The 68,880-nt window shown below is 52.8% G+C and overlaps 2 protein-coding genes and 1 long non-coding RNA gene across 3 annotated transcripts; 2 read left to right on the top strand and 1 right to left on the bottom strand.

Annotated features, from left to right (window-relative positions):
- Positions 1-16,907: 16,907 nt before the first annotated feature.
- Positions 16,908-20,896, bottom strand: KRT18 (keratin 18). The gene is made up of 7 exons (XM_045800978.2): positions 20,305-20,896; positions 19,441-19,523; positions 18,959-19,115; positions 18,218-18,382; positions 17,986-18,111; positions 17,448-17,671; positions 16,908-17,086 (listed from the first exon to the last, which is right to left on the bottom strand). Exons 1-7 carry the CDS (start codon positions 20,719-20,721, stop codon positions 16,966-16,968), a joined length of 1,293 nt encoding a protein of 430 aa, XP_045656934.1. The 5' UTR covers positions 20,722-20,896; the 3' UTR covers positions 16,908-16,965.
- Positions 20,897-48,829: 27,933 nt separating this feature from the next.
- KRT8 (keratin 8) lies at positions 48,830-56,674 on the top strand. Its single transcript, XM_045800979.2, has 9 exons — positions 48,830-49,281; positions 51,895-52,103; positions 52,718-52,778; positions 53,254-53,349; positions 53,918-54,082; positions 54,356-54,481; positions 55,281-55,501; positions 55,646-55,704; positions 56,242-56,674. Exons 1-9 carry the CDS (start codon positions 48,934-48,936, stop codon positions 56,430-56,432), a joined length of 1,476 nt encoding a protein of 491 aa, XP_045656935.2. The 5' UTR covers positions 48,830-48,933; the 3' UTR covers positions 56,433-56,674.
- Positions 56,675-58,355: 1,681 nt separating this feature from the next.
- On the top strand, positions 58,356-61,397 carry LOC148107820 (uncharacterized). Its single transcript, XR_015721693.1, has 2 exons — positions 58,356-58,677; positions 58,846-61,397. It is a non-coding gene; the product is annotated as an uncharacterized LOC148107820 (long non-coding RNA).
- Positions 61,398-68,880: the final 7,483 nt, after the last annotated feature.

Here is a 68,880-nt window from a genome sequence, read left to right as displayed (position 1 = left end):
CTCGGTCCAATCTTGAGTCCACTTGTATGTGCACATTCTGTCTCTCCTTGAGTTCGCCTTGTACATTTACACGCTATCTTGCCCAGAGGGGCCTAGGAGGCACGGGGCAGTCAAGAAACACTTACCGGATGAAGGAGCCAGCCGAGTAGCTGATACCCACCGAGTGCCTTCAGTGGGCTGCATGCCTTTTCTCCCCGCCCAGGGCTCTGAGGTGGGTTTCATTTCAATGAGGAAGAAACCCAGGTGACCTGTGTCTCAAGCTCTGGCTCCCAGGCGACAGCTATGTCTCTGGGCTGCTGCCTCGTTACAGCCTTGAAACACTGCCCTGGTGTCCCTGTTGGTAAACCATCATCAGCTGAGCTGTTGAGGTCCCCCACCCCCCACCCCGGCTTGTTTTCCTGGGGCTCCTCCTTGCCATCAGCTCTCAGGAGCAGGCCTGCAGGCTCAAAACTCTTCCCCTACAAGCTACGAAACCTGGGCTTCTGCTGCTAGTGCCCAATCCCTTCACCAAAAACGCTCGCGTCCAGATGGCTCTTTTTTTCTGACTTTCAGAGTTTAGAAAGGAAACGTAGTGCAGGGATGTATAAGGAAAACCACAGTGGGGTTTCGGGTGGCCCCTGGAATTATGGACTCAGACACACTGAACATTTATTCCTACAGTGAAACCGAGGAATCGTCACACTGAAGTAGATATGTAAAAACCATAAATTGCCCCACGTCAGGGTTTGCGTGTGAGTGAGTTACGAAGAACTTTGGTGTCCAGAGCTTCTGGAGTTTGGAATTGCTGGGGTAGGAGTTGAACAGATACTGCCGTTGCAGGGGGATTGGTGGGAGCTTGAGTAAGTTGGAGAACTTGCCGAGAAGGGCTGGGTGGGGTGACAGAGGCCTGGAAGCAGGGGCACATGAGAGAGCTCCAGGGGACCCCAGGAAGGCTTTGATTCGATCAGGGTTGTGACCATCCACCCACCCTTAGCCCTGCCAACAGAGGGATCTGACAGCTCTGAGTTGCAGAGTGTGGCTGGGCCTGGAGCCAGAGAGGGCTCCAGGACGCGTCAAGGTGGGCAGCAGGCCTTTGAGACCCCGGCTACGCAGAGCCGTGTTCTGCAGGCAAGATGTGACTTCCTTATTTAGGCCTGGGGCCTTGGGGCAGCGGTGGGAGGGTTGCAATCCTGGAGCGTAGCTGCAGGGACAAGACCCTTTTGTCTGGAACTTTTGGCTCAGCTCAGTTTCCTGTGTGCCTCTGCGGCTCCTGCCAGCTCAAGGTTATCTCCCTGGTGATGTATGGCCTGAGGCTTGGCATCTGCCCACCTGGGCTCACTTGCGACTGCTACAGCCAAGAGCAGACTCAGATTTTCCGGGACCCTGGGAACATGTGTTTATTGAGTCCCTACTATGTGCTGGGTGGGCAGTTGAGCCTCCGGGGCTGCATTCTCCTTATTCTCTGATCTGGAATGCACGCCTCTCCCATGGCACAAATCCTTCTGCCACGAGTCATAATCACCATCCTTCCTTGGAACGTCTGTACTTAGCCCTGCCATTTCTTGGCTCCGAATTCACCTCCTGAGCTTTCTGGTATCCTTGTCTTCTGTTTTGTTACTCGGATTTTTATTTGAATGCTTGGAGTTTGGAATCATTTAGGGCTAAGACCGAGGGTATCCACCTGGGTCCAAGCTATCCCCAAAGTAGGCACCTGCCCCTCTTTCCCTGAACGCGTGTGGAATGCAGGAGTGACCCCGGGGGAGGACTGTAAAGCCCTTCAAAGAAGAGGGGGGAAATGGTGCCTTGGGCCCGTACACGTTTGCACTAAGCATTCCTAAATGACAGCAAGATTTACAGGCTTAGCACTTTCCCATGACTGAGGCCATTTCAGTGACCCAAGGAGATTGTAATTTCTGTATCCGGGGAAAACCAGTAGCAGCCACCTCCAATAGCAGTAGCGTCCTCGGGTTCATTCCACATGCTCGTATATTCATTCAATAGCTTTTGTAGCAGATAGGATTGTCCTCTGGCTAGAATGACTTCGTTAAGCCTGCTGGAAAGCCCTGGGGGTTTCTTAAAGTTGGGGGCGTTGCTGGAGTGGGGCCACAGAATGAGGAAGGTCAGCCATCCTCCCACTGTGTTCTGTTTCTTGGTACAAAGAAGAGTTACAGAGGGAGAAGGATGGCTGATGACAGCCTAACGTGTCCCTCGATGCCTTTTTCCTCCTTCCCTTGGGTGTTTTGCCTGCAGAATTCCATCCTGGTAGCTTATTTGTTCCTTTAGTTGCTCATTCATTCAAAAGCTAATGAGAGCTGATGGCTAACTTCGGGAATTTTGCTTGCCAGAACTGAACCCCTAGTAGCTTGAAATGGACCGCTGCGGGGGTATTTACACTATGGAAATCGGAAAATGCTATAGGTCAGGGCTACTCCCCCCCCATCACCCTCTCTTCCCATTTATTGGTGACTTAACCCGTTAGAGCTAAGTCTCAGGAGCGTAACAGTGAACAAAGCAGCCTAGTCCTGGCCACGGGGAGCTTACAGCCGGCGCGGCACTGCGACATAGAGTAATACGGTAGCCCTTACCACGGGTCTCTACGTGACTATTTACATTAATTAAAATTAAATATAATTAAAAAATCATTTCCTCAGTCACACCAACCATATTTCTAGTGCTCAATGCCACATGTAGCTAGTAGCTACCGTATTAGACAACACAGGTATTTTCATTACTGTGGAAAGTTCCATCATCAGATGGTGCCTAGAGACCGAAGAAGGAGAAGAGGAACGGGTAGGGCCGAAGGATCACGGATACCGAGACCCAGACCATCATAATGATAGAGCTCTGGGCTGGGGTGGGGGGTGTCTCACAAGTGTCGGGAAATGGTACAGCAGTACTCGCCCTTACCTTACCACATGGCACGCATGCACTTTGACCTAGTTTATTCTACCCTATTCTATTCATTTTATTACAAACATGCTGGTTAATCAACTCTCCATGCTCACACCCTGCAATTTGAAAAACACCGCTTTGACGTCAGTGGGGGGTGGGGCAGGTGGGGAGGGCATCCTGGAAGAGACCTCGGGGCGGTGGGGAGAAGAAGGAAAGGGACGGTGTAAGTCTGGCAAAGGGAACTAACTTGGGGTGGGGGCCAGGGGCCACGAGAGGCTGGAATTCACTCCTCAAACCTGGGTGCTTTAAAGCTTCTGCCTTCCTGCCCTCTTTTGGCGTCAGCGCCACGGCCTTTTCATCCGGCCTTGAGTGTAAATCATTAGCTCTAGCCGGACACAAATTGGGACTCAAACACACAGGCATGTGTGGGAAGGGCCTGGGGGCAGCTCAACGGTGTGAATGGAAGGCTGCAGATCTCTCGAGGGGGTGAGTGATGGAGAAAGGTCAGCCGATTTGGCAGGTGGACCCTGCTGCCTGGGGAGGCGAGGCGGGGGAGCGGGAGGGGGTGGAGGGGGGGTGGAGAACTCTGCGGGCTTTGGGCCCATGGCTCTGCAATGCCTTCCAATCCCCAGTTTATTCTAAATTCCTCCCGCTGTAGCCCCAGCCACTTCATTATGTTCTGATCAGGGCCTTCGGTAGAGACAGCCTCCCAAGACCCGAGGATCACTGGAATTGTAATTCCTTGAGATGTTCCTGAGTAGAGGACTGCTTCGCTGGGCAGGTGGGGCCGAGGCCAGCGGCCGAGCTCCTCCGTACCCAGTGCTCGGGACTCCCTCTACCCAGGTTAGGAGAAGAGTAATCACTCGCACGTGAAATCTTACGGAAGAGGGAGTTCTGTGAAAGTCTAGTCGGCAGAGTTGGTCTAGAAGGTTATAGGAGGCAGATTTCAGCCCAGTAGGAGTGACAATGTTCTAATAACTAGCATGCCCAAAGGGGCTGTGCTGTTTTAAAATCTCCACACAGAAGGTGGGAAAGCCAGAAAGAGGATTTCTACTTCGAGAGGCCAAATCTGAACTGTTTATTCATTCATTCAACACCTGTTTGTTGACCACCTATGACACGCCGTGCGCTAGGCGGTGGGGTTACAGCTGAAGAGGAAGCAGACAGAAATCGCTCATGTCCTGGAGCCGACACGGGTGGTCGGTGGGAGGAGGGGGAAGACAAGCACAGGGTGATCTGGAAGGACTCCTATAATGTGAGGATTGTAGAACGTATGGAACTGGATGAAACTTCACGACTCCTCTCTGCCTGCATTGTTCCAAGCGACCCTCACCACTACCCTTCAAACGGTCAGGGCAGTTCAGGCCAGGCCAGTGTCTGTCATTTCATAAATGAAATTCCAGAAAGGAATGTCTTGGGGTGCTTGGCAGGCTCAGGCAGTAGAGGATAGGACTGTGGATCTCCGGGTGGTGAGTTCAAGTCCCACGCTGGGTGTAGAGAGAAGAAGAAGAAGAAGAAGAAGAAGAAGAAGAAGAAGAAGAAGAAGAAGAAGAAGAAGAAGAAGAAGAAGAAGAAGAAGGAGAAGAAGAAGAAGAAAGAAAGAAAGAAAGGAATGTCTTTATTTCACTGAAGAAAAACTGAGGCCCAGAGAGTGGCTGACTTGATGTCACAGAGGTAGTGGCAGGGCTGGGACTGGATTCAGATTTTAGAACTTTGCCAGCTTTTCTCACTCTGATGGGCCATCCAGACCAGCGGAGGCCAGAACATCCGTCTCCTTAGCTCCCTTCATCAAGGAGAGCTGAGGCTTTCCCCAGGGTTGGGAAAGGGAAGACACTTGGGGCAGGGTGAGGGTACTGGCTTGGGCGGGGAGTGTCTGCAAAGTGCCCTTCTCATTCCTGGTGACCAGTGGTCATTACCTTCCAGAGAGGGAAGGGGCCGGGGAGGTTACGGAACCTGAGAGGAGGACACCTGAATTCTGGTGGGTTCTCAACTATTTAAGATAATATCAAGCCTCACGTAGCACTGATTGTGGGCTAGACAGGGTCCTAAAACTTTGCATATGTTAATTCATTTAATCCTCTCAACAGCCTCAGAAGCACGCACTATTTTAGGACAAAGGAAACTAAGCCTGGCCAGGTAAGGAGCCCGGCCACAGTCACCTAGCTAGTGAGTGGCTCACCAGGCATTTGAGCCCTGGTAGTCTAGCCCAACGTCTGCCTCTCAGGGGCTCTGGCCTTGGCCACTCCTGGGTCCGGACCCCATCTTCCTCCCTCTTCCCTCGGCCGGCTTCTGTCGCTGCCCCAGGCACCTGCCTCGCCCTCCGCCTCGAAACTGACCCTATCCGAGGCCTCCCCGAGGCCGCATTCCTCGGTGGGTGGGCGGGGACCAAGGGGCGGAAAGGAACTGGAAGAACCTGAAAAAGCTCTGTGTTGGGGTGGGATTCCTCTTAAAGCCACAGCCGAGGTGGGGACGGATAGAGTGTGGGGAGGAACCGAGCGAAGGCGCCAAACCCCGGCACCGCGGGGAGCGCGCGGTGAGGTTGGCCCAGCTGGAGCCGGGTTGGGCGGGAAGCAGAACCCTGGATCTCAAAAATTTTCCTTTAGAGCCGGCTCTGGAGCTGGGCCTGTCGCTCTGGCTCTGCGCCGCCCGCCGTCTCGGCTCATTTCCTAGCAAGCCGCGTGGGCAAGCCGCATTCCTGCCCGCGTCCATCTTTCTGTCCCGCTGCGTCCTCACACCCTCGGGAAGCAGCCGGCGGTGGTCCCAGGAGGGCGCTGCCGCCCCCCCCCCCCACCTCCGCTCAACCCCAGGGTGCCGGCCAGTGGCACCTGGGTGTCCCCAGCCGCGAGGGCTCGGCGCTGGGCGCCCTTCGCGTAGCCCGGCTCAGGCTGGGGTCTGGCACCCAGGGCAGCGCTGCCGTGCCTCCCGCCGCCGCCGCTTCCCCAGCACCCTCGCCTCTCGCTGAGGGGTCCCCTGTTTTCCAGTGTGTCCTGAGACTCCTGGGAAAACCCAGGGTGAATCCTGGGGCACCTGCAACCTCCCTCCAGTCTCTTAAGATAAGGGGGAGCTCTTTCCTTTTTTTTTTTTTTTTTTTAAAGATTTTATTTATTCATTTGAGAGAAAGCATGAGCAGAGGGGAGAGGCAGAGGGAGAGGGAGAAGCAGGCTCCCCGCTGAGCAGGGAGCCTGATGGGGCGCCCAATCCCAGGACCATGACCTGAGCGGAAGGCAAACGCTTAACCGTCTGAGCCACCCAAGCGTCCCAGGGGGGAGCTCTTTCCTATGGTAACACTCAAGGGCAAAAGTCTTGGGTGTGGGTGTGTGTGCGCCTGCCCACGTGCTTAGGGTAAGAATTGCATATTAATTTTTTTTTGAGAAAATAAATGCAAAACATTTTATGTACCCATTTTTTAAAAATTAAGCTTTTTATTTTGAGATAATTGTAGACCCACATGCAGTTGTAAAAAATCATACAAAGCGTCCCACGTACCTTTTACCCAGTTTCCCCCAGTTGTAGCATCTTGCAAAACTATAGTGTTATATGACAGACAAGATAAGGACATTGATAAGAGTAAAGATACAAACATTTCCAACACCTGGATCCCTGGTGTTTTCCTTGTATGGCCACACTCACTTCCCTATGGCCCCATCTTCTCCTTATTCTCCCCGGGCCATCTCTAAGTTCTCCATTTCTAGAATTTCGTCATTTCAAGAATGTTATATAAAGGGAATGGTAGAGTACGTAATCTTTTTGGGATTGGCTTTTCTCAATTAGCATAATTACCTGGAGATTCATCCAGGCGGTTTCCTGTATCAATGGTTCCTTCCTTTTGATTGTTGGGTAGTTTTCTGCCACGCTGAAGTGTCCCAACTGAAACATTCATTCTCTCGTTGAAGGACTGGATTGTTTCTAGTTTTTCGCAATTAAGAAGAAGTTGCAGGGCTCCTGGGTGGCCCAGATGGTTCAGCGTGGGACTCTTGGTTTCGGCTCAGGTCGTGATCTCAGGGTTCTGGGATGGAGCCAGGTGGGCTCCGCTCAGCGCAGAGTGTACTTGAGACTTTCTCTCTCCACCCTACACATTCTCTCTTTCCAAAATAAATTCAAACAAACAGACACACAAAAGAATGGAGTTGCTTTTCCTGCACTGGTTGTTGTGTGAACACATGTTTTTATTTCCTCGGGATAAATGCCCAGGAGTGCAATTGCTGGGTTATACCTGTAGATTTTTAAGGAACAGCCAAACTGTTTTCAGAGTGGCTGTGCCATTTTGCATTCCCATCGGCAATGTAGTAGTGATCCGGTTTCTCCGTATGCTCTCCAGCATTTGGTTTTGTCTGTTGTTAATTTCAGTCATTTTAATAGGTGTGTAGCGAGAGCCCGCCGTGATCTTAACTGGCAGTTCCCTCCGGCCGGTGATGTTGACCATCTTCGCACAAGCTTATTTGCAGTCTGTGTACCTTCTTCAGGAAAATGTCTTCTCGTATCTTTTGCCCATTTTCTAACTGGCGTGTTTGTTTTTTGCCACTGAGTTTGAGAATTCTTTGTATTTAGAGAGAGAGGGAGTGAGCGGTGGGGCAGAGGGAGGGAGAATCCCAGGTGGACTCCATGCTGAGCCCAGAGCTCCCCTCGGGGCTGATCCCACGACCCACAGATCATGACCGGAGCCGAAATCAGGAGACAGGCTCGACGCACTGAGCCACCCAGGTAACCCTGAGAATTCTTTATGTATTCTAGATACTAATCATTGTAGGATGTGTGGTATTCAAATATTTCCTCCTAGTCTGTTGCTTGTCTTCATCCTCTGAACAACTTCTTTCACAGAACAAACATTTTCAATCTTGAACAAGTCTAGCTTGTCAGTTTCTATGGCTCTGCTGTGGGTGTGAAGTCTAAGAGCTCTGCCCTAGCCCTAGATCCTAGATGTCTCTGGGTTTTTTTCTTAAGTGTTTTTTTTTTCTTAAAGTTTTATACTTTTATGTTTTACACTTAAGTTTGTGATCAGTATTGAGTTAATTTTTATGTAAGTTGTGAGACTTAGGTCAAGATTGTTGTTTTTTTGGTTTTTTGGTTTTTTTGGTCTATGGATGTCCAGTTGCTCTGACACCACTGTTGAAAAGGCTGTTTTCTCCATTGAATTGCTTTTCTGCCTTAGTCAGAATCAGTTGGACGTATTTGTGTGGGTCTATTTCTGGGTTCTCCTTGGTGTTTCATTCATCTATGTGTCCAGCCCTCTACCAAATACCACGCGCTCTTGGTTACTATAGGGTATATATTAAGTCTTCAAATCGTGTAGACTGATCTTTCCCACGTTATCATAATTGTTTTAACTATTCTACTTCTTTTGCCTTTCCATATAGATTTTAGGATAATTTGGTTTATATCTACAAAAAAAAAATATCCCGTTTCATTGCCAACACAGATAATTTCTGTCTTCTCTCTTTTTAAATTTGTCAGTCGTGCTAGAGGTTTGTCAATTTCATCTCTTCAAAGAAATAGTTCTTTGTTTCATTGATTTTCCATGTTTTTCTGTTTTTAATTTCACTGATTTCATTTTTATTATTTCTTCCTTATTACTTCCTTCCTTCTGCTTGCTTAGGGCTTATTTTGCTGTTCCTTTCTAGGTTCTTGAGGTGGGAGCTGAGGTTATTAATTTGTTGACTTTACTTCTTTTCTTTTCTTTTTAAGATTTTTTTTATTTCTTTGTTCTAGACAGAGAGGGGGGCGTGGGGGCAGGGTGGGGAGGAGCAGAGGGAGAGGGAGAGAATCTCAAGTAGACCCTGTGCTGAGTGACTCCAATGCTGGGCTCAGTCCTACAACCCAGAGATCATGACCTGAGCTGAATCCAGGAGTCCAAAGCTCAACCGACTGAGCCACCCAGGTGCCCCTACCTCTTTTCTAGCATAAGCTTAGATTGCCCTCTCAGCACTCCTTTACCTGTAACCCACAGGTTTTGATATGTTGCATTCCAGTTTTCATTCAGCTTAATATATTTTTTAATTTCCTTTGCAGTTTCTTCTTTCATCCATGAATTAGTTAGAAGTGTACTGTTCAGTTTCCAAGTGTTTGGAGATCTTCCTGTTCTCTCTCTCTTGTTGATTTCTAGTTTGAGTCCATTGTGGTCAGACAACACATTCTGTATGATTTAAATTCTTTTTCGTTTTTTGAGGTTTGTTTTATGGCTCAGGATACGGTCTGTCTTGGTGTAAGTTCAGTGGGCATTTGAAAAAAAAGGTGTATTCTGCTGTTGGTGGTGGAGTGTTTTATAAATGTCAATAGATCCTGTTGGTTGATGGTGGTTTTGACTTCCTCTAGGTCTTTGCTGATTTTCTGGGTAGTTTTTCTGTCAATTGTTAAGGGAGACATGTTGAAGTCTCCAGCTATAACTGTGGGTTTGTCTATGTCTCCTTCACTTTACTCGGTTTTTTTTACTTTGCGTATTTCACGGGCTCTGTTGTTCGGTGCATACACATTAGGATTGCTATGTTTTCTTGGTGGATTGGCTTCTTATCATTATAAAATGTCTCTTTCTACCTCTGGCAATTTACTCTGTTCTGAAGTTATCTGTTATTAATATGCCACTTCTGATTCCTTTCGATTGATGTTTTCATATTGTATCTTAAAAAAATCCGTTTACTTTCAACCTACCTATATCATTGTATTTGAAGTGAGTTCCTTATAGACAGCATATAGTTTTGTAACCCACTCTGCCAATATCTGTCTTTTAACTGGTGAATTTATTTATTTATTTTAAAAAAATATTTTATTTATTTATTTGACAGAGAGAGAGATAGCAAGAGAGGGAACACAAGCAGGGGGAGTGGGAGAGGGAGAAGCAGGCTTCCCGCTGAGCAGGGAGCCCAATTCGGGGCTTGAGCCCAGGACCCTGGGATCATGACCTGAGCTGAAGGCAGACGCTTAACCCACTGAGCCACCCAGGCGCCCTGGTAGTGGTTTTTTTTTTTTTTTTTAATGTTTATTTATTTATTTGAGAGAGGGAGACAGCGCGAGCAGGGGGAGGGGCAGAGGGAGAGGGAGAAAGAATCTGAGGCAGACTCCGTGCTGATCATGGAGCCCAATGCAGGGCTCCATTTCACGACCCTGAGATCATGACCTGAGCCAAAATCAGGAGTCAGATGCTTAACTGATGGAGCCACCCAGGCGCCCCTAGTTGGGAGTGTTTTTGAGTGTATCTCTTTGTATAGATTTGTAAATGGTTAAATTTTTTTCTAGGAGTCACATGTATTTATTTAGTAAGCTCTACTCCCAATGTGGGTCTGGAACTCATGACCCCAATACCAAGAGTTGCATGCTCTACCAGCGAGGCCAGCCAGGCAGCACGCTAGTAGCCACGTTTACACGAGCACTTTAATGGACTGCCCACTCAATTTAAAACTAGAACCCTGTGTTCAGGTAATGACTGCCAAAGATTCCTGTGGGTCAGACCATTCTCATCATTGCTCTGACCCTGTTGCCTTTTAAGGTAACCATACCCACCTTGCTTCTGGTGGTCAGCTGTTGCCCCCTGGCCTCTGCCATGCTGGGATCCCATCATTTCTGTCAAAATCAGGAAGCCCATTTCCATAGCAGCACTTCCATCTTCATCCCTGAGCATACAGAGAAAAATTAGCACAGCACTTTTTAAGAACGCTGTGCTTCTCTTAACGGTATATTTCCCAATGCCTCAGTGAAGGGAATATTCTCTAGGGCCTCCTGGGGGAATTATTTCAGGGTGAGTGAGTAGATTGTACGTGATAAATCTGTTCCAACATTCCTTGCTTGCTAAACCTTCAGATTCCTTCCTCTGAATTATGCAATAGGATTTCTCGTATCTCAGCTTCATTTACCGTACGCTACTTCCGAGGCTAGGTTTTATTTTTTATTTATTTTTTATTTACTTTTTAAGATTTTATTTACTTATTTGGCAGAGAGAGCGAGAGCACAAGCAGGGCGAGCGGCAGGCCGAGGGAGAAGCCAGCTCCCCATTGAGCAGGGAGCCCGATGTGGGCTTGATCCCAGGACCCTGAGATCGTGACCTGAGCTGAAGGCAGACACTGAACCGACTGAGCCTCCCAGGCGCCCCTGAGACCAGATATTAGCTAATCAGCTAAGGAAAGAGATAAAATCATGCCCGGCTGCTGGAGCCAGCACACTGAGTTTGGATTCTCCGAATCCATATAAATAAACCCATATAAATAAATTCAGCCCAATCTAAAACTGTGTCTTCGTTTCTGGTTCAGCACCCTTAGACTCCAACTCCATACAAATTCCCCAAGTTTGTGTCTATATAAACTGACAAAATCTTTGTAACATTTTTGGTTTGTGAATCTTCTGGGGTCAGATTTTGTACTGAGTCATTCATGACATGTTTGCAATCTCAGGCAAAGCCCTTATGGAGGGAGTCTCCAAGCGAGACAGAACCAGCCTCGTTAGACAAAGAAGGAGGGGCTGCTTCTGCCAGTCAGGGGGGTTTAGCATGGTCTGGGCATTCCGCGTCCTCATAAGTATATCCCAAACCTCCTTTTCCCATTCTTAGGATTCCTCCTCAATGCCTTGGCTTTCATATAAGACCTGGTTGTGGTTTCAACTCATGCTGCAGGGTCAGGCTTCAGCTCCATCAGCCCCGTGGCTGCAGGAGTTGAGAGATTCATTTAGGAAGTCTTAGAAGCACCCTGGTCCTCTTGAGCCAAGATTTTAAAACTTGGAGCTTCTAGTTTCCTTTCTCTAAGCTCACCAGTGTAGCCAAAGCGGCCAGACCACCCCAGAGAGCCCTTGATTTCCTTTTTCCCACTGGAATGGTCTATCTTAACAGCTGTGTCGTCTGCCCAAGAGGCCGGTCATTCCAGGTAGCCCCAAATGGTAAATTAAGTTACGGTGTTGCCGTTACTTGTGGTTACTGAGACCTCACTGCCTTCAGACCCAGCCAAGTGGAGCTGCGATGGAAATAGTACAGAGGATCCCCCAAAAATTAAAAACCGAACTACCGTAGGCTCCGGCAATTCTGCTTTTGGGAATATAGCCCAAAGGAAATGAAAACACTAACTCGAAAATATATCTGTACCCCCATGTTCATAGCAGCATTCTTTACAATACCCAAGACATGGAGATAGCCTGTGTCCATTGGTGGATGAATGGTTAAAGAAGTTGTGGAATGCATGTGCAGTGGGATAGAATTCAGCCGTAAAGATTGAGGAAATCCTACCGTTTGTGAAAACGTGGATGGAGCTTGAAGGCGTTATGCTGATTGAAATAAGTCAGACAGAGAAAGACAAATACTCTATGATCTCATTTATAAACCAAAACCAAAAGCCAAACTCATAGAAAGAGAGATCAGACTTGTCAGAGAAAGAATTGAAGATGGGCTGCTGGCTTTGCTTATAGCAGATAGGGCCCCAAGCCAAGGGACGCAGGTGGTCTCCAGAAGCTGGAAAAGGCGAGGAAATCAATTCCCCCGTAGAGCTTCCAGAAGATGGGCTGTCCTGCTGACACCTTGATTTTAGTACTTCTGACCTCCCAAACTGTAAGATGACAAATGTGCACTGTTTTAAGCCACAAATTGTTATTGCGATAATAGGAAACTGATGAACTTTCTAACTCAATTTATTTGTTTACATTTTAAATAAGCTGAGAACATTTGTCTTTTAAAAAAATATTTATTTGAGAGAGAGAGCAGGAGCAGCGGGGAGAGGCAGAGGGAGAAGGAGAGGCAGACTCCCTGCTGAACAAGGGACCTGATGAGTGGGACTCAATCCCACGACCCTGGGATCACGACCTGAGCAGAAGGCAGACGCTCAACCAACCGAGCCACCCAGGTGCCCCACCTTCTAACTCCTGGTTCCACATATCTTGCTCTATTTGTTCCCATAATACTTACCTAATATACAACATAATTTACTTATTACATTTATCATTTGTTGTCTGTCTCCATCTGCTAGAATATAAGCTCCCCTAGAACAAGGATTATTTGTCTGTTTTGTTCATCACCGTATCCTCGGCTCCTAGAACGGTTTTTGGCATTTCCTAGGGACTCAGTAAATATTTATTGAATGACTAATTGAATGCATGGGGTGAGTCAGAAACAAAGATGGGTGCAAAGTATCCTTCTGTGGAAAGCTGTACGTTCCTGAACCATTAGAAAAGTTCACAAAGAAAACTTTTTTGGTATTTGTATTAGTAATATAGGATTCAAAAGGTACAAGGGATACACAACAGAAAGTAAATCTCCCTCCCACTTTTGTTTCTCCCTGCACTGATTTCTCTCCGAGTCCATCATTAATTTAAATGTCTTGTGTATTCTTCCAGAGAGCTTTGCATATACAAGGATATATACATGTGAATGTGTATGTATTTTATCTATCTATCTGTCGTTTTTCTCTTAAAAAAAAAACCCCAAGTGTCAGTATATGATAAGTGTGGTTCTGCACTGTCCAGTAGCATGTATTAATTTAGTATCTGGGCTGGGTTGCACCGAGACACGGGATGCATGAGATAAAACAGATGACTCCGTATTATCACCTGGAATTGCTAATTTTCCCCTTTGCACTCAGGGGACAAAATGGGCTGCCTCTCATGAGGTCATCTTCCCACATGGGCGATGAGGAGCTTTGCTCGAGAGGCCTGGAGCTTGTCCGGGAGTGCCATTTAAAACAGACACATCCGTGCCCTGCATCAGGAGGGAAGGCCAAGGTGCTGACCCTAGTACAGCTGGGATCTGAGTCTCACCTTTGCCTGCCGATTGGAATCACCAAAATCAAATTTTAACACTTGCCAGGGGGCCTGGGTCCTCACCCCAGAAAACTGAATCAGAATCCTTGTAGATGGGACCTGGGCCTTGGTCCTATTGGTAGAATGCCTCTGGGGATTGGAATCGCAGCCAGGGCTGAGAACCCCTGGGTTAAGTTATAATACACGGAAGAGGGCGCTTGGGACTGGGAATTGGGAGATGTGGTTTCATGCTTTCAGCTTCTAGCTCTGTGGCCTCAGACAAGTCCCATGATCTCTGGGAACCTCAGAGCCTACTTCTCTGGGCTAGAGCCAGTGATACCCTCTGCCCTGCATAGCTCACAGGATTGTATGGGGATCAAATGCATTAGCGCCCTGGGAACTGTGAGACATTGTCCAATGGGAGGGCTGGGCATATCAGGTGCATCGTCTTGGGTTACTCGGGTCGGCTTGACTCAGCCACAGGCGCTGCTCCGGCTCTGCCAGGGGCTTTCTGCTTCACCCCCAAGCAGGTCCGCACCCCATAATGGTCGCTTGCAGTCCCCCATCTGGCTGCCTGGCCATCTGTCTCTCCATTTTAGGGGCCCTAGGAAGGCTGGATTCCTCCTGTCTAAATTATAGTGAGGGCCAGCCAGGGTCGTGGGACGTGGGGCTGGGGCCCTCACTGGCTCTGGGGTTTCCGTGTGGTCTGAGCGAGCACCTTCAGTATGACACTCGCGCGTTTGGAAAACAGTGGGGCGCACGGGCAAGAAAACCACTCTGATTGCTTTCCTGAAACAGATGTCAGAAAGTAAAAGTCAACCACCTGCCCCAAAGCGTTGTCTCCTATAGAGTCCTACCTAGACTGGGGAGGAGGGCGTGGAAAAAGCAGGGGTTGGAGAGACCCCACGGAACACGAGGTGGGACAGGTGACTGTTGTTCGGGGAAGGTAGGCTTCAGAAGGGGGAGACGGCCCTCACAGGGGGCATCCCTTGCTTTCAGCTGGGATGTTTTGCTCCGACTAGTAGCACCCGGGAGCCCACAGACAGCCAGGGTCCCTGCTCACAGAAGCTCCAGGTCACTTCTTGTGTGACTGGCTCAGGAAGGGGCCCTGACTCTGCTCCCTTGGCAGCCTGTCGGGCCCGCCCTGCGGTGCTGAAGACTTCCTGCCTGTTCTCGGGGGTGGGGGCCTCCCCACTGGCCTCGAGGGCTGTCTCTCCGGGCGCTGTCCTCAGAGCCTCCCACAGACAAAGCACCCGAAGTAGTGCTGTCTTGAGCGTTTCTCCGCAGAGGACCGCACAGTTTCAGAGCTTGCAGAGTAAACGCGCCGTATTTTAGGTAGAAACTCTGTTTTTCATTTTGATCGAAGATCCGTTATCCTGGGATCTTCAGGCATCACGTTTTCGCTTTCCTGACTCTCCCCGCTAGGGCCTTCCGTGCGGGCTCTATCCAGGACACTTCTCACTTGCTCGTGCACTATGTTATGTTCATTTATCTGTCTCCTGTCACCAGAGGATAAGCTCTGTGAGGATAGCAATTTTGTCTTTTTTGTTCATTGATGTATCTCTTGTTCCTGGAAGAGAGGCTGGTGCGTAGTAGGTATGCCGTAAATATTTGATGAAGGAATGGATAAAAATACACACTTTTTTTCCCCTTAAAGTTTATTTTTTTAGGTAATCTCTACACCTGACATGGGGTTTGAACTCACAACCCCGGGATCAAGAGTCACATGCTCCCCCGACTGAGCCAGCCAGGCACCCTCAAAATGCACATGCTTTTGACCATTAGGCTGTGAGCTCGATGGGGTAGCGGCAATACCCATTTTGTCTGCCACCTAGGTATTCAATAGGGCCTGGCATAAAGTAGGTACTTCTTAAATATTTGTTGACATGGTATCCCAGCACACCATTTCTAGGAATTTGTTCTATAGATCTGCTCACGTGTTAGCGCATATTAGTTACAGATATTAATAGCATACTCGTTAATGTTAATCGCAACCTTTTTTGCAAAAACCAAACTACCAGGGGCACCTGGGTGGCTCAGTCATTAAGTGTCTGCCTTCGGCTCAGATCATGATCCTGGGATCATGGGTCCTGGGATCGAGCCCCGCATCAGGCTCCCTGCTCGCCGGGAAGCCTGCTTCTCCCTCTCCCACTCCCCCTGCTTGTGTTCCCTCTCTTGCTGTCTCTCTCTGTCAAATAAAGAAAATCTTTATAAACAAACAAACAAACAAAACAAAACAAAAAAAACCAAACTACTGGAGACCAAGATGTTCATCATGAAAAGATCTGGGTTAGGTAAATTTGTACTCCACGCACCGTGGTATTGGCAGCTGTTAACAAGAATGGGGTGTGCAATGTATAGGTTAAATATAATAGCCCTTCACTACCAAATCGAGGTTTTTTGTTGCTGAGACCTGAGAGAAAATCATTCTGGGGAACCTTCCAAAAATAATCCCAGTGGCATTCCTGTACAGGTGCAATAAGGTTTAGGTAAACTGATGTCATATTTTGTATGATGTCACTCAAACTAGATGGAGGACTAATTACTAAGGCAAGGGTCAAGAAAGACCTAGATATCGTTTCTCAAATTGGTTTGTTGACCGTGACTGGACATGACGCAGATGAAGTTTCTGATTCTTGGGAGCATTTAGAGTGTGGTACTCCGTGTTGCAGATTAAGAGATTTATGTGATCGAGACATTCACCTGGTGATGAGTAGGAAAAAAGTCATTGGAATTTTTAGGAAAACAGGAGAGGTGACAGAGTGCATAATCAGCGCAATTCTGTGTTTTTCCCCTCACTAATGGACTAACAGTTTCCTTCTGGAAAATGGAATACTCAGATGGATTCCAAATGGAGGTAGAAGAGATTCCACATTCACTCAACTGGGTGAAAAAAGCCTGGTGGTTGAGAAAGGCGTCCACGTCACGCTGTGAGATAGAGAAGAGTTTGAGAGCTCGAGCTGCAGGACAGTGCGCCCTACAGATATGAAATAAAATGAAATGTGTTCGTGTATGTCGAGTTTAAGAAATTATTTTACAGTGGTTACCTCTGATGTGGGTGGGGAATATTAATTTTATTTCCTTCTTTCCTTTTGGTTTGTGCGTGGTACTTCTATCCCTTTTTTAATTTGAAAAGACAAATTCTCATCCACCGTTCCCTCCTCTTTCTGAGAAGGTGAGTTCTCGGAAGAGAACGCAGACCTTTCCTCTGGCCAACCTCCCCTCCCCCTTATATCAAACCCCTGGAGTCAGCCCCGATTTCTGCCTGATCAGAGGGAGGACTGCTGGGTCAGGACATCTATATGCAGTACGAAAACAGCCAAGGAAGACAACGAAGCGACCTCTGAACTTTTTATTGGCCTCCTGCTGCCCCGAGGGTACCCTGCTTCTGCTGCCTCAACGCCTCAGCACTTTGGTGTCGTTGGTCTCAGACACCACCTTGCCGTCCACAATCCTGCGCGTGGTGGTCTTCTGGATGGTCTGAATGGAGCTGCTGCTGTCCAGGGCGTCAGTAAGACTGTAACGGAAGACCGAGCCCCAGTTACGAACAGCTCCGCGGAGTAGCAGGGAGTCAAGGAAAGGGAAGAAAAAAAGCCTCCTGACCCCTGCCTTTATCTCCACATTCTTTTGACCACTTCCTCCATAAAAGGGAAACCCAGGGCCAAACTCCACGTGTGCTCTAAGTATGGCTGGGGCAAGACTTAGTCTCTTCTCTGCCACCGTTACTCCCTTGGGAGACGCAGGAGCCCGCAAAGAGCACCAGCCCGGTGCTCGGTGGACACCGACGAACAGGCACATGGTGGGGCTTACCAAAAAGGCTTCGGGGAGAAGTGTATCTCCACCCCAGCTTGTGAGGGAGGAAGGAGGGCCCCACGCACCTGAAGTCCTCCCCGTCTTCCAGCAGGCGACGGTAGGTGGCGATCTCAGCCTCCAGCTTGACCTTGACATTCAGCAGGGCCTCGTACTCCTGGGCCTGGCGCTGCCCCTCGGCCCGGGTCTGGGACAGCTCTGACTCCAGGTGCAGCAGGACCCCATTGAGCTGCTCCATCTGCATCGCGTAGCGGGTCTCGACTTCCCTCAGGCTGTTCTCCAAGCTGGCTTTCTGTGGGGGCACAAGGGGGAGGATCGGGTGAACCTCGAGATGGAGCGGAGGGAGAGCCTTTGCAAGTTTCAGCAGAGCAGTCCCAGTCCCACGACGGCTCATCCCTTCACTGTCGGAAACTTCCTGGAGAATTTAGGGTGTGCCAGGTACTGGGGTGGTGGGCGGGAGCCGCGGGAAATGCAAAGAGAAATCACTCTTTCTGAGCACATGACTTAGGAAGGAAGGGGTGGGGTTTGGGCTGAGACAGGATTGGATGTGAGGCCGACAGAGGTCAGGGCCAAGAGTACTTGGAGCAGGGGGATGAGGGCTCTCACCAGGTTTCTCATCGAGTCCAGGTTGATCTCCAAGGACTGGGCGGTACGTCTCAGCTCCGTGAGGGTCATCTCAGCCTCTCCTATCTCCGCGGTCTGTGTGGTGACCACTGTGGTACTCTCCTCAATCTGTAGGATGGGTAGAGTCCTCAGGTCCCTCCTTCTCTGTCGGCCTCCCTCCCAGCCCCTCAGGCATCTGCGCCTAGCCTGGCACCCATCCCTTCCCCTCGTGCACCTGCTGGGACCAGTACTTGTCCAGCTCCTCTCGGTTCTTCTGAGCCAGCTCGTCATACTGGGCCCGGATGTCCGCCATGATCTTGCTGAGGTCCTGAGATTTGGGGGCATCCAACTCCACGGTCAACCCAGAGTTGGCAATTTGGTTTTGTAGACCCTTTACTTCCTACAGGAGAGAGGACCAGAGTAAGGGGGAGACTCGCGGTCCGAGCTCCGACGAGGCTCCTCCTGTCACAGGAGGCCGGGGCATCAGCCAGAGAAAGCAACGGAGAAGACTCTCGGTTTTATACTCTGGGCAATGCCAGTTCTGGGTTTTCTACTCCACATAAAGAAAACGCCACACACTCCCTGCCCAAATCTATCAGCCCCAGGTGGTTTCTCTCTCCTCACTTCGCTCTGTCCCTCCATCCATCCGCCCTCCTCAAACCTGCTCCTTGTGCGTTCTTCCAGGAAGCCCAGCCAGCCCCACCTGCTCTCACTCCTCTGTCAGCCCTCACACGTGGCGCTAGCTGCTTCTGTCGTTTGTCCTCTCCCCACTCTCTCAGCCATGTCCTCTTGACCCCATCACGCTGTAGTTCAGGTGACCCACTGTGTATGGCCGCAGGCTGGTTAAGAAGAGCCCAGGCTGGTAGTGCTAAACGTCCCGGCAGACTACTTACAGGTGATCTGTCCCCTCTGTTCCCCCCGCCCCCAGACTTGTTCAGCCTCCCAGTTCCTGGCCCGGCCAGGGGCCCCTGCTTGCCTCTTCATGGTTCTTCTTCATGAAGAGCAGCTCCTCCTTGAGAGCCTCAATCTCTGTCTCCAGCTGTAGCCGAGTGACATTGGTGTCATCGATGACCTTGCGGAGCCCATGGATGTCACTCTCCACAGACTGGCGCATGGCCAGCTCCGTCTCATACCTGTGGGAGTGGAGGCGATCAGAGGGGACTCAGCTCTGATCCAGAACTTTCTCGGCCCGTGCCACCTAAGAGCTCCCTGTGGCCACGGCAAACCAGCACCCGGAGTCAGGATCAGGTGGTAATCCTCTGAGCACTGTTCTTGGTACTGGGGGGACAATATTCTTAAACTGGGTTATATCAATGAATAAACTGATGGAGCCTGACTCTTACCCACCCAGCTCTGACCACAGCTGAAGATCCCGCTGTGAGCCCCCACCTGACGGACCCAGCTGGAAACAGACCATGCTTGGCTCCACCCTCAGCTCCCCAGCACTCCCAGGCTTACTTGACTCTGAAGTCGTCAGCAGCAAGGCGGGCATTGTCTATCTGCAGAACGATGCGGGCATTGTCCACAGAGCTCGCAAAGATCTGGGGGATTGTAGACGGGGTGCTCCATGAATGGGAAATCAATGATGGAGTGGGGTGAGTGTGGGAAGGTGTTATGTGTACGGGTGAAATCTTCCTGGTCCCACGAATAGCCAGAGGTTCTCCTTGTATGCCTCCCCCCTTCCACCTGTGCCCCCTCACACCGTTCCCTCCTTTCCTGGAGTCCCAAATTCCAGAGTTCCCACCCGTTGGTCTCCCACTGCCCCTTCTTTGGGGCCTCTGCTGTCCCGCCTCCCCTGAAGTCAGTCAGTCAGTCCTCTCTCTGGCCGTCTCCAGGCATTTTCCCCCTAGTGCACCTGCTCACCCTCCCCCTGCCCCCCCACTGGCCCCTCCCACAGGTAGGCCTCCTGTTTACTCTTAGATGACTCAGCCTTAGCCACGTCCGCTTAACCCTCCAATTGTCCTGATTCGGCCAGAAGCCAGAGTGCCCAGGTCCTCTTTATGAGGCCTTGTCACACCTCCTTCCATGCTCTCTACTTCCTCTGCACCCCCCCCCCCCGCCCTTTCCCACCATCTCCTGGGAAAGCGCGCTCTGTGCCCAGTCACCGCCCTTGGGGCTCCTGTGGCCAGGGGTATGCTTGGAAATCCAAACCATGCCAACCCCCTCCCTGTGGAATAGGGGGCGGGGTGGAGATAGAAAGCGGGAAGGAATCAAGGCACCCCACCCCATTAAAATTCCTATCCTTGGGGGAGGGGAAGGAAGAAGCAGGGAGTGGGTAATTGGAGGGTCAAACACGGCTGGGGGTCAGGGTGGCCCCCTTACCTGAGCCCTCAGCTCCTCGATGGTCTTGAAGTAATGCCCCCAGTCTCTGACCTGGGGTCCCTTCTTCTCCAGGTGTTCCCGGATTCTCATCTCCAGTCTCTGATTATCGGCCTCCAGGCTCCTCACCCTCTCCAGGTAGGAGGCCAGGCGGTCGTTCAGGTCTTGCATGGTCTCCTTCTCGCCCTGGATGCCCCCTATGCCGGCCAGACCCCCGGCCATCCCCGCGGCCAGGCCCCCGGACCCCCAGCCGCCCCTGAAGCTGGTGGAGCGGGATACGGAGATCCGGGAGCCTGAGCCTCCGGCGCCTGCATAGACGCTGGCCGCGCTGCTGACCGGCCGGATCCGGTGGCTGGGCGACTGCACGGAGCCCAGGGACCGATAGTTGGAAGAGAAGGTGGAGTGGGTGGTGAAGCTCATGCTGTTCGGAGAGTAAGTCGAGAGGCCGGGGCTCAGGCTCGGGCCAGGATGGGTGCCAGGTCCGCGACTGAAGTTTTATCGCCGAGGGAGGGGGTGGGGACCGGCCCCGGCAGGCCCCGCCCCCGCCACCAAGTCCCCGCGCGCGGAAGGTTGGGCCACAGGTGGACCGCGGCGGGAATCCGCATCTCGGTTCCACGGCCTCTCCAGCCTCCCTTCCCCCAGCACCCCCAGCACCTTCCTGCCAAGGCCACCCTCGACCCCCCCAGAAAGGGGGTGAGTAACCTGGACGGCCCAGGGCAGCGGGTGGAGTCGGGGCCCTTGAAGTGTACTTTCGGGGCAGGAAATGACGTCGTTAAGCCCCCTCCCCCAGGTAGAGGAGATCCTGGCAGGTTGGAATTTGGGGGTTTTGGGAGATGAGTGAGTGAAGTCAGGTGTGAATCTCTGTAATTATCCGCAACATGCAGCCCAAGTTCCCAGCTACAGAGAAGATCTAGGGGGGATCCCGGAGCCCCAGGAATCCTGGGAAGAAAATTTGGGGCTGGAGAAGAAGAGTAGTTCAACCCTGAGCCTCAGATCTGCTGGTTTCCACGCTCGATCCCCCCCACACTTGGTTCCCAAACACACCCACTTACACGTGTTCACTAGCATACACTCGCGCCCACGAACACACTCACTGACCAAGTAGGCTCAGACTCCTGAAAACAGACTGACTCTCTGATCCCGCTCCCTCTTGCCCTTCTCCCCTCCGCTCACTCCCTGCCCTCAGCGGGACACTCTGTGATTTCCACAGGGGACGCTTCACTTCTAAACACCTGTGTGTCAGCCTCCCTACGCCCTTGGGTAGACACATACTTGCCGAGCACTTCACAGTCCGGCAGATATTTGCGCCGCCCCGACGGTGTCAGACCCCGCTAGTTGCTGCGGGGAGAGCCGCCGTGACTAACAGAGACCAGGATCCCTCGTGCAGACGCGGCAGGGCCTAAGAGGACAGCCCCGCATGCCTAGAAATATTCCCGCTGGGACTCAGCCCTGCTGGCCAGCCGCGGCCCTATCCTTACTAGGATTTTTCTGCACGTCCCCTCCTTCCCCTGCCTCTCCTCCAAAGGCTGTCTGCTCTCAAGCCGGTCCCCAGGGAGCTGCCTCCTCCAGGAAGCTCACATCAGGAGAAGAGGATGGAAGTAAAACAGTGCCCCCCGCGCCCTGCACCTCTGAGGCTCGGGTCCACCCCTGCTGAGTGGTGAGGGGTCCTGAGGTACAGGGCCTTCCAGTCTGTCCCTGGAGCAGCTTGTTTGTCCTGCTCTTGTCTGTGCTCTTCGTTCTGGAATGGACCTATTGATTCTTATCCAGCCGCCCGCTGAGCTAAGAGATGGGGGGCAGGCCTGGGAGAGCAGGCCTGGGAGAGGACGGGGTGGGGCTGAGCCCGTGGACCCACCAGAGGGGAGGCACAGCTGGGACGTGGGGCTTGGCCCTGGGTTCTCCCAGGCCCGCCGCCTTCTGCTAGGGAAAGCCTCACAGGGCGCCGTGGGGGTGGCCCGCGGCAGATCAGGGCCCGCTGAAGGCCGAAAGGCAGATGAATGCAAAATCGCAGACAAATGAGGGCCTGCTCGGTTTGCACAGCAGGTTTGGGGAGACAAGAGGTGCCCGCCGGTCGGAGGGGTTGCTGCTGTTTTCACCTTCACGCTCCCCCGCTGGGTTCCAGGATCGTCAGGTCGTGCAGAAGTGCGCAAGAAGCCGTGTAGACTAAACATGCCGTGCATTACCTTTGCTGTTTTTGCTAAGCTTCGAGTCAGCCCATTGGGTTCTCGGCTAGCTGTGTGACCTTGGGGAAGTCACTTCACTCTGAACTTCAGTTTCTTCTCTTGTAAAGGGGCAATAGTAAAGCCTATCCAGTCTTTTTTTTTGGGTGACGGTGGATGTGTTACCACTCCTTCATGGAACAAATACTAGTTACTTCCGCAGAGTAAGTCTTTAACACATCCAGGAGGGTAGAGGTGGGGGGGGCAATTTAATTGTAAAAATCATTCAATGATAAGAGGTCTAAGTCACTTAAGACCCCCTGGAGGACTTTAAATTCCATCAGGGATCAGGCCCAGATCCCAGGATCCTTAACCAAACCCCTTCCCAGATGCTTCTCTGATCCCTACCCCATTCCAGCTGCTCAGGACCTTTTGGGGCCTGTGGAGGCTCAGGCTAGGGCCGGAGGGGGAGAGCTGCCAGCTGGGTCTTATCTCCCATAGCTGATGTCAATGGCCACATTCCTGACCTCTTGCAGCATCGGGCAAATACCAACCTCAGGCTTCTAGTACCGGCCTGCCCTTTTCCACTATGTCCAGACGGTTCTGTGATTCAGGGCCTTTTCACTCTGTCGGAGAGCCTGGGGAAAGCTGGGGAGGGGGGTGTGGGGGAAGAGTTTCGGGCCACAGATTCCGGGCACTGGGGCACCGGGGCTCTGGAGTCAGGTGGGTGGCAAGGGGGAAGGAGGAATGGGTGTCTAAGAGGCGGGTCGTAGGAGATGTGGAGCAGGAGATGGCCTGGTGAGAAGCTCCCAGAACAAAGGCAGAAAACTTAGAGAGTACAGAGACCCAGCCGAGGGGGTTCCTGAGGGAGGGGAAATGTTCCCTGCCCCCACTCGGGCCCCACATTCTGGTATCCTGCTGAAGGGGAGGGGGACCCGAGAGGCAGGTTTAACTCCTGAGTCAACTCAGAGATGGCCCTGATAAGGGGGTCAGCCCTTTCCTCCTCCTTCCCACATTCTCTGTCTGAGGGCTGGAGCTGACAGCCCGCGGGGGGGGGGCGGGGGGGACGGACTAGATGGTGGGAGTTAGGAATCAGGGAGGGTCATGGGGGCCTGCAGTCCTTCAGGTTTTGGCTTCGTCATTTAGGCTGGAAATTTCCTACTGGGCCCTGAGGAGGGAGGTGTTTAGAAGAGCAACTGAAGTGTGAGGGTGGGGGGCTATAGCCCAAACAGGGAGGGGACGAGGTCCATTATCTTCTGGAAGGATCCAGGACTTTCCACTGGTGTGAGTGCGTGTTGGAGGACGGGAGAGGCCCCCGTGGCAGGGAGGGTGGAGGCAGTAAGGTGGGTTGAGAGTGAGCGTGTCCTGGAAGTTCTCCTCAACTCCCTTCATTGCCTGGAGGGCCCAGAGCTGCTGAGTTAGGGAGTTAGGGGTGGTGTTGCCGAGGACCTGAGAAAAAGGAGTGTGGGGCAGAGTAGGACTCCCTCACACCCAGCCCTGCATCTGGCATATAGGGGGACCTCTGTAGAAGATTTTGATTTAAACAATTACTGAAAAGGGGGAGCCTCAGGCTTGTCTCCTTGGCCCGTGCACGGAGGACCTGCACAGCCAGATGTGGTGGCCCTGTCTGGAGCCGCCCACCTAGAGGATTTGGGGAAAACCCTGGCATGGATGAGATGGCCTATGGAAAAGGATCGGAGCAAAGTGGGCAGAGAGCTAAGGCAAGAAGAGGAGGAAGAGACGGAGGGAAAAGAGAGGAGAAAGGGGAGGAGGCCCAGACTTGCCAGTTCCTAGGAAGAAACTGTGAAAGAGAGGTCATGAGAGCCCAGGAGGAGTTTCAGGGAGGAGCTGTCCGCCGGGTGGACACACAGAGCAATCAAGAATGCCGAGAACAGGAAGAGCACTTCCAGAAAGTGATGGAGACCGAGGGCAGGTGGTGAAGGGCTGAGGAGTGAGTGGTTCGTGACAAGTGGAGGCAGAGTGTCGACTTTTGGGGAAGGAAAGGAGGGAAGGGGATGCTCCGCTGTTGTGGGTGGCAAGGTGGCTGGAAGGCTTGCTTGCGGCGGTACAGTTGAGCGAGCCTGGTCAACGATTAAACACGCGGTAACAATAAAGTGGCTGGTGCGATGCCAGACCAAGTGCAGGCAACAGAGCAAGCACATGGCAGCTGTCGCAAGAAGGTCAGCAGCAGCGCTCACCTAGCCTGTGATCCCGCGGGAAGTGGCACTGAAGCTGAAAGCTGAAAGGTAACACAGTACGAGGAGGTGGCAGAGCTGGGACTTGACGCCCCTACATACTCTTGCCTCTCGACCAGCGACCAGACAGAGGCAGAGGAGACCATGACACATGTGGTGGGATAGAAGGCCTACCGACGAGGCGGGAAAGGACGCATGAAGAAGAGTTTGGGTTACACAGTGCGGCCCTGTGATGAGACCAAGTACACAAAACCCCATCTCAACCCTGGGGGACCTCTCACTGAGAGACACAGAGGGAAGGGCTAGTGGAAACTCAGGGGCAAAGGAGTCTAGGCTGAAAACATGGCGGGAACGGCAGACCACTGGGCGGGGCTGATGGGGAAGCAAGGCCGTCCAGGAGAGCTGCGTGGAGGAGGAGGGGCCCAGGGACTGGGAGCTGGCAAGACAGATGGCAGCAGCTGTCTAGAAAACAAGGGAGCGTGAGATGTGGCTTGTGAGAGAAGGGGTGTCAGGGTTTGGGTCAGAGCAGATGGTGGCACTGAGGGTGGCTGAAGGTGCTGAAAATCATGGAGTTAAGGATCTCCAGGAAAAGAGAGGGTGGGCAGAGAGCATAGATTTTGGAATCAGACAGACCTGAGTGTGTATCCTAGCTTCGCTGTTTGTCTCTGAGTGACCTCGATCATGTGCCATGCCCAAGTTAGTGAGCTTCTCCGAGCTTCGGTTTCCTCATCTGTTGTTGCGGGAGACACACTGCACCTGAGGGGGGGCCCAAAGCCTAGCAGGTGCTTTTCACGGGTGCTCTCCTGCCTCTATCTCCTCAGCAGGGAGGTTCAAGCCTAGTTTGTTTCAGTTCCACAGCGAGCTGCGAATACAAAGATAAACGCAAATGAATAGTAACCACCAAGGAGAGCGTTACTAGAGGGGACAGATAATTGAAGAAACAAAATACAGTGTGGGAGGTGCTATGAGAAGTTCTGAAGTACTGTCGGAGCGGGAGAGAGCTTCATCCATTCACCAACTATTAGTAAGGCCCCCGCTATATATGCCGGTCATGTTCCAGTCTCGGGGGGCGCCGTGAAGAAAAGGCAGAGAAACTTGCGCTCTCATGGGGTTCATAGTCTTGCTGCTGAAGCACTGGGGTCACGGAGGTGGGAAGGCTCGGGCAGGGCTTCAGAAAATGAATAAGAACTTGCTAGGGAGACGAAGGGGTTGAGGAGAAGGCTTTTCAGATCGAACGGGCAGTGTGACTTGTCACAGCGTGTAACACAGTCAGTCCCCTCATCTGAGTTTCAGGTCTGTGTCTCCTGCTGGTCACGGGATAGTATCCCCCTCTAGGAGCTTTCAAAGTAATCTTAAACTTGTCGGATCTGGGGCGCCTGGCGGGCTCAGTCAGTGGAGCATGCCACTCTGGATCTCAGGGTAGTGAGTTCGAGCCCCACGTTGGGCATAGAGATTGCTTAAAAACAGAAACAGAACCGAAAACACCACAAACTTACGGGATCTCAGGCTGAACCTATGATCTTCCTGCATCTGTTTTTTCTTTGTCCTGCTTTTTAACAATTCAGATTTTTTTAGGTCTAATTTGCATATGGTTATATTCACTTTTTTTAGGGATAGAATTCCTTGAGTTTCGACAAAGGAATACAGTTGTAAAACTGCCACCGTAAATCAAGGTATAAAATGCTTTAATCATCTCAAAATGTCCCATTGTGTTCATTTCTCGTTTATCTCCCTCACCCTCCCCCAGCTCTGGCAACCACTGATCTCTTCTCTGTCCCTGCAGTTTTTTCTTTTTCAGAATGCCCTATAAATTGAATCCTACAGCATGTAGCCTTTTGTCTCTGGCTTCGTTCACTGAGCATAATGCTTTTTGATTCATTCGTGATATCGCACGTATCCGTGGTCGGTTCCTTTTTATTGCCATATACTATGCCACCCTGTGGAGGTACCATAATTTGTTTATCCGTTCACCAGTACTTGGATATTTAACCTGTTTCCAGTTTTTAGAATGAATTATGAATAAAGCTGTTACAAACCTTGATGTACAGATCTTTCTGTGGATACACGTCTTCATTTCTCTTGGAGAAAATACCAGGAATGGAATGAGTCGGTTGTATGATAAGTATGAGTTTAACTCTGTAACAAAATGCCCACTATTTTCCAAATAGTGTTTGAGAGTTTCAGTGGCTTTGGATCCTGTACACGTTTTGTATCATCTGTCCTTTCTTCTTCTTTTTTTTTTAATGGATTTATATTCTTCATCATACATGTGATTTACAACTATTTTTTCTCGGTCTGTGGTTGCCTTTCCATTCTCTTGACCTTGCCTTTTTTTGTTTTTTTTTGTTTTTTTAAAGATTTAATTTATTTATTTGACAGAGAGAGAGACAGCAAGCGAGAGAGGGAACACAAGCAGGGGGAGTGGGAGAGGAAGAAGCAGGCTCCTAGTGGAGAAGCCCGATGTGGGGCTCGATCCCAGGACTCCGGGATCACGCCCTGAGCTGAAGGCAGATGCTTAACGACTGAGCCATCCAAGCGCCCCTTGACCTTGCCTTTTGAAGAGAAGTTATTAATTTTGAAGAAGTCCAATGTATCAAGTTTTTATTTTACGAATCATGGTTTGGTGCTGTATTTGAGAAGTCTTTGCCTATGTTTAAGTCACAAAGATCTTTCCAGAAGTTTTATGGTTTTAGGTTTTACATTTTGTAATGTAATTCATTAGAATTAATGCGCTTGGCAAATACTTTGTCCCAATCTGTGGCCTATCTTTGTATTTTTTAAACAATGTTATTAGAACAGTTGAAGTTTTAATTTTGATAAAATTCCATTACCAAGTTTTTCTTGTAAGGTGTGTATTTTTTTGTGTTCAATCTAAGAAATCTTTCCCTAACCCCAGATCACTAAGATTTTTTCTTATGTTTTCTTCTAGAAGTTGTATAGTTTTAGATTTTATGTTTCGAGTTGATTCTTGCTTATGATGTGAAGTGTGGGTTGAAGTTCATTGTTTTTTTCACAAGGATGTCCAATTGTTCTAGCACTGTTTGTTGAAAAGACTAGCCTTTCTCCAGTGATACCTTGGCACTATTGTGAGAGTTTCTTTCTGGGCTCTTATGTTCTATTGATGTATATATCTGTCCTTAGGCCGATACCTTCCGTCTTGATTACTGTAACTTTATGGCAAGTCTTGAGACTAGGTAGTGTGAGTCCAAATTTCTTCTTTTTAAAAATTGTTTTAGCTATTTTAGGCCCTTTGCCTTTTTGTATAAATTTTTAGAATAATTTTGTCAATATTTTTTTAAAAGTTTATTGAGATTTTGATTGGGACTGCATTAAACTTATAGATCAATTCAGAGTCAGAATTAGCATCTTAACAATATTGAGTCTTCCAATCCATGAACTTGGTATATCTCTCCATTCATATTGATCTCCTTTATTTCTCTCCTTAATGTTTTATGGTTTTCAGCACAAAAATCTTGCACATATTTTGTTTGATTGGAAGGTATTTTATGTTTTAAATCTGATTATAAATGATATTGTGCTTTCAATTTCCATTTCCGATCACTCATTGCTAGTGTATAGGAATATAACTAATATTTAAATGTTGATCATTTATCCTGCAACCTTGGTAAATTCTTTTATTAGTTCTAGTGACCTTTTGTATATTCCTTAGGATTTTCTATGTAGACTATCATTTCATTTGTAGATAAAGACAATGGAAGTGCACAAGAGCGTGCACTTCCTTCGTTCTCAACTTTATTTTGCACCAGGTACACTGGGGATCACGTTATGAATGCAGGGGCCCAAGTGGCACCCCCACTTGCAGAATAATACTCTTTGGTATTAGGGTCTGGGCCTCCATTTATTTTTATTTTTTTAAAAGATTTATTTATTTATTTTAGAGAGAGCGAGGGCATGAGCAGGAAGGGCAGAGGAAGAGGGAGAGAGAGAATCTCAAGCCGACTCCCCACTGAGCATGGAGCCTGACACAGGGCTCGATCTCATGACCCTGAGATCACAACCTGAGCTAAAACCAAGAGTTGGGTGTTTAAAGGATATGCCACCCAGGCACCCTTGGGCCTCCATTTATAATAAGTTCCCCAGGGGTGCACCAAAGGCATCTGGATACTGTTCCAGGATCTGGAGAGACATTGAAGCTTGAGGCAGGAAAGTGTCACAATCACTTTGCTTTTTGACAAGACTACCCTAGCTGGATGTCTTGGAAAGGTATGAAAGGACAAGAGGGACAAGATTGGAGATGGCGGCAATCACCTAGATAAGTGGTAGTGAATGCCTCAATTAAGGGAGGAGAATCAGCAGAAATACAGGGAAGAACATAGAGTCAAGGGAAATTTACAAGTTAGCGTTAGCAGGTCTTGGTGTCTAATTGGATGTATGGGGAATGAAGAAGTAAGAGTACCGACAGTAATAACTAACAGTTATTGAGCATCTATGGTACGCCAGGCACAATTCTACATGCTTTATACATATCATGAATTAGCTTTCTAACAACCATATGAGGCAGACGATAGTACCATCCCTGGACCTTCAAATGATTCCTAGGTTTCTCACTTAGGAAAGGGTGATGCTGTCCATCAGATGGGAATTATGAGAGGAAGTGAGGCCAGGATTGGAATCTACTGATTTTGAGACTTGGGTGAGACCCAAGGTGGTCACTGGAAACACAGTTCTGTAGCTCTCCTGAGAGACTGGGAGCCATCATCATGGAAGTGGATGGGATTGACCAGAAGAAAAGAGGTTGAGGCCGAGGCTCTCAGTCTGGCCTCTGTGGGTGGATTTCCTGACTACATGAGTCTTTAGAGTTATATGGGAGATGTTGGCAATCTGTGATTGCCAAAGAAGTGTGCGTGGTCCACCAAAAAGATAAAGGACTACAGATACAGGTGGTGGGCAGGTAGAGAGGATTCAAGAATGAAGATTGGAGGGATGCCTGGATGGCTCAGTCCATTAAGCATCTGACTTCAGCTCAAGTCATGAACCCAAGGTCCTGGGATCGAGCCCTGCATCGGGCTCCTTGCTCAGCGGGAAGCCTGCTTCTCCCTCTTCTTCCCCCCCATTCATGTTCTCTCTCTCCCCGTCTCTCTCTCTCACTCTCTCTCTCAAAGAAATAAATAAAATCTTTAAAAGAATGAAGATTGGAAAGGAATGGCCCAAGGGATAGCAAGAAATTTAGAAGGAGATTTCAGGAGGTCAAGGAAATAGTCTTTCAAGAAAGATGGAGTGGTCAGTGGGCCAGCCCAATATCATAGGTAGGTCAGGTAAGAGAAAACTTGAAAAGAGTCCACCAAATTCAGCTATTAGTTGATCATGAGTTTTTTTTTTAAATATTTTATTTCTTTATTTATCTGAGAAAGAGAGAGAGCACACACAAGCGTGGGGGGGGGTTTGTTGGGGAGAGACAGAGGGAGAGGGACAGAGAATCTCAAGCAGACTCCCCCAGGAGCACAAAGCACGACTCGAGGCTCGATCTCACGACCCTGAGATCACCATCTAAGCCAAAACCAAGAGTCAGAAATTCAACCGACTAAGCCACACAGACACCCCTGAACGTTAGTGGTTTTAATGATTTCCGTGGCTGGTGGCTAAGATGGGGTAAGGAGGGTGAGGTGAGAATTGAGAATGAATCTGGCCTCTTCTTTTGAGAAGCTTGGCTGTGGAGAGAGAGGTGTCAAGGGTCAAGGATGATTCCCGTCCCCTCTCCCCTTCCTTCTCTTCTTCCTCTCTTTCTTTTTTTAAGGAGGAGAGACTTGCCCATGGATACAGGAAGAGGGGAGAAATCCTTGGCAGTGGGGAGAGCAGGACAGAGAGAGGAGCCACTTGATGGAGGAAGCTTCCCAGGGGGTAGACTTGAGAGCGCGGGTGGAAGGCCTGGCCCTGAGCACCGGAAGGGCCACCTCCAAGAAGGAGTTAAGGGTGGGGATGAATACAGAGAACAGGCGAGGGGGGTATTAAGGAGATGGTGTCAGCCACGGAAGCCCCTTCAGGCACCAGGAGTTTATGAGTCTGGTGCCTGGCAGAGGGGGACGGTGTGATGACATGTTTTTGCAGCTGAGGAGACACCCTTTTCTGCTCTGAAGACGTCACTGCCTTTTCCTTAGCCTGGGACACCCTCCTTCTGTTCTGCTTTGTCCTCTTCCAGGAAGCCTTCCTGGATTGACACCCCCGCTCTGCCCCTCCCAGCAGCTGGCTCAGCTCCCCCATTCCCTCCTTGCACCAGCACAGAGGCCAAGAGCTCCCCCTGGTTCAGGATCTGTCTATGCGTGTCTGGCCTCCAGAGAGAAAGCACCCAGAGGGGGGAGGGGAGGGGATGAGAACACTTGTGATTCTGTAAAATGGGTGGCTTCTCTCTCAGGGCTGCCCCTCCCCCGCTCTCAGGATGAGCTCTGGTTGTCCACAAGGGGGTGCTTGGCCAGAGAAGGCCTGGCTGGCATGGTCTGGGCAGCCGGCCCAGGTGGCAGGCTGGCAGCCGGGGCTCTACTCTGGCTGGGACCTTTGCTCCCTACTCCGATGGCCCTGGCCTCCGTTGCCATGGTTGTCCTTTTGTTTGGGGTAAACAGAACTCTTCCTCCTCCTCCTGTCCAGCTTACTGACGCGCAAGTGTCTCTCCAGGGCTGGGCTGGAATTTTAAGTGTGCAGGTATCCCCCCCCCCCCCCCCGATCTTGGGAAGGCACAAGGTGGTGAGTCACCGAATTTAGGTTTCTTCCCACCCCCCTCACTGTTATCTGGCTACCCCGCTGCTCCCTTCCTGCCCGCCTAGGTCTTGTTGGAATTGGAGAGGGATGGAGATAAGGGCTGGGGCTCATTTGGTCTATCAAACTGGGTGGTGGGATGTAGGGAGGAACCTTCCCATCCTGGATTACCTCCTTGGGGCTGTTTCTGGGCTGTGGAGGCCCTCCCGAGGCCTCTCCGATCCCTGGTATCAATGAGAACAATCGCAGCCTCTTTTCTCCCTTATCATCTGGATCCTGGGGGCCCAGGGTGAAGGAGAGGAGAAGATAGGAAAAAAGGACTCTGGGGGAGAGGAAATAGGGATCAGAAGGGGAGACAAGGACTCCCTGGGATAGAACAGAATCTGAGAACCATTCATTCCTTCCTTCTCTGAGTCGGACCAATTTCTGTGCTGGGTACTGAGCAAAACAGAAACGTGTAAGACAGGAGGAGCCTGGTTTTGAGTCTGCACTTGGTGCTGGCGTGAGAGCCCTGGACTTGGAATTTGGGGACCCCGTTTGGAGCCCCAATTACTAGTTGCTGGGCAAGTTACTGTAATGATAGTGAACCCCCAAGGTCATGGTGAGAACCGAATGAGGCAAATATGGGAGACGGCCCCGGTAGCCGGTGTTCAAGGCACGTGAGATGCCTATGGATCAGGTTTACAATCAGGGGGGTGCTCAGGCAGGGGCGACCCAGCCCAGGGGTATAACAAAGGCTCGTTTTGGGGGTCTCTGTGGGAGTGGTGACTTCCAGCAGTGGTGACCGGGGCGGGCTGTGTGGGCAGGTGCCTGGTGTGTGATTTTCATTCAGTCAATGTTTGCAGAATGAATGGGGTGTGCTGGAGCCAGGGCTGGCAAGAGGGTAAGATTTCAGCAGGTGCAGGGGACAGGGAGGTGCTGTGGGAGGGAAGGGCACGGCCCTGGGGCTGGGGCAGGGAGGCAGCCAGTGCCAGGCAGGGAAGGCTCAGCTCAGCCAGAGGAGGAGTTTGACCTTTATCCTGAAGGCAACGGGAGGCTCTGAGCTGGGGAGTGACAGGGTCAAAGTGGCGTTTATGGAGGATCAGTCTGGCTGAGCCTGGCCAGAGGACATCTTGGAGCTAAGCGACCGGGGGAGGTGGAGGGGGACAGGGACAGAGGGGCAGAGGGAGGATGTGTACGTGTCTAGGAGCTTCAGGGCGGGTGGTGATGTCAGCTCCCCCTCCACTCTGCAGAGGGGCTGTTCACACCCATCGTCTCCAGGGCCCATCTCACCTGCCTGCAAGAAGGAGGAGAGAACATTGCAGGGAGGTAGAGAATTTCTCAGGGACACAGAGAGCAAGGCGACACTGCCTCCTGCCTCCTCCTCCCTCCATGGGACAGGGAGCCCAGCTCAAGGCATGGGGGTGGGCAGGAAGACCAGGACTGGAGCTAGGACCTGGGTCCTTTGCTTTTCTGGGTCCTGCTCCTGTGCTCTAAGAGGAAGGGTGAGTCGATGTGGTATTTAAAGTTAGGGAGGGGGGCCTGGGTGGCTCAGTCGGTTAAGCATTTGACTCGATTTCAGCTCAGGTCATGATCTCAGGGTCCCGGGCTCGAGCCCTGCATTAGCCTCTGGGCTCAGCACGGAGTCTGCTTGTCCCTCTCCCTCTACTCCTCCCCCCACTAGCTGACTCTGTCTCTAAAATAAATAAATAAAATCTTTAAAAAAATAAAGCTAGAGAAATAGTTAATGGTGGCAGAGAGAGAGAGAGAGAGAGAGAGCGAGAGAGGACCCATTACGCTCAGGAACAGCTGTGCGTGAACCCTAGAGCTCGGTAGCAGGAGGCTGAGATGACAGCGCTGTCCAGCCCTGGGACCGAACTCCCCTGGGGTGGGGGGGCGGGGGGGTTTCTGGCTTGGGGCTGGCTAGGAGGAGTCTGAGCCCCTTAGCCTTTGCTGGGACCAGTCATCCTGATTCATCTCTTCTCCCCCTTTGCTCCCAACCTCCTTTGGTCCCATCTTCTGATGAGCCCCAGACCCTGGAGGCGTGTTGCCCAGGACCACCATCCCTGCAGCCCCCCTGCTCTGACTCAGTGTGAGCTCCTGGGAACTCAGAGATAGCTAGTTTTGCTCTCCGGAGGTGGGGAGATAAGGTTTATGACCCTGGATGGGCCCATTCTCTGTGAGGCAGTCTGTTGTATAGACATATACCTCCAACTGCATTCCTCTGGGAGCCTGACCTTGCCCTGCCTGACTCAGTCCGTGCTAGGAATCGCAGACGATCCGAGAGTGCCACTTTCAGAACCTGCCAGACCTCCGTCCCTGAGGTCATCTCCCCATTGCCCCGGCCCTGCTGTGTTCTTGCGCCCTGGAGGCCTGCCACCCCTGCTGTCCATTCCTCGGCTTCGGGGCAGGCCTGACCCCATCTAAGTCTGAGTGGGGAGTCACAGCACAGCGGCTCCTTGGAAAGAGCATCCTCTTCCCCAGTCACTCATTGCTACTTCCGTTATTCCCTAGATGAGCGAGCCCTTCGTCCAGTCTATCCTTTCTCCCCTTTCAATGCGCAGTGAAGGAGAGCATGCTGTCTTGACCACTGGCTAGTACTGAGGTGGGAGGGAACTGTGGGCGCCCCAGAGTGTAGTCGAGAGTTCGAGAGTGTGCCTCATCACTGAGGGAGGGAGAGGGACAGGAGGAAGGGCGAGACCTTGGAGAAGAGTCTGTGGTTTCCTCTCATCCCAGTAGGGGTCCTATACAGGGACTTTACAGGGCAAAGAAAAGCTCTGACAACTACTGTCATCACATAATTTATCTGACATACGAGAGAACAAAAGCTGAGAGCCCAAATCAAGTAAGATTTCAAGTTTAATGCAGCCCCCGCTGTGCTGCAATTAACTTTGGGAAATTCCAAGTTCTAAAAACCAAACCGATTGATCGATTGATTGATTGGGAGGGGAAGGGCTGAGGGCGAGGGAGAAGGAGGCTCCACACTCAGCACAGAGCTCATGTCCCTGAGATCGTGGCCTGATCGAAGTCAAGAGTCAGATGCTTCACTGACGGAGCCACCCAAAACCACATTAATTTAAGTGAAATTAGAGGAATTCCAGAAATAAAGGATACGGCTCCTTCATTTTACAGGCACAACTGTAGCTCAGAGAGGGGAAGAGACTTGTCCAATGTCGTACAGCGGTTTAGAAGCTGAGTTGAAATTAGAACACATGTGATTTGATTTCCAAATTGATGTTTTTCAGCTACTCTACATTGTTCTAGGGATTAAGAACAATTTTCATTTCATTTCATTTCATTTCATTTCATTTCATTTCATTTCATTTCATCACCAATCACGGAGCGCTGAGCGGTGGTGGGAAGTGCAGAAGGGAAAGGACTTGAGGGTGTGTCAGCTCCCAGGATGAGGAGGGAGGGTGGAGAGCTGGGAGGCTGGTTCTGTTCTGGAATTCCTGGGGCTCCCCAGATCGGCAGGGGCCCTTCGGCAGGCCTTCGCTTCTGGAAGGCATCTTCCTTTATCAGAGGTGCTGGCTGATTGGAGTACAGCTTTCAGGCTGGCCTGGAGCATTCCATGGCTGTCTCCTGCCTCTCTCGGCCTGGCTCTGGCTGGACCCAGGGGCGTGGCAAACCTCACTTTGGGTTTCAGAGCTAGAAGGGTTGGGTCGAATTCTGATCCTGACACTCAAGCGCTTTGTGACCTTAGGAAATATTTTGAAATATTTCTGAGCTTCCCTATTCTGAGGTGTAAAATGAGGCTATTTGTACTTTCCCTGTAGGCTTAAGTGTGAAGATTGTATGGGGTTATAAAAAGTCTATGGTGTGGGGAGTGCCTGGCATCTGGGATGATCTTGGAGGGAGAGGGAGGCAGGGAGGAGAGACATGGCTTTGGAGGCAGACAAGGTCCAGTTCGGCCTCTCACGGCTGCTGCTCTACAGCACAAGCGTTTCTTAACCTCCATCTATTTCCTCAGCTCTAAAATGGAGATAATGCTTATTTCATAGTTTCTGTAAGGATTAAAAGTTGTCATTACTGTCTTAGGGGAGCTCCTAGCCCACTGGGGGTGCCTGAACCCACGCCTCAGTCTGGCAGATCAGGTCAGAGCTGACGGTGTCTAATCACAGCCCAGGCTTGGAGGGCTGGGAGGAAAGCCTGGGAGGGAATGTCTGGGAGGGCTTCCTGGAGGAGATGCTTGGGGATGGAGCCGGGCTAGAGGGACAGAGAGAGAGACAGAGAGAGAAAAAGAGAGAGAGAGAGAGAGAGAGAGAGAGAGAGAAGGAGAGTCCCTGGTCTGGTGACCTGTGCAGGGAGAGAGAGAGTTTGCATCGGAGCTGGCTGCCACGTGGAACACGGCCCGGCCTCAGGTGGGAAGGGGTGGCTGGGGGTGGAGGGTCGGTGTGGCTGGATGTGGCAGCCATGGGAACCACGGACCCATGATCTTGAAAGAGGCCTGGGAAGTTCAATTCTGCAGCTGGACACTTCTGAGTCAGAAGCAGAACTCTGGGCGGGAAATGGCCCTCTCCTTGGGTAGGACTCTCTCTCCTCGGCCTCCCATGTGCTGGAGGCTGCTTCTGCTGCTCTGGCTTCTCTGAGTTTCCTGAGATGAATCACCTGGGAAACCTGAGGAGTCAAAGAAGGAGATGAGGCTGCTCCTGGCCTTGGGGAAGAGATGGCCTTAGCCTGGAATTCTGTTGGGAAGGCGGAAACACACGCAGAATTGTGTTGCCACGGGAGCTTGCCTAACACGTCCCTGGGGCGAAACTGGCCTAGCCCTGGACTGCCACCCCCCCCCCAAGCCCATTCCTACCTTCCAGATCAGCAGACTTGCCTGAAGACCTATGAATGAGTCACTGGGTCCTGCTTTGGGGTTACCGCAGGCCTTCGAGACCAGGGAATCCGGGAGGTAGGTTGGTTACCAGGCGATAGGTAGCAGGGCTTTCCTTGACCCCAGCTGCTCATTTGTGAATTCCTCCATCATACGTTCCGTGAGTGCCTGCTAGGCATTTTCTAATGGCTGTAAATCTGGCCGCCAACAAGACGACGTCAAGGTCCCTGCCTTCATGGGAGAGGCCCCCGAAGTCTGTCAAAATCCCTGCAGTAGGAGGGGTGATTGAGATATTCGACAAATACTAATCGAATGAATGCAATATATATTTTTCTTTTTATTTATTTATTTATAAAATTTTTTTAGTATGTTATGTTAGCCACCATACAGTACATCATTAGTTTTTGATGTAGTGTTCCACGATTCATTGTTTGCATATGACACCCAGTGCTCTGTATATTTTTCAAATTGCTAACTAAAAGAAGAAAAATGTCTTTGGACTATTTCTTCTGGGTTATCCACATGACTGCTTCCCTCGATGGAGGTCACGGGGTACCGACTCTGTAGGAGAGCAGCGCTGGAAAGGGCACGCTCAGGCCGTGGGCTCACTCGACTCAAGGTCAAGTCTTGAAGGATTGTCAGTTTCCTCATCTGTAAAACAGGCGTAATGGTACCCTCCTCATGCGTTATTTTAGGATGGCGAATAACAGGCAAGAGATCTGACACTTTGATATTAGCGGGAACCCCATAAATGAGAGCTGCCCCTGTGAGCCCCACCGTTCCCACCACCACCACCGTCACTGGCAGGGAAGGGAGCCCTGGGTTGAGAGCTTGTGAAGACAAGCTGTGTCCCCAGGCAGGGCTTGGTTTGCATGGCCGGCTCCCTGGGAATCGGATTTGCAAGCTTCTGTTTTGCATGGTGGCAGATTTTTGCATGCTTCCCTTTAGTACTCTCTTCTAGAGTCCTTATTGGGGCCCCAGCTGCCACCTCCCTCTAGGGGCCCTTGGCCCTTCTGAGCCAGCCTCTGGCTCTCTGTCCCACCTGGGCTCCTTCTACCATGGGTTGGGCGGGCACATTGGAAGACACAAAAATGGGTGAGACGCTGTTCCATCCTGCAAGGGGGAGACCAGGACTTAAATTCTTACAAGGCCACTGTCAAAGAGGATGTCAGCACAAGTTCTGGGGTGGGGGGTGCTGACCAGAGATGGAGGGGGGAAGATGCTGGAAGGAGGCTTTAGGAAAGGCAGGGGGACAAGCACGGAGCAGTGGCAAGGGTCCAGCTAACACTGACTGACCTGCTGCTGCCAGGCCTCGGTCCCCCATCTGGGGTTCACCTCAGCCCTCTGGGGTGGCCGCCATTATCTGCATTTTCAGCTGAGGAAAAGGAACATTCGGATAGATTAAGTCACTTGCCCAGCTTCACACGCTTAGGAAGCGGCTCCCCAATTCTTCTGGTTGCATTCACTCTCCTGTGACTTTCTGTCACACCCGGCTGTGGGGCAGAGGAACGTGCGTGGGGACAGTCCCTGCCGTGAGGAATCCGCGGGGCTCAGATTCCATTCTTTTCCGCACAGCTGTGAGCACTTGGGCCCCTTTCCTTCCCGGCCTGACAGGGAGGATTCTCATGAGTTTAAAGGAGGTGAAGTGCGCAGTGCACACAGGAGGCCCTCAGGACACACCCCACTGATGCTCAAACCCCCTCGGCCTTCTGCTTGGACCCATCCTCACAGAGGAAGCCGCGACTTCCCAGATGACCATGCAGGTCCCACTGGCACGAAGCTCGAACTTTCGGAGAGTCTTAGTTCGCAGTGAGAAGTCTGTCTGGGGCTCCTTCCTGCTGATTCTGGCCGTCTCCCCTGGGCTGTGCAGATGAATGTCTCCCCTTTCTCCTGGCATCCAGCGGCTTCTCCTCCAGGACTCACCCTCCTCGGTCCCTTTGGCTATGTGTCTGCCATGCGGGGTTCTCCTTCCCACCCCCCCTCTCCGGCCCTGGTCCCAGGCATCTCTTTGCATTGGCTCGGTGTGTCCAAGGCCCCCTGAGAGTCAGACAAGAGTCATGTTGTCCAGGCATGTCCCGAGCAGCGGGGAGCAGGGAGAAAATGGGCTCTCCCACGCTGGCGGCTGCTGCCGAGGACGTGGGGGGTTGCGTGGCGACCCGTCCTGCTGTGGCCGCAGGGGAGCTGTGTGCTTGTGTGCACGTGGGAGGCGCAGAGGTAAGGAGGCAGGTGTAAACCCCTGCTCCGGGCAGTGAGGCGGGGGTCTGCACATTCACTCTGTGACACCCACTCTGGGCTGGTGCCCTGCCAGGCGGAGGCTGGCACAGAGATAAGAACCAGACACAGACCCTTAGAGGCCCCTGCCCTGTGTGCAGGGAGCTGTGGTCTGAGGCTGGTGGCATGAACGCGATGGCAGGGGGAGGCCCCGCGGCTATGGCAGATGCATGCACCCGTCTGGCCGGAGCAGAAGGTGCTGGGGGAGCAGGGAGCTGCCAGAAGTGCGTCGGAGTCACCTCCTTGCTTCCCTTCACCTTGGACTCAGCCCTGCAATCAACGGCCACATCCTGTTGGTTCTTCCTCGGCCACATCCTGTTGGTTCTTCCTCCTTACCGTAGCTTGATTCCATGCCTGCCTTCCCACCCCACCGCTCCTACCACACCGCACACCTCCGCGCGTTTCTGCAAGAGCCCCCTGTCTCGCCTCCCGCCTCCAGTCTCGCCTCTGCCATCTGACCTACGCAGCTCACTTCCTCTTCCTCAAGCTTTCACCTCATGCTTTCACCATGTCACCCTCCCGCCGCACACCTTCGTGGGACTCCGCAGCCTGCAGCATAAACTGTCTTGCCTTTGAAACCCTCAGCCCCACCGGCCTCCTCACCACCTAGTCTTTCTGCTTGTTCCATAGGATTCGTATTCTGGTCCAGTGACTCCTTGCATTTCCAGGTCTTTTCATCCATATTTTTCTTTTGTGAAGACTCAGTCAAGCCCAAACCTATTTTATTATTATTATTTTTTAAGATTTTATTTATTTATTTGACAAAGAGAGAGAGAGCGCACACAAGAATGGGGGAGGGATAGAGAGAGGGAGAAGCAGACACTCTGCTGAGCAGGGAGCCTGATGGGGGACAGGACCCCAGAATCATGACCTGAAGCAGAAGGCAGACACTTAAGGTGCCCCTAGACCAAACCTATTTTATTGTATTTTTTATTTATTTTTTTATTAACATGTAATGTATTATTTGTTTCAAGGGGACAGGTCTGTGATTCATCAGTCTTACACAATTCACAGCACTCACCATAGCACATACCCTCCCCAATGTCCATCACCCAGCCACCCCATCCCCCCACCCTCCTCCCCTCCAGCAACCCTCAGTTTGTTCCCTAGGATTAAGAGTCTCTTATGGTTTGTCTCCCTCTCTGGTTTCGCCTGGAGCCCAAACCTATTTTAAGCAGCTCTTCCCTTTTTTTGAAGTCCTAGTGGCATATGTCTGGATCACTTATTTTTCTGAAATCAATATTTCATTGATAAGATACAGAAGGTAGGCTTTGCCAGGCAGAATTTATATTTATACAAGGGCTCAGTGTGCACACCCATATCTTTATACCCCTTTGGCCCTCTAGATGTCCAGGCCTGCCTCTGTGTACATTCGGGTTAGTGCAGGCAGTGAACATCTGTTGTTTTTCTCCGTCCAACATCTCGTCCACCTTTTTTGGTGAATCATCTGTTTCTGCTCCCCCCCCCCCCATTATATAGGTTGGGTGGGGCTGACTGCCCTTCTCCATGGGCCGGCCGTGAGCGAGATCTGGTCTAGTCCAGATTTATAGTCTTCTAGTCCCCTGGCCCCAGCGATTGGTTCCGGGATGGGCACGTGACCTAAGCCAGCCCAAGGAGAGTCAGCCTGGCACCTTTAGCCGGAAGGGTTGGGCAAGAGGCCGTCGTTTGGTTGTCATCCTTGCTGCAGCGTGGGGCTGGTCTGCCCCAGAAGAAAGCTAACGCAGAGGAAAACTAGAAAAGTAGAGGAAGACAGTCCTGATGCCATCCCTGAGCCCCTCGTCCCCGAGCCCCTCATTTTGGCTATGCCAAAAGTCACATGCCCCCCCGATCCTCCCAGCTGTGTGAGCAAATAAATGATCTCTTACACTGAAGCCCGTGTGGGTTGGACCTCGGTCGCTTGCCATCAGGAGCTGTGCGCACTAATGTGTATCTTTGTGTTGGGGTGTGGGGGATATGGCTGCTTGTGCATGGGGGGGGTGGTGTGCATTGAAGGCTGGTATGTATGTGGGTGTGATCGGTGGGCAAGGTGAAGGGGCACGCACACTCATGTGAGGGCGACGTGCGTGCGTGTGCAGGGCGAGGATGACTGTGACCCGCTGGGCAGGCATGCGTGTGCATGGGTCGGGGGACGCGTGATATAGGTCGAGGTTGCGTGTGCACAGGCGGCGGTGGGCATGTGGGGGGCTGTTCGTTCTGGGAGAGCACCTGCCTCCTGGGTGTCCCGAGGGCAGGAGTCCAGCTTTGCATGTCTGCGTACCCCGGGAGAATCCAGCCGTTGCTCGAAAAACCCCTGTTTATTGTTGTTAGCCTGTCCCCTTCAGAGACAAATCCTCATTATTTTTGGGCTGAAGCCAAATTCCTTAGAATCTTTGAGTGATATAAAGAATCATAAAACTTGTTGATGTTCTTGGGAAAGTCAGAAATATCAAAGGCTGTGTAGACCAACCCGTAATATCAGAGCAGGAAATTGAGACTCAGACAAGGACTCCTTGTTTTCACTTCCTCCTACCCCAGCAGGTAGGGTGGGGGCGGCCAAGGCTGCCATTGGGGCAGCTCACTTTTGAGGGGATCCCTCCTCAGTCCTGCCTCTCCACGGGCTGTGGTTGCTTTTATGGTGGCGATTAAACTCAGGCTGTGGCCAGATACCTAGGTATTTATGGCTTCCCCTGATGGGTGCCCTTGATCCCTGAGCCTTCTCTGAAGGAGGGCTGTCCTTTAGCTGTTTACCCCTTTCCTTCCTGTTCCTCCTGCAGCTCCTCACCTCCCCCAAAATGACTGGTGTCACCAAGCCAGAGTGTCCCAGCCACCGTGCCAGGAATGGCTGTAACTGGGGCCATCAGCCCTCTGAATGTCTGAGTGGAGGCCTCAGGCCGCCGTAGCCTCTGGCCTGACCACCTCTGGTCTCAAGCTGACCCTTTCATTGACCCCAGCCTGCCATACACACACGATCACTTCTTAGACACCATGATCCGTGTCTGTGGAGAAGGAATGGCCGCACAAGACTATGCTTCGCTCATGACTTTTCACGACCCCCCCAGTGTTGTGCCACTGGCTTTTCTGTGCCAGGCATGGAAGGGTCACTGTTCCTGTGTATCAAGAGGGCAGGAGAGGAGCCCTTCTTTTCACCCAGGGCTGGGATGGGTGTCCAGGTTAGCATGTTAGTGTGGGCCTGACCTGGGACTCTGTGGCAATATGGGTGTGTCAGGGATTCAAAGATTCTTGCCCAGCCCCACGTGGTATGGATTCTCTCCTTTACAAGCAGAGCCCTAGATTTTTCTGTGCAACTGGGGCCAGGGGGAGGGGGCTGAAACATGGAGACTCGGAAGTTGTCATCCCAGGTAAGAGTGACTTCAGGCAATGTGGAGGTAAGGACGCTCACCTCAGCATCCTTCACCATCCTCCTGCCTCCTTGGGGGACGCTTGGTCCCTGTGCTGACACTCTGCTCCTCTCGTCCTCAGTCCCTTCTCTTAGGCCCTGCCTGACTTGTGCTGGTTTGCTGACCAGAAGACAGTCTCTTTTTTTTTTTTCCTTCAAAGATTTTATTTATTTATTCGACAGAGATAGAGACAGCCAGCGAGAGAGGGAACACAAGCAGGGGGGATGGGAGAGGAAGAAGCAGGCTCACAGTGGAGAAACCTGATGTGGGGCTCGATCCCAGAACGCCAGGATCACGTCCTGAGCCGAAGGCAGACGCTCAACCGCTGTGCCACCCAGGCGCCCCCAGAAGACAGTCTCTTGACTGTTAATCCAACATACCACTTTCCTTGCTCCTTCTCACAACCGAGGAAGTATGATATAGTGGGGAGGAGGGGGAGAAAGAGTTTCCGCAAGTGTGACCTTGGCCATGTTTCTTTACCTCAACTGGTAAAAATGGTGATTATGACGTCTGCTTTTCTTATGAAGATTAAATGACTTACTGTTTGTAAGATCTTTTAAAAAATTATTTAAAGATTTTTATTTATGTATTTGAGAGAGAGTAAGAGCAAGGGAGATCACAGAGGGAGAGGGAGTAGACTCACCGCTGAGCAGGGAGCCCGACATGGGGCTCGATCCCAGGACCCTGAGATCATGACCTGAGCTGAAGACAGATCTTTAACCCACCGAGCCACCCAGGTGCCCCTGTAAGGCCTTAAAAAAAAAAAAAAGGAAAAAAAATTTATTTACTCATTTCAGTGGGGAGGGACAGGGAGAGAGGGAGAGAGATCTCATTCCCTGCTGAGCACAGAGCCTGAGACTGGGCTTGATCTCAGGACCCTGAGATCACGACCCGAGCCAAAATCAAGAGTTGAATCCTTGAGCCACCCAGGTGCCACTGTAAGGCCTTTTTTGTACCTTATAAGTATCATTATTAAAGTATTAGAGTAGGTGGCGTTAGGCATCTGTCTCTCCCAATGTACAGTGAAGGCCGTTCCGGACCCAGCTCTCTCAGAGCCTCCCCAGCACGTGTCCAGTATAGAGTCAGTAACCAAAGTACTGGATTCATGACTAAGGACTCTTAATGGTCACTTTTCAACAGAGACCTTCAGGATACACCTTGCCTTGGCCAAAGGAGGCTCCCACTTGTACCTAACTGGTGTGAAAGGAACCAAAAAGCTATCGTGGATACCCAGACTTTTTAGGCTGGTGCCTGATAAGCAAATGAATAGATGAATGAATGAATGGGTGAATAAAAGCAGGAGGAAATAAAGACCTTGGGTCCCTGCCCCTACTCCCCGCATTGGTCCTCAGGTTGCCCGGCAGGAAATTCAGAACAACGGATCTCTGGACAATAGCTCCATTGCCCAGCAGCCCAGGCCGGGATAATTCTCAGGGCTGGAGGGTAGGGGGTGGGCGTGGAAGCTGTAGCTGAGCCTCGGGTCCTGCTCTCTTTTTCCTCCCTCTCGCACTCCTGTCTGGTTACCTGAACCCACTCTTTGGGGAAACTTTTTTCCTGCAGTGGAGAGCTGTGGGGGGCCTGGGTGACTGCCTCCTTAGGGTGCCTCCAGGGACTCATCTTCTCTGGGAAGCATTCTCCCATGACTCCCTGCCTTCCACTCACTGCCCATTACTCAGGTCCCTGCCGTGAGTGGGCCCCTGTCAGGTCTTCTCTTAGTTTCTGTCTGTTTCCTTGGCCAGCACCGTGGAATGTCAAGCTCTGGGGACTGGCCGCTCTATTTTCCTTCTCGAGGAGTGGGCGTGTTATCCACTGAAGACAGGGATGTTATCCATTGAAGGAAGGATCCTGCAGTGATCTGAGTTTGGGCTTTGAGCTATTTTCTCTGGGGAGAGAAGAGTGTGCTGCTGGAGGTCTTGGTGGTGGGACCAGAGCTAAAGTCTTGTGTTCAGCCTTGGCTCAGTGGAGGAAGCTTTCAAAAAATCCAAATAGATTGCAGCCTGGACGATTTTGGTGGGCATGCTCTGGACAGACCTTGGGTTAAGCAGAAGGAGTCTAACCGGATCCTTCCCACCTCATCTTGACGGCCTAGCCAATGGCTGGCCTCTTCCAGCTCGATGTATGCGGAGATGAGGCTGTGAGGGTGTGAAGGTGGGCGGAAGACCTCATCATCTCCAGGCTGTTGGGTGTGGGAGTGCAGAACGAATGGTCCCAGGATGTCCCACTTGGGCACGTGGATGATTTTGAGCTGAAAACAATCAAGGCCCAAAAGACTCAGAAAGAAACTTCGACAGTCCCCCTAAACTGCCTAAAGAGTTTAGATAGAGGACCTGCTCCAAGAAGGGAGGGATCACCACAGATGATGGTATAATATGAACTCGGGGTGGGCGACAGGGAGGAGCTTAGCAAAGTCTGTACAAATTCCTCTCTGTGCCCCATTGTTTCCTTATGGCCCAGCAGACATTTAGTTACCAAATATTTACTCTTTTTACCTTCCCGTGAATTGCTTTCCTCCCCTTAGAAGTCCCAGACCCCTACAGCCTCCTCCTTAATTCAGGATGACATATACACCTCATTTTGCCCAGCTGTCTTTGGAATCTCTCACGTTTATGAGGATTCCCCGTACATAATTAAATTTGATTTCTCCTGTTCATGTGTCTCACGTCAATTTAATTCTTAGACCAGTCAGAAGAATCTCGAAGCATAAAGGGAAATTTTTCTTCTCTGACATGAATTTGTGTCTCTTTTCCTCCACAATGAGGCTTACCTTGCTGTCCTTTTCCCCATACTTGTTCTAATGTCTTTTTTTTTTTTTTTAAGTAGTCTCCACACCCAGCACGGAGCCCAACGTGGGTCTCAAACTCACAACCCTGAGATCAAGAACTGAGCTGAGATCAAGAGTCTGACACTCAACCGACTGAGCCACCCAGGTGCCCCATTGTCCTAGTAACTTCTAATCACACGTCCTATCAAAATCAAAGTTTCAATTCAGAGAACATTCCTGGATGTCTAATCTATGTGGAAAGCTCTATGGTGGTGGGACACGGATCAAAGTCTCACAGGGTGGGGAGGATTTGGAAGTTCTAGTCCAAACCCTTACCTGACCTAGGAACCCTCCCATGGTGAGCCTGGTGGACAGCTGGTAAGCAAGCCTTTGTCTCAGTACTTCTCAGGACAGAAGCTTGCACCCCTCTAGGCAGTCCTTTCCCATCCTAGCAGGCTTTAATCATCAGAGCCACCATTTATCATGAAGAAAAAGAGTCACCATTTATTGAACGTTGACCGTGACAGGTTTTAGCCTTGAGGTATCCAGCACAAAAATCAACAATCACATCACCGTATTATTCATGAGGTGGCTTACTGATGGGTGTTCCCACCATCTGCGGCTTCCTACTTAAACTAATTGTTTTCCTGCCTCCGTGCAAAACCCAGCTATTTCTATACCAACAATAAGATTCTAAATCGCCCATCTTTTCAAATGACTTCAGTGCTTTGGGAATACTGCCCTTGGGTACTGATGTAGGGGCAGGGAACCTCTTTACCTCTGGCATCTAAACAAAATCCCGCCCCCCCCATCTCTATGCTGGCCTACAGTCTCTGCTTTATCTATGTGGCTAATTTATGCTTTTGTGGCTTTTCTGGGTAACAGCTTTATTGACCTATAATTCATACACCACACAGTTCAGCCATTTAAAGTATACCATGCAATGGCTTTTAACATTTTCATGAGCTTCTGCAAACCACCATCCCATTTAGAATATTTTCATCTCCTCCAAAGGAATACCTGTGTGTTTTTTTTTTAAGATTTATTTATTTATTTGGGGGGGAGGGAGAGAGCCCATGAGTGAGGGGAAGGGCAGAGGGAGAGGGAGAGCCTCTCAAGCAGACTCCACTGAGTACCGAGCCGGATGCAGGGCTTGATCTCACAACCCATGAGATCACGATGTGAGCTGAAATCAAGAATCAGCTTAAGCGACTGAGCCACCCAGGTGCCGGAAGAAAACCTGTAGTTTTTAGCAATCACCTGCATCCTCCCCAGCCTGGAGCTGGTGAGGCAACCATGAATCCACTTTCTGTCTCTATGGATTTGTCTGTTCTGCACATGTCATCTAAATAGAATCATGCAGTATGTGCCCTTCTGTGACCGGCTTCCTCCACCTAACGCGGTGTTTCCATCCTCATTGTCGCCCTCGTCACTACTTCGTTCCTTCTTGTTGTGAATGACATTCACATTTTGCTTATCCATTCCTTTGTCAGTTGGTGGGCATTTGGGTTGTTTCTCTTCTGGTTCTTACGAAAAGCGCTGCTGTGAGTGTGGTGTCTCATGTCATCTGCCCTGATCCCCGAGAGGAGCTCTGTTCAGACCCTCTTTCCTGATGGCTGCAAGCCACGTGATGGTAGCGACTGCCCTGCCGAACCACCTCTGCCCCCAGCCTGACGCAGGTGCCCAGGGCCTCCTGGGGTCATTCTGCGAGATGCCATCCGAAGTCCTCTTTGCTCCTTCCGTTCTCTGGGAGGGGCAGTTTGGGGCAGAGTCATCTGGCTCTTCCGGTCACACAGTCACTGCAAACACTTTCCCTTTTGTTGGGCGGACACAGCGGCCAGAGTCAGCCTTACAAGGAGTTGTTCCTGTGGCTGCCCCAGGCTGCTTTTCTCTTCCTTCACCACTTGGCCCTAGTCCAGGGGCCTTTCCCTTCTGCCTCCACCATGGAATCCCAGGCAGGGGCATTGGAGAAGGCAGCTCAGGCCTTCTTTTGCACTGAGGCTGGCCTGGGGCATCCGGGGAGGGGTTGGCTGGGGTCTCTGGGCAACAGGGAGCTGACAAATGAGGTGCCCATACCTCTAGCCCTGATAGTTCGGGGCTGCTCCCAGGTCTGGGCCAGGTCTGAAAACCACAGGGGTCCTTGTAGCCCCCTTTGTCCTCACTTTAAACAAAAGGCACTCTTGGAACCGGGGAGCCAGGTGGGAGGTGGCGGAGGGGCTGAGATTTCAGGACTGGTTCTGGGTTGTTATTTAGTGCTCAGGACTTCAGGTACCATCTGTCCCTGCCCCCGCTGTCCCTTCCCATTCCCCCCTGATCTGCCTTGGGAGGCGAAGAAGGGGGGAAGCTGGTGTCCTCCCTCCTTGGGGCTGCCATACCTGTCTGACCAGCCCCTCCCTTTCTCTTTCCTGCTCTGTGTCCCAGCTTTGGCAGTGGGCCCGCATGCATGCCCTCCCTTTGGTCTCCGGAAGGAGCAGTCTGTCCACCTTGCTGGTGTGGGTGTTTGTTGGGGAGGGGGTGGCATGCATTCAACTCACTCTTTGGAATTAAGTATTGTTGGAAGGGGCTGGGACAGGGCCTGGTGCAAACAGGTACAAACTGGATTTCCCCCTGCCTGTTCAGCAAGTCAGAGGAGGCCAGAAGTCTGGGGAGAGTGGGGAGGAGGAAAGAGGGGAGGGGAGAAAGGAATGTGGTCTCTGTGTCCCCTCTGGGAGTCTCTGATTTGTCTTTGTGGAAGGGACAAGTGTGTCCTTGTGTGTGTGTATATGTGTGTTCGGTCTGAGTGGAACTCTTCTGTGTGTCTGTCTTTTTGGATTTATGTCTGTCCCCGAAGAGGGGGCTTCTGGGTCTTCCTGCACCTCTGAGTAGGGGTCTATGTGTCCGTCCTTCTGCAAGCCCGAGCGTGTCTGCTGAAGGCTGGGGAGGAGCCTGTGTATCTGCCCCCTGGCAGGCGGGCAGTCATGGTCACCCCCTGCCCTGGGTCGGGGGCTGTGTGCTGGGAGTCCCTCTCCTCCAAGGGACTCGAGCTGGGTGTCATCCAGTCCCAACTTCATGCCCTGCAGGATCTTTCTGAGATTCTAGTCCCAGTCATCAGGTAATTGCAGCCGGAATCTCTGCCTCAGGGGCCCACCTCCTTCCTGCCTTACACCCACAGCCTGCCCCACCCGGCCCGCCCAGGCCTGGGGTGCCGTGCACAGCTCCCCATTCTCCAGACTTCTGCAGGTGCGCGCTTTGCTGCAACCTGCTCTCTGACTCATTCTGATAATGGGTTCAGGGAGACAGGTGCGGGGACAATTCCTCCATCTCCTCCGGCCTGGGAAGAGAAAGAGGGTCCAGGTGGCTCCGGCTTGACTCACCATCAGCGCCCCCCACTCCACCCCCTCCCCACGGTGCTGCCTCCCTTCCCTTGATTCACCCACCGGATGCTGTGGGAACGACTCCTGCAAGGGGCAATTAACAGCGCAGCTTTCCTCTCTCCCGAGCTCCCCCATCTTTCTCTCTTTAGCCCTTGTTCTTCATTGTCTGTGCCCCGTAGTAAGGCCCACTGTGTCCAGCCTGGCCCCAGGAGTCCTGGGATCTTGGGAGGAGAGGAAGGCACTAGGTTGTGTCCAGGAAACATGCTCTGTTGTATCTCACTTTCTTGCCCCCACAGACGCAGGGGGAAGACAGCCAGTGTATATGTGTTCATTCATTCCACAATTATTCAGCCAGCTCCCCTTGGCACTGCGCCAGATGCTGAGGACACAGCAGGAACCGAGGAGAGACTAGGCAGAGGGCTGGCCTCAGGTTCGAGGATCTGGAGCTTAGATGCCCTGTCCTCCAGCCTGGGCAGAATTTCATAATCACTCGAAGTGGAGAGAAGAACAGGAGGTGGTGTCTTTGGGGTGTCAGTTACTCTGGGACCCCTTTCCTGCTATGCTTCCCAGTCCCTGCATTTATTTCCCCAAGGAGGGAAGGAGATGGGACGGAGGAGTAGGGCTGCAGTGGCTGGGTGACCCCCGCCAAGTCTCTTTGTTCCAGGAGGCTCCCTCCAGGCCAGACCTTCTCTCCAGTTTCACACTTCCAGAATCCCTTCTTTCTTGAGCCGGGGCAGGGTGAGCTAGGGTGGGCTCCTGGGTGGGAGCAGCTCTCTGCTGCCCCCACCTGAGTCCGGCCTGTAGGTGGCAGGTGTCGGGTTAGGCCCAGCCCCCTCAGGGCCTAGCCACTCAGGTACCTGTGGGATCCTCCCCTTGGGCTGGGCTCTCTTTTATAAAGGGCCTACCCTGGGGAACGGTTCCCACCTAGAAGCGGCTTCTCGGCTTCTTCTGCAACCTTGGTCAGGTTCAGCCTACTCGCTTCCACTCCAGCCTCCACTCCGGCCTCCACCATGTCCATCAGGGTGACCCAGAAGTCCTACAAGATGTCCAGCTCCGGCCCCCGGGCCTTCAGCAGCCGCTCCTACACGAGCGGGCCTGGCTCCCGCATCAGCTCCTCCGCCTTCTCCCGGGTGGGCGGCAGCGGCAGCAGCTTCCGGGGTGGCCTGAGCAGCAGCTTGAGTGTGGTCGGGGGCTACGGCGGGGCCGGGGGGCCGGGGGGCATCACGGCTGTCTCCGTGAACCAGAGCCTGCTGAGCCCCCTGAAGCTGGAGGTGGACCCCAACATCCAAGCTGTGCGCACCCAGGAGAAGGAGCAGATCAAGACCCTCAACAACAAGTTTGCCAACTTCATCGACAAGGTGAGGGCTTCCCCACCCCCCGCGGGGCGGGCAGTGCCCGGGGCTGGCCGAGGGTCCCGGCCTGTGTCTTGGTCGCCCTGGCTGTGGGCACGTCCCCAGCTCCCCACTGGTGACCTGCCGGCCCCACCCACCCTGGCAGCGCTCTCCCTTCCAACCATGACTCAGTCCTCCCATGCACGTTGGTTTGGGCCGGGGCAGCTAGGGGGAGAGGGTCCGGGCGGCTCCTGACTCTAAACCCTGAGGCTTCCTCCTTCACACATCACACCCCTACCCGAGTTCTGGCGGGTCTACGAAGCTTTCAGCCTGGAAGAGTCCTAGCTGTGCAGCTGTTGGCGGGGAGGGGGACGGGGAGGTCCCTCCTCTAGGTTAACCCTTCTCCCTGGCCCTGCCCCAAGGGCTCCCCAAAGGTGTCCCTCTGCCTTTTTTTTTTTTTCTTTAAGTTTAAATAGAGTTTGATAGGGTTGTAGAATTAGGAAGCGGGTGGCTTGACTCAGCGGGCAAATATTGATTGAGGCCTTTGGCATTCCAGGCCCTAAGTGTGGGGGCTCCGAGATGAGTCATCACCCGGCCCCTGCCCTGGGAACCCGGGGTGGGCGGGGCCGGGCGGGGCAGAGACTCGCCCCCCACCTTGGGGTGAGGGGCTAAGGCCCTCGGTCTCGGGGCGGCCCTCCCCTACCTGGGCAGCTCTTAGCTTCTGGGGGTGGGGTCGGGGTGAGGGGGGGCGCCAGGTGCTGGCTTCGGGAAAGCCTATCCAGGATTCAAAGTCTGCGGGCGTTGGACACCCCGCCCAGCTTTCTTGTCCTGTTCGGCCCGAGTTTATGGCCTCAAATAAGGCGTCTGTCCGCCAACGCCCCTCTCCCCACTCGGCCCTTGTTCCCTTTCACTGTTCCCACCCCGGCTCCGCCCCAGCCTGGCTCCGCATTCCCGAGGGCAGGCTCCGAGCCGGGTTTTGCAGCCCGGGTGGTGGCTGCCTCCGGGGCCCCAGGGGCCCCAGCGCTGCGGAGGATTGGGCCCCTCCCTGCTGACTGGCTCCTGCAGGCATTGTGGGAAGGGAAGGAGGCAAATCCTGGGGCAGAGTAGCGTCCTCAGGAATTGGAGTCCCCTAGGGACTCCCACCCCCACTTATGGAGGGCTCCCTGGCTCCTTGGCAAAAAGCACCCTTGACTTTACTCCTTGACAGCGTTTTGTTAGCTCTGGGGTCCTCACAGTGAGTCGTTAAGCACAGGCTCTGAGTCGGGATTCCTGGTTCTTCGGGCTGTGCTTGCCAAATCTGATTTCATCTATAAAATGGGCGTGAGAATCCCTAATTCAAAGAGATTTTGCCTATTCAAGCATATAATGTATGTAAAGAGCTTAGGAGTGCTTGGCCCATGTTAAGCAGTCCGTTAAGGCTAAATATTAAAATCATTTACTTTTTATAATTTTGGGGCAGAATGACCCGGGGAAGAAAAGGATTTGTAGAGAAGAATTTGTTGCATCTAGACTGCACCCTTCAGACTGTCTTCTCTTTTAAGTCCCTCAATTTAAAAAAAAGTGACGACTTTGGTAAGGACAATGCATTCCTGCTCTTGGAACCCTTCTATTATTCTTTCTTTTAAAAATTTCTTTTCTGGGGCCGCTGGCTGGCTCAGTGGGTGGAGTGTGTAATTCTTGATCTCAGAGTGGGTGAGTTTAAGCCCCATGTTGGCTGTAGAGATTACTTAAAAAATACAGTCTAAAAATAAATAAATGAACAAACAAACAAATAAATAATTCCTTTCTACCATGCCTTAGTTTCATCCTAAAATCTGGATTCCTTGAGCCCAAGGAACCCAGGACCTTTGTGTTTGGGGCAGGAGGAGAGGGCTGTGGATTCAAGGGTGGGGTGGGGTGGGGGTGGGGGAGACCTCTGCCTCCCTGGAGAAATCTCAGAGGGAGTGCCGTGGGGGAGGGGAGTGTTCAGTTTGCACACATGGGCCTAGTCTCTCTGCTCTTCTCTGGCTGCAAGTGACATCTGCACAGAGATAGGCTCCTGAAAGGGCCTGCCTGGGCTGCTCTAGGCCGCTGCAGGGTTGAGGAGACCCAGGCTCAGGGAGGGGAAGCAACTCAGAGTCGTGCAGCGCCGGTTAGTAGCAGCCTTTGGCTCAAACCTAGGTCTTCCGGCCAGTGCTCTCTGGGCCGAAGGGCTGAAGTTTCTCTGTGATCTGTAGGAGTGCCTCGAAGCCCCTCCATATAGTAATGATGACGACGATAATATTTGATGAGCCACTACATTCCTTCAATCTTATATAAAGTGTGAATCGAAACTTGGCTATTAATACACAGTCTAAGTAAACAAGACCTATTTGTTCTGCCAATACCCTTTCAACATCACTGTGCCAGCCCATCCATCCCTTCCGTCCACGCACTTGCCTGTCGTCCCCCTTCTCCCCCGCCCCCCAGCACGAGGGGGCCTTGGCTCCCTACTCCACTCACTACGCTGCCTCTTTCAGGCCGCTGGGGATCCTCCCAGAGCAGCTAACCAGCTCTCTGGGTTCTGGAAGTGGGTTAGAGGAAAAGACCGTGCTTGCTTCCCCTGCCACACTCCCGCCCGGGCCCGATGTGGACCTCCTTGCACGCTCTTCCCTCATGCAGGTGAGGCACCTGGAGCAGCAGAACAAAATTCTGGAGACCAAGTGGGGCCTCCTCCAGCAGCAGAAAACCGCCCGGAGCAACATAGACAACATGTTTGAGAACTACATCAACAACCTGCGGAGGCAGCTGGACACGCTGGGCCAGGAGAAGCTGAAGCTGGAGGTGGAGCTCGGCAACATGCAGGGGCTGGTGGAAGACTTCAAGAATAAGTGAGCCGCCCTCCTCCCCGCCGCCCCTCCCCGACTGACGTCCCCGGCCCCGCCTGAGACCTGGGGGCCCCCCTGCCTGCTGGGCCGGGCAGTCCTGTCTAAGGAGGGTGACCGGAGGACCAGGTGTTCCAGGACAGTCTAGCTTTATGCCCGTTGTCCAGGCATAGTTGTTAAGAGTGCCCACCCCCTTTCAATCTCAGAACTGTCCAGATTTGGACGACAAATTATATGTTAATACTTACATAGTAAATCTACGATGGGAAAGGCCTCCGTGGTATACTTCTGTTGGGCCTGTTTATTCCTTACCCTCGATTTCCAGCACACCCCAGAAGGTTCCGTCTGAGGTCTCATGTCAGTCCCCGCTGCTGAGCCTCTTCATGTGCCTGAGCCAACGTGTATTCATGGATTCGGAGAGGGGTGTCCTGCTGCAGGCTTCCCCACTGGCTGACGATAACCTGGGCTAGGGGTGGAGGGAGAGTGGCTGGTGGAGGCAGAAGGACCTCATATCCTGCATCTTCATGAACTGAATTTCCTAGATATTCTTGCCTCCCCAAATACTCAGGACAACCTCACCTTTGCCGTCATCCTCTGATTGTAAGTCTGTTCCTCACCAGATACGAGGAGGAGATCAAAGAGCGTGCAGACATGGAGAATGAATTTGTCCTCATCAAGAAGGTGAGGGAGCACCCCTCCCCACGAGACACAGGAGGCGGGGCTTAGAGACTTGGACTAAGGCTTTCTGGGTTCTGTCCCTAAATGTGTCCAAGGAATGGGGTATTTTGCTACCCCCTAGGCATACAGCGTAGAAAGACAGATAAGGACAGAGGGGTAGTTAGGTGCTTTTGGACAGAACTCTGGACATTGATGTTGGGACATGGTTAAGAAAATGGAGCAGAATTGGAGGTGTGGCCATGGAAGGCTTCCTGGAGGGGGAGAAGGAGGAGGAGGGCTGCAGGAGACAGAGGTAAATGTGTTTGGGCTGGGGATACAGGTGTGATGGGGCAGAGGCTGGGGGATCGGGCCGCAGAGTGAGGTGGGAAAGTCATTTAGTTAGAAGGTTCTATGTCTGGGCCACTGGGTGCCACTGGGTGCCCCGGGTGGCGGTCGTGTGTGGGCACTCAGCTGAGACCCCCCTTCCCCTCCCACCCAGGATGTGGACGAAGCTTACATGAACAAGGTAGAGCTGGAGTCCCGCCTGGAAGGGCTGACTGATGAGATCAACTTCCTAAGGCAGCTGTATGAAGAGGTACGTTCTTGGGGGCGGAAGACTGAGGGGCCGCCCCCGCCCCATCAGAGTCTCCTCCCAGCCCCCAGCATGCAGCAGACAGGGTATCACCACTGGATAACCCACCATGGCTGTTCTCCTGCGTGAGGGTGAGGGAGGGTTTATTACCCCATTTCACAGATGAGAAAACGGGCTCGGGAACAAAATAGCTTGTCCAAGGTCGTCATACACAGAGTGGTGACCCAGCTGCAGCTTGAACCTGCCCTGTCCCCGGAGCCTTTGTTCTGAGCTTTGGGCCTTGTAGCAAGCCCTTTAGGGGCTCAATGTTGGCAGCTGAGTGGGGAAGGGCTCTGCCCTTTGGGTCACTCACCTGGAGCCAGGTAGCCTTTTGTCCTTGCCTCCTTTTATCTGTACATCCCTCTGGGTTTTAGGCCTTTGACCCCTCGTCCTAGCCCTAGCTCCCACCTGCTACCCTCCTGTGTTGCTGGTCTCCCTGTCTTGTCCCTAAGGAAGTCTCTTCTGCCAAGGGGGCTCCTTGTGTGCAAGGACAGGGCCTCATACCCCCCCCCCCGCCGTCCCCCCTCCCCAGGAGATCCGTGAGCTGCAGTCCCAGATCTCAGACACGTCTGTGGTCCTGTCCATGGACAACAGCCGCTCCCTGGATCTGGACGGCATCATCGCTGAGGTCAAGACCCAGTACGAGGACATCGCTAACCGCAGCCGGGCCGAGGCCGAGGCCATGTACCAGATCAAGGTGGAGAGCAGGGTCGCTAGGCTGACCCCCCCCTCCGGCCGGTTCTGTGCCGTAGTACTTGAGGGGGGAGCAGGGTTTCAACCTAGCCCGCCTGCTGTGAGCTGGGCCTGCCGAGTGGGTGCTGGGGAGACGGGGATGTCCGTGTGTCTGGAGGTCTGGAAGAAGGCCAGCAGTGGCATGTGTGTGTGTGTGTATGTGTGGGGGGGGGAGGGGTGAGGTGAGACGAGCTGGGCACATGCCTCACTTCTGCCTCACACGGTGCTCTTCACACAGTATGAGGAGCTGCAGACGCTGGCCGGGAAGCACGGGGATGACCTCCGTCGCACGAAGACGGAGATTTCCGAGATGAATCGGAGCATCAGCCGACTCCAGGCTGAGATCGAGGCCCTCAAGAACCAGGTATGGGCTGGACTGGGCTGGGGCTGGGAGAGGATCCTTGCACCTGTCAAGGTGAGAGCAGACCATGCAGCAAGGAGTGAGGGGGCTGGGAGTCAGGAAAGGAATTCTAGACCAGACTTTCAGCTTCTTAGACTGCTCCCGGGAGGCCAAAGGGTGCTGAGGAGGTCCCTGGGGCCATGACAAGGGGCCACGGGGGGTGGGACAGATAGCTTAGGCTCCAGGATGGGTTCCCTTGAGCCTGCTTTATTTGATCTGTCTTACATATCAGGCTAAGGTCAGGTTCTAGTGCTTCACGGCAGTCTAGAGAGCAGAGATGTGGGGGCGCCTGGGTAGCGCAGTTGTTAAGTGTGCCTTTGGCTCAGGGTGTGATCCTGGCATTCTGGGATCGAGTCCCACATCGGGCTCCTCCGCTGGGAGCCTGCTTCTTCCTCTCCCACTCCCCCTGCTGTGTTCCCTCTCTCGCTGGCTGTCTCTGTCACATAAATAAATAAAATCTTAAAAAAAAAAAAAAAAAAAGAAAGCGGAGATGTGGTCCAGCTAGTTAACACTGGGGATGATGCCTCATGGTGTCCCGGTGAGGGTGACAAGTTTTTTAAAGGAAGTGCCTGGGAGCTGCCCTGATTTCCCTGTTCTGCTTCCTGAAGCCTATTGGTAGCATTTTCTTTGAGCTAGGTGGAGTTGGTTTGTCTAGGTCAGGGAGAGGCTCTGGTCCCCGATAGAGGGGAAAGGGAAGGTAGGTACCGGGGGAGGAGGCAACCAGACTCTGCTCTACCTGCTTACCTGTCCCCCTGCCCCACAGAGGGCTGCCCTGGAGGCTGCCATCGCGGATGCCGAGCAGCGCGGGGAGCTGGCCATTAAGGACGCCAATGCCAAGGTGGCCGAGCTGGAGGCCGCCCTGCAGCGAGCCAAGCAGGACATGGCCCGGCAGCTGCGCGAGTACCAGGAGCTCATGAACGTCAAGCTGGCCCTGGACATCGAGATCGCCACCTACCGCAAGCTGCTGGAGGGCGAGGAGAGCCGGTGGGTGTTGGGGTCTCTGACTGGCCCCGGTGCCCCAGCCCTGGGACCTGGCAGGGGTGGGGCAGGGGTGGGAATGGAGTCCTGTTGGCCTGGGACAGGGGCCGGGAGTTGCTTCTGATGTTCCGTGTATCCCCCGGGTTCTAGGCTGGAGTCTGGGATGCAGAATATGAGTATCCATACTAAGACCAGCAGTGGCTACTCAGGTGAGTGTCCCGGCCCGGGGCTGCAGGGCAGGAGGGCGGGGCCTTTTTACATGGCTCCTGTACATTTCCCCTTGCACAGGTGAGGGAGCTGGGCCCTCTTAGAGGTCTTGTCCAAGGTCACGTAACTAATTCAAAGCTCTGTCCTAGGGGCGCCTGGGTGGCTCAGTTGTTAAGCGTCTGCCTTTGGCTCAGGGCGTTATCCCAGGGTCTTGGGATCGAGCCCCATGTCGGGCTCCCTGCTCTGCTGGGAGCCTGCTTCTTCCTCTCCCACTTCCCCTGCTTGTGTTCCCTCTCTCACTGGCTGTCTCTCTCTCTGTCAAATAAATAAATAAAATCTTAAAAAAAAAAAAACAACACAAAAGAAACCAAAGCTCTGTCCTACCCTGCTCTTGGTTTTCCCCAGCCATCCTAAAATAATGAGCCAGGGCGATTCCCCAGCCCTGGGGATTCTCTAGGGAGTGGCAGGGAACAGGTGACATGGAGCCTGGTGTGTGCCTGGCCTTCTGTGCTCATAGGGCTGCTTCTGTCTCTGACCAGGTGGCCTGAGCTCGGCCTATGGGGGCCTCACAAGCCCTGGCCTCAACTATGGCCTGAGCTCCTTCCAGTCCAGCTTTGGCCCTGCTGGTTCCTTCAGCCGCAGCAGCTCCTCCAAGGCTGTGGTCGTGAAGAAGATCGAGACCCGTGATGGGAAGCTGGTGTCCGAGTCGTCTGATGTCCTGTCCAAGTGAACAACCACTGCCGTCCCTCCCAGCCTCCCGGCTCTTGTGGCTGCCATAGAGCCTTTGGGGGAAGGAGCTGTGCAGGGGAGCATCGGGAACAGGAAACCCAACTTAAGACTCAGCCCCAGTCCTCAGCCTACCCTTGAGGGGAGTCTACTGCCCTGGGTACCCCCTCTTGTCCATGTCCCCAACTACAAGCCAATTCAAGTGTCTTTTCTCAAATAAAGCCTCAGCTGGCCCTGCCAATCCCACTTGCTGTGTGCAGCCCTTGTCCGTGGGGTGGGGGAGAGGGGGTCAGGAGGCCTCTCCTGGGACTCAGAAGCTGGGGCGGGGGGAGTGGCTAGGAAGTGAGGGGGGGCACTGGGGAGGAAAGTCTGACCTTCTCCAGGCTGTTCCCGGAGAGACTTCTTTGCTGAAAGCCAATGACACCTTGGTCATTAGTGTGCTCTTCAATACCCAGTTTCATTTTCTCTGTGCAACAAACCGTTTGAGGCAGGCAGGCGGGCTTTGGATGCTATTATCAGGACAGAGTTCAGTTTCCTTTCTGTAGACCTCGTAGGACTGCTTGCACGTGGGGCTGAGTAATTGGCCCAGCAGGAGAGAGGAAGCTCTGGCATTTATACTCTGCGGTTCCTAAGCCTCTCTTCCTCCCCAGCCAGGCGCATGGCATTTCCTTGGTGGCCACAGATGTCTTTTTACCATCTCCATTCCTTTGCAGCTGGGGAGCAAGGAATCCCAGGCTTCCTCTCCCTTCAGAAGCCCAGAGTCCATTCATAGCAATTGGACGTGTCACACCCACAATTTCTAGAAACCAAGATAGTATAGGACTCGGCATTGATAAGCTGGCCTGTTCCACTGACGGTTGCACCCATCTAACACTGATCCTTGCCACTCATTTCCACCCTTTGACACGCGGTGTTTATAAATATTTTAAAGATTGATTTATTTGAGAGAGAGAGAGCAAGCTCGAGTAGGAGGGCAGAGGGGGAGGGAGAGAGAATCTCCAGCAGACTCACGCAGGGCTCGATCTCACGACCCTGGGATCATGACCTGAGCTGAAACCAAGAGTCGGATGCCTGACTGCACCACCCAGGCGCCCCTACCCGCAGTGTTTCTATTACACACACAGCTGAGTGTGGGAAGGGTGTGTACATTCTGTGTTTGCACGTGGAGGGTGTGCTGTGCTGATATGGGTGTGTATATGTTCGGTGAAGTGTGTGAAGGGGCTTGCCCATCTTTGCTGAAACTGTAGCTTCCGCGGTCTAGGGCAGGGCCAGAGGTTTAGGACACACCTGGGTGGGACAGGCCATCCCTGGCCGGCGGCTGCACCGCCACCACCACGGGCTTCCAGGCAGACACGCGGACCCCTTCGCGGACCCCCGGACCCCTTCGCGCTGGGCTAAGTTTGGACCAGCCCTTATTGAGTTCTGACTTTCCGAAGCACCGAGGGAGCGTAAAATACATGCAGAGAGTACCGTTGTGGGGACAGCATGCGGCAGGAAGCTCCCCAGTTCTGGCCCTGCGGTAGGGTCTCAGAGCTCCTCTCCCCAGATCCCTGGCTTCCCAGCCTCTGGGTTCCCTGGATATCTCCCGGGCCACCGATCTCAAGGGAGCTGCTTCCGGACTGACCCCAGACCTACTTTCCCAGCTGTCCCAGGGCTCGGCCCAGAGTTCTGGACTCTGTCACAGTAAAGGACTTCCCTCTTCCACGATCAAACTAGGCACCCTTATTTAGAACATCATTATCTCTCTGATTATTTTGGCAACAGCTTGAAGTAAGAAATTCATTTTTATCACAACCTACAGCCTAACCAGCCTTCGGTTCCTGTGAGCGGGACCTCCTGCCCCCTGAGGCCCCAAGTCAATATTTTAAATTGTGCCCCACCCAATCCTCCCTGAAGCCAGCCACCTGTCTTATCAGGCCCTGCCCCCACGCGGTGGGCACGCCGGGGGCAGCCAAGGGCCCCACCAATAGCCTCCTGGCGTTGCCACACCCCAGGTGTTTGCTCAGGGAAAGGCAGGAAAGCTCCCAGGAGAACTCCCTCCCTCGCCCGCCTTCCTTTCCAGGTTACCGTGTACCTACTATGTGATCAAGGACACTCAGCGCTCAGGGGACACCAAATACAAGAGCCGGCCACCCAGTTCTCATTCAGACGACACCGAGGGAGGACGGAAGCTAACATTTCTTCAATACCTCCCTGATGGCAGATTGCGGCTTCATCACATTGCAGCCTCCCCTGATCCTGTGGGGCGGGTAAGAAAACCCCCATTCTATGCACGGAGACTTTGCCTGAGGTTACCCCGTAAGTGACGGAAGTGGTGTCCCACGCTTGGGTCGGGGCTTTTGGACAATACTAGGTCTTTATCATCTGTACAGCATACACAGCTGAACAATTTTAAGCTTGTTTTTGTTTTCTAATAGATGATGTCCCCTGCACACAGTTCTAAGGGACCTCCTTCTCCACCAGCTACCCAGCTTCTCTCCCAGAGGGCCACTAACGTGACCTGTTTCCTATAATTCATTTCAGGTAGAGTTGCGGCATATACCGTCCCTTAGGTATGTACACGCATACAGGTATGCTTTTCACGAAGGGCGTTGTCCCATATGTGCTTTGGCATTCACTCCAAATCTGTTCCATAGTAGGCGTCAATTGCTGCCTCTTGCTTTTTCAAAGCCTCATAATATTCCACTTACAGAGGAGCTGCTGTATATGTATATATGTACGTAAGTAAGTAAGTAAGCAAGGAAGCTTCAACGTACACCCAATGTGCGGCTTGAACTCACAACCCCGAGACCAAGAACCCCATGCTCTACTCACTGAGCCAGCCAAGCGCCCCATATTGAAAAAAAAAATTGTTTTTTATTACTTTTTAAATTTTAATTCCAGGACAAAGTGTCACAATTTATTTTTTTATTTTTTATTTATTTATTTACTTATTTTTTTGAAAAAAACTATGCTTTATTTATTTATTTATTTTTAAAGATTTTATTTATTTATTTGACAGAGAGAGAGACAGCCAGCGAGAGAGGGAACACAAGCAGGGGGAGTGGGAGAGGAAGAAGCAGGCTCCCAGCGGAGGAGCCTGATGTGGGGCTCGATCCCAGAACGCCGGGATCACGCCCTGAGCCGAAGGCAGACGCTCAACGACTGAGCCACCCGGGCGCCCCAAGTGTCACAATTTCTGTAGCCAATCCTCAGTTGGTGGGTCTTTTTAATCTTCTGCTATGTCAGCAAAGTTGCAGTTAATAAGCTTGGGTCCGTGGCATATCGTACCTGGTGAGGATATCTGAAAAATTCCTGGAATTGCTGAGTCAAAGTAGATGTACATTTAAATTTTTGATTGGTATTAGAAAAGAAACTTGTTTTCTTAATGGGACTGAATTTTAGTTTTCTAGGAAATCTATGGGTGTAGAAGGCCCATGTTTGACCGTTCCGGATAAATCAGGCGTTGTTCCTCACCGCTCACCCCCCTGGGAACAAAATAATGAGTTTTCCAAGCATTTGTGGGCCACTCTTCATACATTGTCATTTTAAGGGTTTGCTCTGCCCGCCCAAGGTGACTGACCTGGGCAAGGATGGCCGGTAATCGCCTCTGCTGGGGGAGTCTGAAGTAGGCTCAGGATGAGGCCAGACAGACCATAGTGTAAGGTGGTGGGAAGGGAGGAGGCTGCTGGGAACTGTAGCCTGCGAGGAAGGGAAGGGAGGCAGAGGGATCAGCAAGGCGGAACGCGGTTGGTGGCCCCAGGGCCGGCCACTCTACCGCTTCTTTGCATATCCTGGTGGGTGTTAGCCGCTGTGTCTACCTAGCAGCCCTTCCCCCTTCTGGTGACAGAACTCTGCCCCCCACCTGGCCACTCCCCCTGCGTCCCCTTTCTTTTCAGGGACTGTCCTTTCCAGCTGCAGCCTGTGTTTCTGGTGGGCCTGCCAGTCACCGCGCCTCTTCTCTGGGCCCTCAGGAGTGGAGGAGCCGGCCTGGCCAATCAGAGAACACAGCCTTTGTTCCTTTCCTGCTGGGGTAGAACGGAAGTGCAGTCAAAGGCAGAAAGTGCTTCAAAGATTTGTGCTTACCTTCCCACCTGCCGTATAGAACATTCCCTGCCTCACAGAAGATTCCAGGTGCCCCTGGCTAGAGTGCTCCTTTAAAGGTACAAATCAGGCTTGGTTACTCTCCTGCTCGCAGCCCCTCATGTTGACACGCAGGACAAGGCCCCACGTCCTGCCCTGGCCCACCGTTTGGGCCGCCTCGGCCTCTGCCTGCTCCTCGCGCATCCTCCTGGACACTCTCTCCTGGGTTCTCTTTGATTCTGTGGTGCGGGCTTTCCAGAGCTTGGTTCCCATCACATTTCCTTCTCCTCGGGCCTGTGCACACGCTGTTCTGTCTTCTTGGAACACGGTGCTTTTCTGTGCACTCTTAGGAGTTCCCATTGTTCTTCACAGTGCCCGCAGTGCGGCTTCCACGGGAAAGCCTTCTAGATACCACAGGCTGGGTCTTTCCTTCTTCCTTTCTTTCCTTTCCTCCCTTCCTTCCTTTTTCTCTCTTTCTTTCTTTCTCTCTCTCTTTCTTTCTTTCTTTCTTTCTTTCTTTCTTTCTTTCTTTCTTTCTTTCTTTCTTTCATTTATTTATGTTTTTAAGTACTCTCTATACCCAACATGGGGCTTGAACTCACGGCCCTAAGACCTAGAGTCACATGCTCTTTTGACTGAGCCAGCCAGGCCCGCCCAGGATGGGCTATGTCTCTAATAAGTTCTCAAAGTATCCTGTAGTTTTCCCCTGCAGAATGTAACCATCTGTTCATCTGTAATGGTATCTTATTCACGTGAGCCATGCCGCATAGACTGTAAGCGCCATGGGGGCAGGACCCAGCGCACCTGCCTAGTTCTTCGTGACCTTCAGTACCCAGCAGAGCGAGGCACATAGTAGGTGGTCAGGAAAAAAATTACTAAAGAAGAGAATAAACGAGCCATTTCTGTATGGATGGTCATTTATTTTTTTATTTGTTTTCTACTATTTCAAGCCTTTAAAATCCCCTCCTTGGGGGCGCCGGGCGGGCTCAGTCAGAGGAGCACCTGACTCCTGGTCTCACGGTTGTGAGTTCAAGCCCCACGCTGGGTATAGAGACTACCTAAAAATAAAATCTAAAAAAACAAAAAACAAAACCCAAACAAAAAAAACCCTCCTTCATTTTGGGGAAAACAGATCAAATCGTCCATGCCTAGTTCAGAAACTGCTGATGTATTGGTCTTTTATTTATTATTTTATTTTATTTTTTATTTATTTTTTTTAAACCATGGTCTTTTTTTTTTTTTAAGATTTTATTTATTTATTCGACAGAGATAGAGACAGCCAGCGAGAGAAGGAACACAGGCAGGGGGAGTGGGAGAGGAAGAAGCAGGCTCATAGCAGAGGAGCCTGATGTGGGGCTCGATCCCATAACGCTGGGATCACGCCCTGAGCTGAAGGCAGATGCTTAACCGCTGTGCCACCCAGGTGCCCCTATTTTATTTTTTAAAACAGATTTATTTGTTTATTTGAGAGAGACAGAGAGCCTACGAGCGGGAGGGGCAGAGGGAGAGGGAGAGAGAGAAGCAGACTTTCCGCTGAGCACAGAGCCTGATTCAGGGATCCATCTCAGACCCTGAGATCAAAACCAAGAGTCAGACGCTTAACCAACTGTGCCCCCCAGGCGCCCCTGTATTGGTCTTTGAAAGCGTCTCCCTGCGCAGTGGCTTTGGCCCCACAGCAGCAATCCGGCCTGTTATAAGTGCCTGGGGAAGGGGGAGGGCAGATTCGGGGCCAGGCTTGGCGTAAATGTGCCTAGCAGTGTGTGGTTGGTGCCCCGAGGGTGGGGACAGGAGTGGCAGGAGCGAATCCACAGACACCTAAGACAGGGTCCTGGGCCTCAAGCTACTTCCAGCCTGCCTGGGAAAACCATGCAAAACCAGAAAAGCCAACTTCCCTTTTGCTCATTCAGTCATGGCACCTGGCGTGAGGCAGACACTGTCGGGCACGGGGTGGAAGACGACTGGACGTTTGGCACCTGGCAAGGTGAGGAGTCGCTGAGCGTGATGGACTCAGTGGTGACTTAGGGCGGCATCGACTGTTGGTGGTCCCCAATTCTTGTTCTCCCCCGCTTTCCTCAGTAATTAGAACGCCACTTGTAGTTGGGCACATGACTACTTGGAATAAAGACTGCATACTTCTCCTGTCCTTGCAGTTAACCGTGGTCATGTGACAAAGGGCTAGAAGAGGAAGGGGACGGTGCGACTTCTGGGAGGTGTCCTCAAAGGGAGAGAGTGTGAGCCGCTTCTTTCCCCCCTTCTTTCTGCTGACATGAATGTGTATGGAATGGCTGTAGTTCAGCAGCTATCTTGGACCATGAGGCGCCCTGGGGAACGAAAGCCATCCTTGGCAGAGTGAAGGAGAGATGAGACGTGGTCCATGCACCAGGGGATGCCACACTAGCCTTGGACAGATTATTTCCATGTCTGGAAATTGGGAGAGAAACAATCTTCCATCTGCACTGAGCCACCGTCATTCTGGGTCTTGCTATTACTCTTAGTTGAAGCCAATCTTCATATAGTCTCAGGGGCAGAGCTGCCAGAGGAGCCCAGAAGATGAGCAGAGAGTGCTGACTGAGGTAAGCACCCTGGCTTCCAGCCCCATCTTGCCCTTGACTTGCTCTGGGATGTTTGGAAAATCTCTCGCTTCTCGGGCCTTGGTCCCTCTTGAACCGAGCTATTGGACTCTGTGCTCACCAAGATAGTTTCTCCCCCTGCCATTTTATCTTCTGGATGTTTTGATGAGTCCTGGAAGCCCGGCATGCTGAGCTGAGAGAGACGTACGTGACCCCACCAGCAGTGGTGTCACTGGAGAACTTTGCTGGTGGGGAGCAGGGACAGGAACTGGTGGGGAAGGTGCTTTAGGAAGAGGAAGCTGGCGTCTCCTGGTAGGGACGCGTGGCTGAATCCATCGCGGGGCTGGGTGCTGGGGGAATGTCAGAAGACCAGCTCTGCCGCGCACACGGTCTGTGACTGTGAGCATGCTGCCTCCCCTTGCCAGCGACATGGGGACAATCCACGCTGTCCCAGGGCGGTTAAGCGGGAGCGCAGTACTGTATGTGAAGAGCTGTGTGGACCGTAGATGGGCGATGCTTGCCCTTTCCCTCAGGAGCCCGTTCAGGACGAATTCTCCCTCCGTCTTCCCTTCTGTGTCTGTGGCTCACCCCAGGGCACCCACTCCCCATCAGACTGGGGGGGGGGCTCGGGAAGCTGCGAGGGCTGGCGTTAAGGCAGAGGGGTCCTCAGGCACCTGCCCTCTCTGGCCCCTCCCCCCCCCCAGCTTTTTCTTCCTCTTACAGGTGTCAAAGTGCTGACCCCACCTCGCCTGCTTCTCTGTGAGGAAGGTTCACTTCTCATTCTATAGGTGAGGGACAAGGTCTGAGGCCCTGGGAGGAGAAGTCATGCTCTTGGGGTTGCCTGGCTTTTGGGGGCAGAGTGTGGACTGGAAAAAAGGAGTCTAAGCCTGAAGCTTTTCCCAGATTATTTGACCTGCCCAGGCCCTTTGAACCTAGGAGAAATTTGTGGAATTAGAGGAGAGAACGGAGCAGTGGGCCAGGCGGGTGCACACGCCACCTGGTGGGGGAAAGGGAGAAGGGCAGTACAGCTTTAGTCACCTTGGGGCCCATGGGTCACTTCACCCAGGCTTCGGGTGTCCCCTGGTGGGCATTATGGGGAGTGCCCAGCTGATCGCCTTTCCCACCAAAGCCAGCTTCTGGCTTCTGGATGGTTCCCCTGACACTTCCTCTCCTTCTGGCTACCGGCCTACCTGTGGGGCTTATTGGAACTGTTAGAATGTGAGCAACTTGGAGATTTTTTTTTTTTTTTTTTTTGGTTTAGGAGGTTAAAATTCAAATGCCCAAGGGGCCAGGCAGCTAAAGTAAAGCAGGAAAGTTGGCGTGGGGCGAGAAACTGGATAGTCACCCTCCGTTGGCACATAAAACATGTTGGGATAGTCTTGCCTTCACAAAAAATTAGCTTTCCCACGGTCTTTTTTGAAACATGCCAGCCTTCCATCCTCCCACTGCAGACTGAAAGAGACGCTCAGGGACAGTTTACTTTCCTTTTCTCTGTCTCATCTGTTCTCATTTTCTCATCCTTTTCTCCATTTCATCTGTATTAGAAGACGGCGCCCGTACAGTAATGGCAGCTGACACTCGGTCTCACGGTAGGGACAGTAAAAGGGCGTGGTGAGCACACCGGCAAAGTAGAGCCACTTAGAACACCTGGGGCCGAGGCAGCCCTGCCAGGGGTTTTAGCAGCCCTGCTCTGTTACCTACGGGCTGTGCTCTGCACCCCCGCTGAGGAGCCCAAGGGGCCAAAGGAGTGTGCCTACCCACAGAGCCTGTTTCTCCCTGTCCTGTCCAGTCGTCCCTGGAGCTGCTTGGGTTTCTTCCCCGGATCCCACCTCTTTGCACCTAGTCCTGGCTGAGCGATGGCTGATGTGGGGGCTGGGGAGTCTCTAGAGCCGCCCCGTCCCGTCAGGCAGCTGCTGGCCACGTGTGGCCGAGGACTCTGAATGTGGCTAGTCTGAATTGAGATGTGTCATGACTATAAAACACACATCAGATCTTCAAGACAGTAGGAGAAAAGATGAACATAAAATAAGAATAATTTTAAATACTGATTATGTGTTGAAACAATATTTTGCATATATTGGGTTAAATATACTATTCAAATTCATTCTATTTCTTTTTACTTTATGAATGTGGCTACTAGGAAACTAAAAACTGTACGTGGTTTGCACTTGTAGCTCACACTGTATTCCTGCTGGGTTGGTACAGTTGGCCCTTGGAAGAGTGGTCCTGGTATTCATGGAGGCCCCTCCAAGTGTGGGACGAAGTAAGGGATGGAGCTGGGTCAGAAGGGGAGGGGAGCTGTGGGCCTCCTTTTGCACCCTTCTGTGCTTGCCCATATGGGGCCGGACCCAGGGCAGCCTCTTCACTCAGCACCCCCCCCCCCCCCCCCCCCCGCTGCTGTAGACAAGCAAGGTCTAAACTTTCATCCAGAGTTTCCAGAACTTTCAACTTTGCGACAAATTGGAAATCTGAATTTTTACATGAAATCTGATTTTTTGGTGTTGACGGCTAATTCAAATGTTTAGAAAAAACACTCTCCTGGCCAAGATCGCACAAGCCAGGGAAAGCATATCTTTGGGCTCTGGTTCAAAGTAGGGAGACTGAGGTCAGAGAGACGAAGTTTGAATTGGTTCCCACAGCGAGGGAGCACACACCACCATGCAAGGGACTGAGGGAAGGTGATAAAAGGAGCTGTAAAATCTCCAACACCAGCATCCGTCCCCATGTACCAGACTTTGAGAGTCCAGTATCGGTGTCAGACGCCAGTGCAGTGGTGGGGACCCGAGGGACACAGAAAGCCTGAAGCCTGCTGCTCAGCCTGTGTGGACCTCGCAGGCCTGGGCCCTAAGACTGAGCCATCGGAGCGGGGAAGTTGGATTTGAGCCACTAGAAGTACTTCAGATGTCCACTGGGGGGCAGCAGAGGAGCAGGGAGAAGCAGCTCCACGCCCGCTTTGGAGCAGAGGGGGCAGGACGGCTTCTTCCTCCCCATTCCAGGAGCCAGACCCGGGAGGCCCCTGGGTTGCAGGCCACCACAAGACCACAGGGCGTTTTCGCGCAGATCAGAGGAATCTCCCAACCTCCTGGGGGATACAGCCTTGAGTGGAGCTTGGGGTGGATTTCAGTCCCCATCCACCTGTGCCTTACACACCTGAACCCAGGGGCCAATGCTGTGGTGGTGGGAAGCTGGGGGCACCCAGGAGCTGAGTGGGGCAGTCCTATTCCTGCAGGGGTGTGTCGCCGGCTACAGGGTGCTGGAAGTTTGAGTTCCGGGAGAGAGGTGGCAGGGGCTCCCCTAGAGGGCGCCATCGTGCCAGGTACCGGTCCGCCCGCTCCCATCTTTCCAGCAGGTGGCAGGCTCCCCGCTCCAAGGGTGGGAGGACTATGCTGAGGAAGGGCCGGCAGGTGAAGCTGGGGACGGGACCCGGGAGGATGTGCACAGCAGGTGTCAGAGGGGGGTTCTTGGCTCTGGAAGAAGGGACACCTGCGTCATGAGAACACAGCTGGCACTGCGGGTCAGCAGCACAGAGGCCCCGTACTCTGTTGTTGTGGAGGCTCTGAGAGGGAAGTCACTGAGGGTCTCGGCACAGCCAGGGCTAGAACTCGGGTGTCCATGCCCCGTCAGTGCTCCCGTTTCCACAGCACTCCGGGTTGATTCTGATCATGTCACACCCTGGCTAAACCCCTTCCTGGGAGAAAACCAAGCCCCTGAGCTTGGCACTCAAGGCCCTGTCTGACCTGGCTGAAGACCACCTCTGCAGCCACACCCCCCACTCTTCCCCCTGGACCCCACCCCACCCCCGCTCGCCGCTGAGCTCCTTGCAGGTCCCTGGAAGAAGCCACCTGGCACCTCCCGGTCTTAGTGGACCCTCTCCCCCTGCCCGCAGTGTGTGTCTCCTGTCTGGCCCGTCGGTCAGTCCTCCCCGGCCCCCCACTCTCCCCAAGGCTGGGCTCCCTCACTGCCCTGTACTGCCCTGCAGGCCCCTTTCCACTGGGTCGCAGCTTCCCCAACAGACGGTGACGTTGGGGAAGGCCAAGTCTGCCTGGAACGCATCGTGTAGCCCCGTGCCTGGCGCAGAGCAAGTGGTTGGAATATCTGTTGTTTAGATGAAAGGGAGGCCTGCCCACATCCCTGGTCCTGCCAGCTGCAGCCTCGCTGGCCCAGAGGGAAAACGGGGCGGGGGGAGGGGGGAGAGGGCAGGCGTGTGTGTGTGTGCGCCCGTGTGTGAGCACGCACGTCTGTGGTGAGCCCTGGGACAGAGGGCCTCGGGCAGCAGCGATAAGGACTACTTATGGGGGCGGTTGTCCGGGCACAGGCGCAGACAGGCGCAGACAGACCGGGTCAACCTGGAAAGACAGCGCTCTGTGCACAGCGGGGGATTTCCTTTTCAGACAACGTTTTCACTGAAGTGTACCATACATGCCAGATACTCACGTCCTAAGTCTGCAGCTGGATGAGTTTCCACAGACTGAACCCGGCAAGGGACCAGCACCCTGGTCAGGAAGGAGCAGGGCCAGCCGCCAAAGCCCCCGGCGGGAGCTTTTTAGTCCCTGTTGCTTGACTCTGAAGCCAAGAGAGGGAGGAGGAGAGGGGCATGGAGAGGAGGGAGTCTGGGGCCTTCAGACCTCCGCCTGTCGCCCCTGCCAGGTCTGGGCCTCCCTGCTGTGGCCCGAGGAGCTTTACGGCTTTTTGGGCCCTCGCCCTGGTGCCTCTGCCACCATTGCGTCGTTGTCTCTCCTCCCCTAGCCCCCCACCGCCAGGCGCTTGCAGGGCCCCCGCCTTGGGCAGCCGGCCCACGGCCTACTCTTCCCTGCCCGCCTCAGCGGCCAGAAGCTGCCTGTGGTCCTGTGTGCAAATCAGCCACTGGCCAATTTTGCTTTTCTTCCTCATGTCTGGGGGGGGTGTGGAGCTGCTGTGAGAGGGCCTGGCTTCTGGGGTGACATCTCCCAGCGCCCTGGCCGGGCTGATCATAGCTGCAAAATAGGGACAGAGCAGTGAGAAAATGGAGCTCACCCCGATGTCTTGGAGCTGCGAACACTGGGGGGGGGTGAGGGTGTGTGTGTGTGCAGACACCTGCACCCCGAGACCCAGCTCTCTCGGGGCACAGCTGGCATGGCTGTGTGGGACAATTACCAACCCCTAGTGAGGCTGGGCAAGTCTGTGGGACCGGCCACGCGCAGGGCACGGTTCCGTTCGGCCGTGTAGACATCACGAAGGCCGCGTGACGCCGTGCGTCTGTGACGGGGCTCCGTGTGACTGGCCGTGCCGGGGCGCGGGGTGTAGATGACCGAGTGGTCGCTCGTGCAGGGCTGCGTGTGTGTGCCGGACAGCCTGCGCGTATGGACAGACGTCCGTGGGTTAGGGGACGGTGTGGTAGACTTGAAGCTCCGGCTGTGTTTGCTCACGGCAATCAGGAGGTTACCGGTTCCTGGGGGGGGATCCAGTATTGGTGAGGAGAGGTCAGTCTGAAGAAGGAGAAGGCACCAGGGGGCTCGGGATGGGCTGGGCCTTCCCGCTAGGGTCTTGCCCCCACTCTTAGCCCCCAGCTCTGGGGATCAGACGCCCTGCCTGCTGCCTGCAGAAATGGGCGAGGTGGAACCCAGGCTGGGGCCCAGGTGCTGAGGCGGCAGGCCCAGGAGGAGGGGGTGGGGCCAGCAACGTGCCGGGGCGGCAGCCAGGAGCCCAGGGCACCCTGCCCTGTGCTGAGCTGGCAGCTGGCGCTGGGAGCGGGCGGGGCCCCGCCCGAGCAGGCCGGGGCAGGCCGGGCAGGGTCTGTGCCAGGCCAGGGAGAGGAGAGAGCTAATGGGGCAAGCCCGGGCC

This window comes from Ursus americanus, chromosome 25 (assembly GCF_024610735.1).
Source record: "Ursus americanus isolate L20-20 chromosome 25, mUrsAme1.1.p, whole genome shotgun sequence".
Classification (NCBI taxonomy): Eukaryota; Metazoa; Chordata; class Mammalia; order Carnivora; family Ursidae; genus Ursus; species Ursus americanus.
Note: the sequence above shows the minus strand (reverse complement) of the source record. Positions and strands in the feature narration are given on the sequence as shown.

Excerpts from the sequence above, each read along its gene's own strand:
- KRT8 (XM_045800979.2), top strand. The coding sequence starts at position 48,934 with ATGTCCATCAGGGTGACCCAGAAGTCCTACAAGATGTCCAGCTCCGGC. Across the intron at positions 52,104-52,717 it reads GTGGAAGACTTCAAGAATAA|ATACGAGGAGGAGATCAAAG; the intron begins GTGAGCCGCCCT and ends GTTCCTCACCAG. Across the intron at positions 55,705-56,241 it reads GACCAGCAGTGGCTACTCAG|GTGGCCTGAGCTCGGCCTAT; the intron begins GTGAGTGTCCCG and ends GTCTCTGACCAG.
- KRT18 (XM_045800978.2), bottom strand. The coding sequence starts at position 20,721 with ATGAGCTTCACCACCCACTCCACCTTCTCTTCCAACTATCGGTCCCTG. Across the intron at positions 19,524-20,304 it reads TCGAGGAGCTGAGGGCTCAG|ATCTTTGCGAGCTCTGTGGA; the intron begins GTAAGGGGGCCA and ends ACAATCCCCCAG. Across the intron at positions 17,672-17,985 it reads TGGACTCGATGAGAAACCTG|AAAGCCAGCTTGGAGAACAG; the intron begins GTGAGAGCCCTC and ends GTGCCCCCACAG.